We start from the raw sequence: 72,089 nt of genomic DNA, 5'->3' as shown, positions 1-72,089 counted from the left end.
CTAGACAACAGAATACATTACAGTGCTAGACTGCAAGACAACAGAATGCATTACAGTGCTAGACAACATAATACAATACAGTGCTAGACAACAAAATACATTACAGTGCTCAACTGCTAGACAACAGAATACATTACAGTGCTAGACTGCAAGACAACAGAATGCATTACAGTGCTAGACTGCTAGACAACAGAATGCATTGCAGTTCAAGACTGCTCGACAACAGTATACAGTCCAGTGCTAGACTGCTTGACAACATAATACATTACAGTGCTAGACTGCTAGACAACAGAATACATTACAGTGACAGACAACAGAATACATTACAGTGCTTCACTGCTAGACAACAGAATGCATCAATTACAGACAACATAATACATTACAGTGCTAGACTGCTAGACAACAGAATACATTCCAGGGCTAGACTGCTAGACAACAGATTACATTCCAGTGCTAGACAACATAATACATTCCAGTGCTAGACAACAGAATACATTGCAGTGCTAGACAATGTAATAAATTGCAGTGCTAGACAATGTAATAAATTGCAGTGCTACACTGCTAGACAACAGAATACATTCCAGGGCTAGACTGCTAGACAAAAGATTACATTACAGTGCTAGACAACATAATACATTACAGTGCTAGACAACAGAATACATTACAGTGCTTGACTGCTAGACAACAGAATACATTACAGTGCTAGACTGCAAGACAACAGAGGCATTACAGTGCTAGACAGCTAGACAACAGAATGCATTGCAGTGCTAGACTGCTATATCACAGAATTCATTGCAGTGCTAGACTGCTAGACAACAGAATGCATTGCAGTGCTAGACTGCTAGACAACAGAATGCATACCAGTGCTAGACTGCTAGACAACATAATACATTACACTGCTATAATGCTAGACAACAGAATGCATTCCAGTGCTGGACTGCTCGACAACAGAATACATTACAGTCATAGACAACAGAATGCATTGCAGTGCAAAACTGCTAGACAACAGAGTGCATTCCAGTGCTTTACTCCTAGACAACAGAATACATTACAGTGCTAGACTGCTTGACAACATAATACATTACAGTGCTAGACTGCTAGACAACAGAATACATTGCAGTGCTAGACTGCTAGACAACAGAATACATTGCAGTGCTAGACTGCTAGACAACATAATACATTACAGTGCTAGACTGCTAGACAACATAATACATTACAGTGCTAGACTGCTCGACAACAGAATACATTACAGTGCTAGACTGCTAGACAACAGAATACATTCCAGTGCTAGACTGCTCAACAACATGATACATTACAGTGCTATACTGCTCAACAACAGAATACATTACAGTGTTAGACTGCTAGACCACATAATAGAAAAACAGAATGCATTCCAGTGCTGGACAGCTCGACAACAGAATACATTACAGTCATAGACAACAGAATGCATTGCAGTGCAAAACTGCTAGACAACAGAGTGCATTCCAGTGCTTTACTCCTAGACAACAGAATACATTACAGTGCTAGACTGCTTGACAACATAATACATTACAGTGCTAGACTGCTAGACAACAGAATACATTGCAGTGCTAGACTGCTAGACAACAGAATACATTGCAGTGCTAGACTGCTAGACAACATAATACATTACAGTGCTAGACTGCTAGACAACATAATACATTACAGTGCTAGACTGCTCGACAACAGAATACATTACAGTGCTAGACTGCTAGACAACAGAATACATTCCAGTGCTAGACTGCTCAACAACATGATACATTACAGTGCTATACTGCTAGACAACAGAATACATTCCAGTGCTAGACTGCAAGACAACAGAATACATTAAAGTGCTAGACAACAGAATGCATTGCAGTGCAAGACTGCTCGACAACAGTATACAGTCCAGTGCTAGACTGCTTGACAACATAATACATTACAGTGCTAGACTGCTAGACAACAGAATACATTGCAGTGCTAGACTGCTAGACAACATAATACATTACAGTGCTAGACTGCTAGACAACATAATACATTACAGTGCTAGACTGCTCGACAACAGAATACATTACAGTGCTAGACTGCTAGACAACAGAATACATTAAAGTGCTAGACAACATAATACAATACAGTGCTAGACTGCTCGACAACAGAATACATTCCAGGGCTAGACTGCTAGACAACAGATTACATTCCAGTGCTAGACAACATAATACATTACAGTGCTAGACAACAGAATACATTACAGTGCTAGACAACAGAATACATTACGGTGCTAGACTGCTAGACAACATAATGCATTCCAGTGCTGGACTGCTAGACAACAGAATACATTACAGTGCTTGACTGCTAGACAAAATAATGCATTGCAGTGCTATACTGCTAGACAATAGAATGCATTACAGTGCTAGACTGCAAGACAACAGAATGCATTACAGTGCTAGACTGCTAGACAACAGAATGCATTGAAGTGCTAGACTGCTATACAACAGAATTCATCAAATCAAATCAAATCAAATCAAATTTTATTTGTCACATACACATGGTTAGCAGATGTTAATGCGAGTGTAGCGAAATGCTTGTGCTTCTAGTTCCGACAATGCAGTAATAACGAACAAGTAATCTAACTAACAATTCCCAAAAAAAACTACTGTCTTATACACAGTGTAAGGGGATAAAGAATATGTACATAAGGATATATGAATGAGTGATGGTACAGAGCAGCATAGGCAAGATACAGTAGATGATATCGAGTACAGTATATACATATGAGATGAGTATGTAAACCAAGTGGCATAGTTAAAGTGGCTAGTGATACATGTATTACATAAGGATGCAGTCGATGATATAGAGTACAGTATCTACGTATGCATATGAGATGAATAATGTAGGGTAAGTAACATTATATAAGGTAGCATTGTTTAAAGTGGCTAGTGATATATTTACATCATTTCCCATCAATTCCCATGATTAAAGTGGCTGGAGTAGAGTCAGTGTCATTGACAGTGTGTTGGCAGTAGCCACTCAATGTTAGTGGTGGCTGTTTAACAGTCTGATGGCCTTGAGATAGAAGCTGTTTTTCAGTCTCTCGGTCCCAGCTTTGATGCACCTGTACTGACCTCGCCTTCTGGATGACAGCGGGGTGAACAGGCAGTGGCTCGGGTGGTTGATGTCCTTGATGATCTTTATGGCCTTCCTGTAGCATCGGGTGGTGTAGGTGTCCTGGAGGGCAGGTAGTTTGCCCCCGGTGATGCGTTGTGCAGACCTCACTACCCTCTGGAGTGCCTTACGGTTGAGGGCGGTGCAGTTGCCATACCAGGCGGTGATACAGCCCGCCAGGATGCTCTCGATTGTGCATCTGTAGAAGTTTGTGAGTGCTTTTGGTGACAAGCCGAATTTCTTCAGCCTCCTGAGGTTGAAGAGGCGCTGCTGCGCCTTCCTCACGATGCTGTCTGTGTGAGTGGACCAATTCAGTTTGTCTGTGATGTGTATGCCGAGGAACTTAAAACTTGCTACCCTCTCCACTACTGTTCCATCGATGTGGATGGGGGGGGTGTGTTCCTCTGCTGTTTCCTGAAGTCCACAATCATCTCCTTAGTTTTGTTGACGTTGAGTGTGAGGTTATTTTCCTGACACCACACTCCGAGGGCCCTCACCTCCTCCCTGTAGGCCGTCTCGTCGTTGTTGGTAATCAAGCCTACCACTGTTGTGTCGTCCGCAAACTTGATGATTGAGTTGGAGGCGTGCGTGGCCACGCAGTCGTGGGTGAACAGGGAGTACAGGAGAGGGCTCAGAACGCACCCTTGTGGGGCCCCAGTGTTGAGGATCAGCGGGGAGGAGATGTTGTTGCCTACCCTCACCACCTGGGGGCGGCCCGTCAGGAAGTCCAGTACCCAGTTGCACAGGGCGGGGTCGAGACCCAGGGTCTCGAGCTTGATGACGAGCTTGGAGGGTACTATGGTGTTGAATGCCGAGCTGTAGTCGATGAACAGCATTCTCACATAGGTATTCCTCTTGTCCAGATGGGTTAGGGCAGTGTGCAGTGTGGTTGAGATTGCATCGTCTGTGGACCTATTTGGGCGGTAAGCAAATTGGAGTGACTAGTCTCTCCAGTGCTAGACTGCTTGACAACATAATACATTACAGTGCTAGACTGCTAGACAACAGATTACATTCCAGTGCTAGACAACATAATACAATACAGTGCTAGACAACAGAATACATTACACTGCTCGACTGCTAGACAACAGAATACATTACAGTGCTAGACTGCTAGACAACAGAATACATTAAAGTGCTAGACAACATAATACATTCCAGTGCTAGACTGCTCAACAACAGAATACATTCCAGGGCTAGACTGCTAGACAACAGATTACATTCCAGTGCTAGACAACATAATACATTACAGTGCTAGACAACAGAATACATTACAGTGCTAGACAACATAATACATTACAGTGCTCGACTGCTAGACAACAGAATACATTACAGTGCTAGACTGCAAGACAACAGAATGCATTACAGTGCTAGACAACATAATACAATACAGTGCTAGACAACAAAATACATTACAGTGCTCGACTGCTAGACAACAGAATACATTACAGTGCTAGACTGCAAGACAACAGAATGCATTACAGTGCTAGACTGCTCGACAACAGAATACATTAAAGTGCTAGACAACAGAATGCATTGCAGTTCAAGACTGCTCGACAACAGTATACAGTCCAGTGCTAGACTGCTTGACAACATAATACATTACAGTGCTAGACTGCTAGACAACAGAATACATTACAGTGACAGACAACAGAATACATTACAGTGCTTGACTGCTAGACAACAGAATGCATCAATTACAGACAACAGAATACATTCCAGGGCTAGACTGCTAGACAACAGATTACATTCCAGTGCTAGACAACATAATACATTCCAGTGCTAGACAACAGAATACATTGCAGTGCTAGACAATGTAATAAATTGCAGTGCTACACTGCACGACAACATAATACATTACAGTGCTATACTGCTAGACAACAGAATACATTCCAGGGCTAGACTGCTAGACAAAAGATTACATTCCAGTGCTAGACAACATAATACAATACAGTGCTAGACAACAGAATACATTACAGTGCTCGACTGCTAGACAACAGAATACATTACAGTGCTAGACTGCAAGACAACAGAATGCATTACAGTGCTAGACTGCTAGACAACAGAATACATTACAGTGCTAGACTGCTTGACAACATAATTCATTCCAGTGCTAGACTGCTAGACAACATAATATATTAAAGTGACAGACAACAGAATACATTACAGTGCTTGACTGCTAGACAACAGAATGCATCAATTACAGACAACATAATACATTACAGTGCTAGACTGCTCGACAACAGAATACATTCCAGTGCTAGACTGCTTGATAACATTTTACATTACAGTGCTAGACTGCTAGACAACAGAATACATTAAAGTGTTAGACTGCTAGACAACAGAATACATTCCAGTGCTAGACAACATAATACATTGCAGTGCTAGACAACGTAATACATTGCAGTGCTACACTGCACGACAACATAATACATTACAGTGCTATACTGCTAGACAACAGAATACATTCCAGGGCTAGACTGCTAGACAACAGATTACATTACAGTGCTAGACAACATAATACATTACAGTGCTAGACAACAGAATACATTACAGTGCTCGACTGCTAGACAACAGAATACATAACAGTGCTAGACTGCAAGACAACAGAATGCATTACAGTGCTAGACAGCTAGACAACAGAATGCATTGCAGTGCTAGACTGCTAGACAACAGAATGCATTGCAGTGCTAGACTGCTAGACAACAGAATGCATTCCAGTGCTGGACTGCTCGAGAACAGATTACATTACAGTGCTAGACAACATAATACATTACAGTGCTAGACAACAGAATACATTACAGTGCTCGACTGCTAGACAACAGAATACATAACAGTGCTAGACTGCAAGACAACAGAATGCATTACAGTGCTAGACAGCTAGACAACAGAATGCATTGCAGTGCTAGACTGCTAGACAACAGAATGCATTGCAGTGCTAGACTGCTAGACAACAGAATGCATTCCAGTGCTGGACTGCTCGAGAACAGAATACATGACAGTGTTAGACTGCTAGACCACATAATTGAAAAACAGAATGCATTCCAGTGCTGTACTGCTCGACAACAGAATACATTACAGTCATAGACAACAGAATGCATTGCAGTGCAAGACTGCTAGACAACAGAGTGCATTCCAGTGCTTTACTCCTAGACAACAGAATATATTACAGTGCTAGACTGCAAGACAACAGAATACATTACAGTGCTAGACTGCTAGACAACATAATACATTACAGTGCTAGACTGCTAGACAACAGAATACATTGCAGTGCTAGACTGCTAGACAACATAATACATTACAGTGCTAGACTGCTAGACAACATAATACATTACAGTGCTAGACTGCTAGACAACAGAATACATTGCAGTGCTAGACTGCTAGACAACATAATACATTACAGTGCTAGACTGCTAGACAACATAATACATTACAGTGCTAGACTGCTCGACAACAGAATACATTAAAGTGCTAGACAACATAATACATTCCAGTGCTAGACAACATAATACATTACAGTGCTAGACAACAGAATACATTACAGTGCTAGACAACAGAATACATTACAGTGCTAGACTGCTAGACAACATAATACATTACAGTTCTAGACTGCTAGACAACAGAATACATTAAAGTGCTAGACAACAGAATGCATTGCAGTGCAAGACTGCTCGACAACAGTATACAGTCCAGTGCTAGACTGCTTGACAACATAATACATTACAGTGCTAGACTGCTAGACAACAGAATACATTGCAGTGCTAGACTGCTAGACAACATAATACATTACAGTGCTAGACAACAAAATACACTACAGTGCTCGACTGCTAGACAACAGAATACATTACAGTGCTAGACTGCAAGACAAAAGAATGCATTACAGTGCTAGACAACATAATACAATACAGTGCTAGACAACAAAATACATTACAGTGCTCGACTGCTAGACAACAGAATACATTACAGTGCTAGACTGCAAGACAACAGAATGCATTACAGTGCTAGACTGCTAGACAACAGAATACATTACAGTGCTAGACTGCTGGACAACAGAATACATTACAGTGCTAGACTGCTCGACAACAGAATACATTAAAGTGCTAGACAACAGAATGCATTGCAGTGCTCGACAACATAATACATTACAGTGCTAGACTGCTAGACAACAGAATACATTCCAGGGCTAGACTGCTAGACAACAGATTACATTCCAGTGCTAGACAACATAATACATTCCAGTGCTAGACAACAGAATACATTGCAGTGCTAGACAATGTAATACATTGCAGTGCTACACTGCACGACAACATAATACATTACAGTGCTATACTGCTAGACAACAGAATACATTCCAGGGCTAGACTGCTAGACAAAAGATTACATTACAGTGCTAGACAACATAATACATTACAGTGCTAGACAACAGAATACATTACAGTGCTAGACTGCAAGACTACAGAGGCATTACAGTGCTAGACAGCTAGACAACAGAATGCATTGCAGTGCTAGACTGCTATATCAACAGAATTCATTGCAGTGCTAGACTGCTAGACAACAGAATGCATTGCAGTGCTAGACTGCTAGACAACAGAATGCATACCAGTGCTAGACTGCTAGACAACAGAATACATTGCAGTGCTAGACTGCTAGACAACATAATACATTACAGTGCTAGACAACAAAATACACTACAGTGCTCGACTGCTAGACAACAGAATACATTACAGTGCTAGACTGCAGACAAAAGAATGCATTACAGTGCTAGACAACATAATACAATACAGTGCTAGACAACAAAATACATTACAGTGCTCGACTGCTAGACAACAGAATACATTACAGTGCTAGACTGCAAGACAACAGAATGCATTACAGTGCTAGACTGCTAGACAACAGAATACATTACAGTGCTAGACTGCTGGACAACAGAATACATTACAGTGCTAGACTGCTCGACAACAGAATACATTAAAGTGCTAGACAACAGAATGCATTGCAGTTCAAGACTGCTCGACAACAGTAATACATCCAGTGCTAGACTGCTTGACAACATAATACATTACAGTGCTAGACTGCTAGACAACAGAATACATTACAGTGACAGACAACAGAATACATTACAGTGCTTGAGACTGCTAGACAACAGAATGCATTGCAGTGCTAGACTGCTAGACAACAGAATGCATTCCAGTGCTAGACTGCTAGACAACAGATTACATTCCAGTGCTGGACAACATAATACATTCCAGTGCTAGACAACAGAATACATTGCAGTGCTAGACAATGTAATAAATTGCAGTGCTACACTGCACGACAACATAATACATTACAGTGCTATACTGCTAGACAACAGAATACATTCCAGGGCTAGACTGCTAGACAAAAGATTACATTACAGTGCTAGACAACATAATACATTACAGTGCTAGACAACAGAATACATTACAGTGCTCGACTGCTAGACAACAGAATACATTACAGTGCTAGACTGCAAGACTACAGAGGCATTACAGTGCTAGACAGCTAGACAACAGAATGCATTGCAGTGCTAGACTGCTATATCACAGAATTCATTGCAGTGCTAGACTGCTAGACAACAGAATGCATTGCAGTGCTAGACTGCTAGACAACAGAATGCATACCAGTGCTAGACTGCTAGACAACAGAGTGCATTCCAGTGCTTTACTCCTAGACAACAGAATACATTACAGTGCTAGACTGCAAGACAACAGAATACATTAAAGTGCTAGACAACAGAATGCATTGCAGTGCAAGACTGCTCGACAACAGTATACATTCCAGTGCTAGACTGCTTGACAACATAATACATTACAGTGCTAGACTGCTAGACAACATAATACATTACAGTGCTAGACTGCTAGACAACATAATACATTACAGTGCTAGACTGCTCGACAACAGAATACATTACAGTGCTAGACTGCTAGACAACAGAATACATTAAAGTGCTAGACAACATAATACATTACAGTGCTAGACTGCTCGACAACATAATACATTCCAGTGCTAGACTGCTCAACAACATAATACATTACAGTGCTATACTGCTAGACAACAGAATACATTCCAGGGCTAGACTGCTAGACTACAGATTACATTCCAGTGCTAGACAACATAATACATTACAGTGCTAGACAACAGAATACATCACAGTGCTAGACAACAGAATACATTTCGGTGCTAGACTGCTAGACAACATAATACATTACAGTGCTAGACTGCTAGACAACAGAATGCATTGCATTAAACTGCTAGACAATAGAATGCATTACAGTGCTAGACTGCTAGACAACATAATGCATTACAGTGCTGGACTGCTAGACAACAGAATGCATTGAAGTGCTAGACTGCTATACAACAGAATGCATTACAGTCAAATCAAATCAAATCAAATCAAATTTTTATTTGTCACATACACATGGTTAGCAGATGTTAATGCGAGTGTAGCGAAATGCTTGTGCTTCTAGTTCCGACAATGCAGTAATAACGAACAAGTAATCTAACTAACAATTCCAAAAAAAACTACTGTCTTATACACAGTGTAAGGGGATAAAGAATATGTACATAAGGATATATGAATGAGTGATGGTACAGAGCAGCATAGGCAAGATACAGTAGATGATATCGAGTACAGTATAAACATATGAGATGAGTATGTAAACCAAGTGGCATAGTTAAAGTGGCTAGTGATACATGTATTACATAAGGATGCAGTCGATGATATAGAGTACAGTATCTACGTATGCATATGAGATGAATAATGTAGGGTAAGTAACATTATATAAGGTAGCATTGTTTAAAGTGGCTAGTGATATATTTACATCATTTCCCATCAATTCCCATGATTAAAGTGGCTGGAGTAGAGTCAGTGTCATTGACAGTGTGTTGGCAGTAGCCACTCAATGTTAGTGGTGGCTGTTTAACAGTCTGATGGCCTTGAGATAGAAGCTGTTTTTCAGTCTCTCGGTCCCAGCTTTGATGCACCTGTACTGACCTCGCCTTCTGGATGACAGCGGGGTGAACAGGCAGTGGCTCGGGTGGTTGATGTCCTTGATGATCTTTATGGCCTTCCTGTAGCATCGGGTGGTGTAGGTGTCCTGGAGGGCAGGTAGTTTGCCCCCGGTGATGCGTTGTGCAGACCTCACTACCCTCTGGAGAGCCTTACGGTTGAGGGCGGTGCAGTTGCCATACCAGGCGGTGATACAGCCCGCCAGGATGCTCTCGATTGTGCATCTGTAGAAGTTTGTGAGTGCTTTTGGTGACAAGCCGAATTTCTTCAGCCTCCTGAGGTTGAAGAGGCGCTGCTGCGCCTTCTTCACGATGCTGTCTGTGTGAGTGGACCAATTCAGTTTGTCTGTGATGTGTATGCCGAGGAACTTAAAACTTGCTACCCTCTCCACTACTGTTCCATCGATGTGGATGGGGGTGTTCCCTCTGCTGTTTCCTGAAGTCCACAATCATCTCCTTAGTTTTGTTGACGTTGAGTGTGAGGTTATTTTCCTGACACCACACTCCGAGGGCCCTCACCTCCTCCCTGTAGGCCGTCTCGTCGTTGTTGGTAATCAAGCCTACCACTGTTGTGTCGTCCGCAAACTTGATGATTGAGTTGGAGGCGTGCATGGCCACGCAGTCGTGGGTGAACAGGGAGTACAGGAGAGGGCTCAGAACGCACCCTTGTGGGGCCCCAGTGTTGAGGATCAGCGGGGAGGAGATGTTGTTGCCTACCCTCACCACCTGGGGGCGGCCCGTCAGGAAGTCCAGTACCCAGTTGCACAGGGCGGGGTCGAGACCCAGGGTCTCGAGCTTGATGACGAGCTTGGAGGGTACTATGGTGTTGAATGCCGAGCTGTAGTCGATGAACAGCATTCTCACATAGGTATTCCTCTTGTCCAGATGGGTTAGGGCAGTGTGCAGTGTGGTTGAGATTGCATCGTCTGTGGACCTATTTGGGCGGTAAGCAAATTGGAGTGGGTCAAGGGTGTCAGGTAGGGTGGAGGTGATATGGTCCTTGACTAGTCTCTCAAAGCACTTCATGATGACGGATGTGAGTGCTACGGGCGGTAGTCGTTTAGCTCAGTTACCTTAGCTTTCTTGGGAACAGGAACAATGGTGGCCCTCTTGAAGCATGTGGGAACAGCAGACTGGTATAGGGATTGATTGAATATGTCCGTAAACACACCGGCCAGCTGGTCTGCGCATGCTCTGAGGGCGCGGCTGGGGATGCCGTCTGGGCCTGCAGCCTTGCGAGGGTTAACACGTTTAAATGTCTTACTCACTTCGGCTGCAGTGAAGGAGAGACCGCATGTTTCCGTTGCAGGCCGTGTCAGTGGCACTGTATTGTCCTCAAAGCGGGCAAAAAAGTTATTTAGTCTGCCTGGGAGCAAGATATCCTGGTCCGTGACTGGGCTGGGTTTATTCCTGTAGTCCGTGATTGACTGTAGACCCTGCCACATGCCTCTTGTGTCTGAGCCGTTGAATTGAGATTCTACTTTGTCTCTGTACTGGCGCTTAGCTTGTTTGATAGCCTTGCGGAGGGAATAGCTGCACTGTTTGTATTCAGTCATGTTACCAGACACCTTGCCCTGATTAAAAGCAGTGGTAGACAACAGACAACAGAATGCATTGAAGTGCTAGACTGCTATACAACAGAATTCATTGCAGTGCTAGACTGCTAGACAACAGAATGCATTACAGTGCTAGACAACAGAATGCATTACAGTGCTAGACTGCTAGACAACAGTATACATTCCAGTGCTAGACTGCTTGACAACATCATACATTACAGTGCTAGACTGCTAGACAACAGAATACATTAAAGTGCTAGACAACAGAATACATTACGGTGCTAGACTGCTAGACAACATAATGCATTCCAGTGCTGGACTGCTAGACAACAGAATACATTACAGTGCTTGAATGCTAGACAAAATAATGCATTGCAGTGCTAGACAACAGAATACATTACAGTGCTAGACAACAGAATACATTACGGTGCTAGACTGCTCGACAACAGAATACATTACAGTGCTAGACTGCTAGACAACAGAATACATTAAAGTGCTAGACAACATAATACATTACAGTGCTAGACTGCTCGACAACATAATACATTCCAGTGCTAGACTGCTCAACAACATAATACATTACAGTGCTATACTGCTAGACAACAGAATGCATTGCAGTGCTAGACTGCTAGACAACAGAATACATTCCAGTACTAGACTGCTAGACAACAGAATACATTACAGTGACAGACAACAGAATACATTACAGTGCTTGACTGCTAGACAACAGAATGCATCAATTACAGACAACAGAATACATTCCAGGGCTAGACTGCTAGACAACAGATTACATTCCAGTGCTAGACAACATAATACATTCCAGTGCTACACTGCACGACAACATAATACATTACAGTGCTATACTGCTAGACAACAGAATACATTCCAGGGCTAGACTGCTAGACAAAAGATTACATTACAGTGCTAGACAACATCATACATTACAGTGCTAGACAACAGAATACATTACAGTGCTCGACTGCTAGACAACAGAATACATTACAGTGCTAGACTGCAAGACAACAGAGGCATTACAGTGCTAGACAGCTAGACAACAGAATGCATTGCAGTGCTAGACTGCTATATCACAGAATTCATTGCAGTGCTAGACTGCTAGACAACAGAATGCATACCAGTGCTAGACTGCTAGACAACAGAGTGCATTCCAGTGCTTTACTCCTAGACAACAGAATACATTACAGTGCTAGACTGCAAGACAACAGAATACATTAAAGTGCTAGACAACAGAATACATTCCAGTGCTAGACTGCTTGACAACATAATACATTACAGTGCTAGACTGCTAGACAACAGAATACATTGCAGTGCTAGACTGCTAGACAACATAATACATTACAGTGCTAGACTGCTAGACAACATAATACATTACAGTGCTAGACTGCTCGACAACAGAATACATTACAGTGCTAGACTGCTAGACAACAGAATACATTAAAGTGCTAGACAACATAATACATTACAGTGCTAGACTGCTCGACAACATAATACATTCCAGTGCTAGACTGCTCAACAACATAATACATTACAGTGCTAGACTGCTAGACAACAGAATACATTACAGTGCTAGACAACAGAATACATTACGGTGCTAGACTGCTCGACAACAGAATACATTACAGTGCTAGACTGCTAGACAACAGAATACATTAAAGTGCTAGACAACATAATACATTACAGTGCTAGACTGCTCGACAACATAATACATTCCAGTGCTAGACTGCTCAACAACATAATACATTACAGTGCTATACTGCTAGACAACAGAATGCATTGCAGTGCTAGACTGCTAGACAACAGAATACATTCCAGTACTAGACTGCTAGACAACAGAATACATTACAGTGACAGACAACAGAATACATTACAGTGCTTGACTGCTAGACAACAGAATGCATCAATTACAGACAACAGAATACATTCCAGGGCTAGACTGCTAGACAACAGATTACATTCCAGTGCTAGACAACATAATACATTCCAGTGCTACACTGCACGACAACATAATACATTACAGTGCTATACTGCTAGACAACAGAATACATTCCAGGGCTAGACTGCTAGACAAAAGATTACATTACAGTGCTAGACAACATAATACATTACAGTGCTAGACAACAGAATACATTACAGTGCTCGACTGCTAGACAACAGAATACATTACAGTGCTAGACTGCAAGACAACAGAGGCATTACAGTGCTAGACAGCTAGACAACAGAATGCATTGCAGTGCTAGACTGCTATATCACAGAATTCATTGCAGTGCTAGACTGCTAGACAACAGAATGCATACCAGTGCTAGACTGCTAGACAACAGAGTGCATTCCAGTGCTTTACTCCTAGACAACAGAATACATTACAGTGCTAGACTGCAAGACAACAGAATACATTAAAGTGCTAGACAACAGAATGCATTGCAGTGCAAGACTGCTCGACAACAGTATACATTCCAGTGCTAGACTGCTTGACAACATAATACATTACAGTGCTAGACTGCTAGACAACAGAATACATTGCAGTGCTAGACTGCTAGACAACATAATACATTACAGTGCTAGACTGCTAGACAACATAATACATTACAGTGCTAGACTGCTCGACAACAGAATACATTACAGTGCTAGACTGCTAGACAACAGAATACATTAAAGTGCTAGACAACATAATACATTACAGTGCTAGACTGCTCGACAACATAATACATTCCAGTGCTAGACTGCTCAACAACATAATACATTACAGTGCTAGACTGCTAGACAACAGAATACATTACAGTGCTAGACAACAGAATACATTACGGTGCTAGACTGCTCGACAACAGAATACATTACAGTGCTAGACTGCTAGACAACAGAATACATTAAAGTGCTAGACAACATAATACATTACAGTGCTAGACTGCTCGACAACATAATACATTCCAGTGCTAGACTGCTCAACAACATAATACATTACAGTGCTATACTGCTAGACAACAGAATGCATTGCAGTGCTAGACTGCTAGACAACAGAATACATTCCAGTACTAGACTGCTAGACAACAGAATACATTACAGTGACAGACAACAGAATACATTACAGTGCTTGACTGCTAGACAACAGAATGCATCAATTACAGACAACAGAATACATTCCAGGGCTAGACTGCTAGACAACAGATTACATTCCAGTGCTAGACAACATAATACATTCCAGTGCTACACTGCACGACAACATAATACATTACAGTGCTATACTGCTAGACAACAGAATACATTCCAGGGCTAGACTGCTAGACAAAAGATTACATTACAGTGCTAGACAACATAATACATTACAGTGCTAGACAACAGAATACATTACAGTGCTCGACTGCTAGACAACAGAATACATTACAGTGCTAGACTGCAAGACAACAGAGGCATTACAGTGCTAGACAGCTAGACAACAGAATGCATTGCAGTGCTAGACTGCTATATCACAGAATTCATTGCAGTGCTAGACTGCTAGACAACAGAATGCATACCAGTGCTAGACTGCTAGACAACAGAGTGCATTCCAGTGCTTTACTCCTAGACAACAGAATACATTACAGTGCTAGACTGCAAGACAACAGAATACATTAAAGTGCTAGACAACAGAATACATTCCAGTGCTAGACTGCTTGACAACATAATACATTACAGTGCTAGACTGCTAGACAACAGAATACATTGCAGTGCTAGACTGCTAGACAACATAATACATTACAGTGCTAGACTGCTAGACAACATAATACATTACAGTGCTAGACTGCTCGACAACAGAATACATTACAGTGCTAGACTGCTAGACAACAGAATACATTAAAGTCCTAGACAACATAATACATTACAGTGCTAGACTGCTCGACAACATAATACATTCCAGTGCTAGACTGCTCAACAACATAATACATTACAGTGCTAGACTGCTAGACAACAGAATACATTAAAGTGCTAGACAACATAATACAATACAGTGCTAGACTGCTCGACAACAGAATACATTCCAGGGCTAGACTGCTAGACAACAGATTACATTCCAGTGCTAGACAACATAATACATTACAGTGCTAGACAACAGAATACATTACAGTGCTAGACAACAGAATACATTACAGTGCTAGACAACAGAATACATTACGGTGCTAGACTGCTAGACAACATAATACATTACAGTGCTAGACTGCTAGACAACAGAATACATTAAAGTGCTAGACAACAGAATACATTACGGTGCTAGACTGCTAGACAACATAATGCATTCCAGTGCTGGACTGCTAGACAACAGAATACATTACAGTGCTTGACTGCTAGACAAAATAATGCATTGCAGTGCTATACTGCTAGACAATAGAATGCATTACAGTGCTAGACTGCAAGACAACAGAATGCATTGAAGTGCTAGACTGCTATACAACAGAATTCATTGCAGTGCTAGACTGCTAGACAACAGAATGCATTACAGTGCTAGACTGCTAGACAACAGTATACATTCCAGTGCTAGACTGCTTGACAACATCATACATTACAGTGCTAGACTGCTAGACAACAGAATACATTAAAGTGCTAGACAACAGAATACATTACGGTGCTAGACTGCTAGACAACATAATGCATTCCAGTGCTGGACTGCTAGACAACAGAATACATTACAGTGCTTGAATGCTAGACAAAATAATGCATTGCAGTGCTAGACAACAGAATACATTACAGTGCTAGACAACAGAATACATTACGGTGCTAGACTGCTAGACAACATAATACATTACAGTGCTAGACTGCTAGACAACAGAATACATTAAAGTGCTAGACAACAGAGTACATTACAGTGCTTTACTGCTAGACAACAGAATGCATTGCAGTGCTAGACTGCTAGACAACAGAATACATTCCAGTACTAGACTGCTAGACAACATTATACATTACAGTGCTTGACTGCTAGACAAAATAATGCATTACAGTGCTATACTGCTAGACAACAGAATACATTACAGTGCTTGACTGCTAGACAACAGAATACATTCCAGTACTAGACTGCTGGACAACATTATACATTACAGTGCTTGACTGCTAGACAACAGAATGCATTGCAGTGCTAGACTGCTAGGCAACAGAATACATTGCAGGAGGTCAATAAAAGGGATCTGCATCAGAATCGTACTCAGACTCAGAACAAAGTCCCTGGAATGTTAGTGTCAGAAAATATGGATATTTGATTTATCGTTGCTAAATTACCATCAAAGCTTATGTAATTGGACTACAAGCATCATTTCGCTAGCCTGAGTGCCAGTCTGTATTTGCTATCATGCAACTCTCTGTCACTCATTGTTATGCCAAACATGGCTTGACAATAACAGAAATGGAGTTGGCAAGAGCACAAACAGATCTGGGACCAGGTTATCATTTTACTAAGAGTTCAATTTTGACTGGACAATTTGGAGGAGCCTGGTTGGAATTGATCCTGGCTGACTGAATGACTGGCTGTTTTCTGATTCTGAAAACCCCCACAGCCAGTCTGTCTGCCTCCAGGTGCATCACATTATAGCCGCTTCCCTGGACGAGAGAAATTGTTTCCCAATTCCCACTGATAGTTGGATATCCTCATCCTTGGCAAGGTTCGTAGTGTATAGATGGATAGTGTAGCAGCTCTGCCAGTCCTTGCTGCTGCCAAGAGGAGGGCACTGACTGAGTGTGAAGAATCAGACCTCAGCAGACAGGATGTGCTCTCTACACCGTATTCTCTAAATAGTCTACTGTACTACATTTAGATAGTCTACTACATTGGTCAAAAAGTAGTGCACTATATAGGGAATAGGGTGCCATTTGGGATTAACGGAAGACTGGAGGAGGGTGTGTGTTTGGGGGATTGGGAGGTGGAGGGGGTTAGCAAAAAGGCCCAAGGCAATTTCCTGGCTCCGCCTGGCCTCCAGCCACCTGCAGTCTCCCGTGAATACAGCTGGTAGCAGCCCAGGGTCGCAGACACCATCATGACGCTAGTTCAAGACAGTGGCAGAGACACAGACATTGTAAGTTAACTTCTTATAGTTTCTGAGAATAATAGCACGGCCCAGTAGAACATAACCAATTTACAGTACATTGTATGGTGGTAGGTGTCACTGATAGATCCAGAAAAGGAATCGAACAAATTTAACACACTGTCATTAACAGGTAAATGAGGGAGTAGGAGAAAGATCAAACTTTGCGAGGGGAAACGGGGAACACTGTATGTCCGGAGAGAAGCAGAATAAAGGGCAGAACACAGCAGCTGACACAGTGTTTATTTATATGGCACTGTATATCTTGTATAAACAGGGAGAGGGTGTTTGATGCATGTATTTGATACTGCAGTCTATAGTCTTTGAAGTCATGCTGGCTGTGGGGCCTGGGGAGACCAGTGGTGGGGTTAAGAGGAGATCTGTGTGTGTGTGCAGCATGTGTGTGTTTGTGTGATCTCCATATCTTTCCAACTGTAAGTCAACCCTGACTTGGCTCACAACGAGTGGTGCAGCTGTCGAAGGCACTGCATCTCAGTGCTAGAGGCATCACTACAGACCCTGGTTCGATTCCAAGCTGTATCACAACCAACCGTGACTGGGAGTTGCGTAGGGCAGTGCACAATTGGCCCAGCGTTGTCCGTGTTAGGTTTTGGCCAAGGTAGGCCGTCATTGTAAATAAGAATTTGTTCTTAACTGATGTGCCTAGTTAAATAAAGGTTAAAATAAATAAATAGTCTCCCTTTTTCTCCATCCCATAATAACAGATAATACAAGAAATTAAGTTAGTCTGCTAGCTGGCATCAGAGAGCTATGGCCCGAGAGAGGGTGTGTGTCTGTGAACGATGGTAGGACCACCACCCCAGGTCGTGTAGAAGGATCTTTCATATAAATCTGACTTCCTTTCATGTCCTGCTCTGCTACAGCAAGCTGAAGGAAATATACATATTTAGTTTGCTCAGGGCAGACTTAGACAAAAAGTATGGGTATGTCCCAAATGGCACCCTATTCCCTACATAGTACACTGCACCCTATTCCCTATATAGTGCACTAATTTTAGTAGTGCACTATGTAGGGAATATGGTACTCTATGGGATGCAACCGATGACTCATATGATGATGGACAGCTACTCCTTTTATCCTTTCTGAGGTTAACCACTCTTCAGGGAGGGATGAGGGACTTTTGCTCTAGTGAAGAAGAAGAAGAAGACTTGAGGCCACTGTTAGTAAGAGATCAGACTTCTCAGAAATGGACAAACAAAACCAATTATCTTTGTGTTGTCGGTCCTTTGTTTTTTAGTGGGTTGAATTGAGGTATTCCATTGTTTTGCTGTGTGCACAGAGTTAGTATGTCTAGCACGCTCCTCAGTCAATGGTCAGTCTCCAACCTTTCAGCACGATTTTAGTAGCTTTCTGTACACATTAATAGAGATTTATTGTAGTATTTTCCAGAGGCAGGATCCAGAAACCCTAAAGAGAGATACTTTAAAATGACTTCTTCCTGAAGATGATGAACCAGAAGATGATGGAGAGGCAGGATCCAGAAACCCTAAAGAGAGATACTTTCAAATGACTTCTTCCTGAAGATGATGGAGAGGCAGGAATGATACGCAGCCTAATGTAAACCACCTGTGAACTCTGTTTCTGTCTGTGCCCTCCTATTACCCCACTCTGAACGCCTACACACACACATACGCAAAGCAAGCAAGAAGGCACACATGCACACACACAGGCATGCACACGCACACGTGCACACCATAAGTCCACTGATCATGCCATTCCAAAATGAACCTGCTCTGGAAGTTTACCCACACAAACGTGTCAGACTTCATGTTAATATATTAAAGATCCAAGTTCTACCCAAGCCTATGTCCTCGCCATGTGTGTATGAAGTGTTTATATTTCACACACACTCCAACACAGAGATGAAAGAGCAAGTGTGTGCTGTATTTATCCACACAACCTGCCACACCAATAAGTCTGAGCATGCATCCCAAAATGGCACCCTATTTACTATATAGTGCACTACTTTTACCCAGAGCCCTTTGGCCCTTGGTCAAAGCAGTGCATTATACAGTGAATAGAGTGTTATTTGGGACACAGACCACATGGTTCTCACAGCTATTAAGAGGACAATAACAGACCCAGGCTCAGGTTACCTCATAACCAACAGTGTTCTTGGGGGAACCAACCGTCCACCCCCTGCTTCTGCTTAGTGTTTCGTCTTTGTTAATAAAAGTCTGCATGCACGCACACAAAATCACACACGCACACCACGGTACCCCAATAGAGCGGATGGGGGCCCCCAAAATCAGAGGGATCAGGAACTAAATTGTCGAAACCTGGACTGGGACTTCTCACCGTAACAGTGCTGTAGCTAGTCACTGGACTGGAGGAGAGTAGAGGGGCGACAAGTCACAACACACTCATAAACCCACAGCTTTCAGTGTCTGCATCCCAAGTGGCACCCTGTGAGCCCTGGTCAAAAGTAGTGCACTATATATGTTGTGTCCCAAATGTGTCCCTATTCTGTATATATTAGTAGCTTTCTGTATATATATACAGAATAGGGACACATTTGGGACACAACACTAAAAGCTGTTGGTTTATGAATGTATTCTGACTAGTGCAACCATAGTGTTTATAGGACAGTTTAATGAACCTACGAAACAAATCCTCAACATGGATAGACTGGCTGACCCACCACCTCTATGGACCAATGAACTTGCTATAGTTAACCACAGGAAGCATGGAGAAATGTTTGTGGATTGTGTAAATATTTGTCAGTTTGTGTACAGCCAGGTGTGTGGGGATTAGGCCGTCACCAACCTTCTCTGGTTGTAGTTATGGTGGAGAACCAGAGTGTGCCATGTGTTATGTTTATGTAGACCCGAATCAAAACTACGTCCCAAATGGCACCCTATTTTGTGAATTACTTTTGACCCCATGAGTTTAGTCAAAAGTAATGCACTACATATGGAATAGGGTGCAGGCACTGAAAATGTTGCTAAATCCGGAATGTGCTGAAAACGGCTGTTTGCGAGACCTGTTTTATAGTAACATATTTTATATGTTTGGTATTACCCCAAAAGACAGAACTGATACGATGTTTGTATACAGCAGGATAGAATGTCAGACGACCCAACAACAAACAGATTTAAAAATACATTATAATTGGGTCTTTTCACGCAAGATTTGCTCTGATACTGTCAGTATGTGTTAGCCGGTTCATTTTCATAACATGTTTGTATTTAGATTTTTTTTATACGGAACACAATTTAATATATTCCATTGAGTACTGTCAGCACTGGTTATTTCCCAAATGGCATCCTATTACCTATATAGCACAGAACCTTTGACCAGAGCCCTATGGGTCCTGGTCAAGAGTAGTGCACGAAATAGGGAATAGAGTGCCATTTGGGACACAGTAATTGCTAGATACACTGCTCCAACAGTGCCTGCTCTGTTTAGCAAAAACAAACCCAGTTAACAGAGAAAGTCTGCATGTCTCTGTATAGTTCTGCCAAGCGCAGGTTTCCAATATGTGATGATGATCACAACAATCTTTGGTCTATTGTGTGCTCATACCCCTCTTAAATATAAATATGAGATGACTCAAAGCAACACTGTGGGTTTGTTATGAGGACAGTGATACTGTATGTACACAAGACAGACTCCAGTTGCCTCCCAAATGGCCCCCTTTTCACTATAAAGGGAATACGGTACCATTTGGAACATAACCTCTATCTCATTTTACCGCCCAGTCTGAAATCAGGGCTGGTCTGCTGCATGACATTTCCTTACTGTTATGACTCTCTCTGTCAAGCGGCCTGTCACAAACGTATTAAAGGTACAGTCAGCTATTGTACATCATTTTTTATTAATGATTTATGTATAGAGGTTGATTGAGAAGAATATATGCTAAACTACATGCCTCAAATGTCTTACCCATCCGAGCTCAAAATATAAGCTTGTTTTGCAATTGTAAACAAACACTGTGTAGCTTTAAAAGACGCTTAAAACAATTATTTTGAGCTCATGGATGGTCAGTCCTGGCATCCATAGCTCTGTCTATGAACTTGAGGGGGGGTTACATTTCTTACATCCCTCAGCTGTTTACCAAAAGACGTTGCAGTGCTGCCGGGTTTATTGTTCGTCTAATCGCGTACTGCAGTTTTCCTTTCCTCTCCCGATGAAGTTGGCTAGGCTATTTCTCTCTGGTACTTCCAGATACTCCGTAGGAACCAGGCTCTGTGGTCTGATGTCTAATCCCCGGTCAGATGTCACAGAAATAGCCATCACACCGTTATTACCCCAACCACAGCCCTGTGATGTGGACACCACCACACTAAAGAGTAGAAAAGCAGATCTCTACTCTATTACATTATAGCACATTGATCTTCCTTCCAGAGTGTGTGTGTGTATACATATGTGTGTGTGCATGTGTGTGTGTGATCCTCAGTGATGCAACACACAGCCCTCTGCTCTCAATACATCACTGCCTGATAAGGATGAGGCTACCACTATGGTGGCCCAGCAACCGTCGACCACTAAGGAGCCACCACTGTGTATGAAAATGGAACTGAATATTTATCTTATAGAAGTTGCTGTGTGACAGAGGCATCATTTAAAACATGAGTTGTTATGAAAGATGGAGAACCCATCAGCAGCAAAGTGATTAGGATGCAACTGCAACGGCACTGACTGTCGTATGTTTATACATTATAGTATGCGTCCCAAATGGCATTTCTTACCTATATAGTACACTACATTTGACCAGGGCCCATAGGGCATTATGTATGGAATAAGGTGCTATTTGGGATGCAGTATAGTTTTAGGGAGGCAGAGCCACAAGATTCACTATTGCAATATGGGGAGCATGTTAGTGCAGTAAATATATTCTATATTTCCCCTTAGATTATGGTAATGAAAATATGGTCATTGTAGCAGGTGTGTATGGAAGGTTGTCAGTGCATTTGAATAAATGCTGTTGAGAATATTTGTTTTGGAATTAGTCAGGTATCAAGGTATTTACAGTGTTACTTGGAAAACATGCTATTGAATGATTCGACAGGATAGCAGAGAGGAGAGAGAGAGAGAGAGAGGGTAGAGAGAGGGAGGGAAATGTAGAAAGAGAGAAAGGAGAGACAGAGATAAATGAGAAGGCGAGAAGAGAGGGGCAGACAGAGACAGAAGAGTGTGTGAGAGAGAGTGAAAGACACAGAGAGAAACAGAGAGATATTAGAAATGGAGAGAAAGGAGAGCCAGACAGAGAGACAGAGAGCTGATACTGTTTGGTTGCGTTATTGCCCTCCAGTGTTCAGCCACATTCAACCACATTGTAAACATCTGTCCTCCTCTATCTACTGATAGATGTCTCCAATCAGATCGCTGTCATCTTACAAACTAACAACAAACCCAACAGGAGATTTATCTGTTGCTGCTGTTGCTCTTTTACACAAGCTTAGTTACCTCCAGTTCTAACTGAGGCATGCAATAGTCCTCCCTAATGGTATCCTGTGAGGAGGAGGGTAGTCCATTAAGGCCTCCTAAATGGCACCCTATTCCCTACATAGCGCACTACTTTTGACCAGGGCCCACAGCGGCAGCGCCAAAGGACTCTGGTCAAAAGTAATGCCCTATGTAGGGAATAGGGTGCCAATTAGGATGCAGACCATATAGCCAAGTTGTGAGTCTGTTTTGAATAAAGGTCCCCTCAGTGCAAGGCTCTGACAGGTTGTTGGTAGAGACTAGAGAGGAGGAGCACATTAAAGAACTTGGCTGGATACTGGGCTTATTAGCCAGGTAATGTAATACAACACATGTGCAGTGATGTATGTGTGTTTAATGTCCAAACACATCACAGCTAGCTAGAAAAGACCCTTGACCCAGTTATCTAAAGAAGAAGAGTATATAAAGGAAGTTTAGATGTTACGTTGTAAACTGGTGCAAATGTGATAATGTGTTGATGATTTTGTAACGGCGATGTTTCGAGGAACTCAGTTAACGTGATGAGCTTTGTTTGTTAGCTTTCCAGAGCTACTGCCTAGCTCAGTTTGCTAACAGTCTTGAGGCATGCAGAGGATCTGGGTTCAAAGCCAGTCCGTTGGCTTGTCCATTAGAACAGGGAGGTAGATGACTGTGTAGAGTGATATAATGTTTTGTTGATGAGGATAAATGTAGGAGGATGTTATTTTGTAATTACCGAGTTTAATATGACAGATGATCTGGGACAGATTCCGTCTGAAATATTTATTATTTTCCAACTTGAGTATTAACACAAATGTATTGACATATATTTAAAAGAAAACCCTTCGAGTCATAAGGAAGACATGTATACAAGAGTCCTGCATGTCCTGTCTAGCAGAAGACACATTCAAATCAAATAATTTATTTTCTTTATGATCCAACATTTACTATACCGCTGTGCGTGTCTCTCTGTGTGCGCGTGTGTGTTTGCGGGCATGTGTGTGTTTGCGGGCATGTGTGTGTGTGAGAAAGAGAGTGCCTGTGTGTCGTTGCCAGCTCCGTCTCTCTTCCTAACACTGTTCATATAAATAAACTGAACGGTGTGTTTTTCAGGATAACTTCATCTTCTATTTTAATACCCCTAAGCATATACCATCTCAATCTAGTAAACACATTGAGACATATCCTCTTGATCTCTCTCATGCTAAAACATAGTTACCATCTGCAGACATACCAGGAAGACAGCTGTAATAATTATTTAAGACTTTTAGTTGTTCTTGAGATGTGGCCAAGCACAAATTGATCTTCAGTTTCTGTTTTCTGATGGCCAGATAGTGAGAATACATTTCATTTGAATGTATAGAGCCACATAAATGAATGGGAATATATGGATGTGTCTCCATTGTAGGAAATAACTGAAGACTATGTTCATAGTTGTCACGCCCTGGCCATAGAGAGGTGTGTGACTAGGGTGGGCATTCTATGTTCCTTTTTCTTTGTTTTTGGCCGGGTATGGTTCTCAATCAGGGACAGCTGTCTATCGTTGTCTCTGATTGAGAACCATACTTAGGTAGCTCTTGCCCACATGGGATTGGTGGGTAGTTTCTTTCTGTTTTGTACCTGATGGAGCTGTTTCATGTGTTCTTTGTATTACTTTCTATTTAGTGTTCAGTTCCATTTAATAAATGATGAACACGTGCTGCGCTCTGGTCCTCACCTTCTTCCACCAACGGCCGTTACAACAGTATTGGCAGCTAGAGGAGTTAAATTTGGGAGATACATGAAAACAGATGAAACTTTTGTGACTATTCAGACCAGTATGTTCACAGTCAAGACATGTCAAGCAGCCGTCACAGTAAGGGAAGTGAATGAACTCCAACCCACGGTTCCTCCTCCATACCCTTATGATCGACAGGTTGGGATTTTAAAACAACTGTTTCTACTGATTGATAGTATATAAGGACCCAAGGCGAGACACAGGAAGCAGATGGTTGAGCTCTGATATTTATTAATCCAACGGATAGGCAAAAGGTAGGTCGGGGACAGGCGAGAGTTCATAAACCGGGTCAGAGTCCAAAACAGTACCAGACAAAGGGCAGTCTCAAGGTCAGGCCAGGCAGGGGTTCAGTAACCAGATCAGTACAAGGAGATAGGCAGGCTTGAAGACATAACAGGGAGAGTGGTCAGGCAGGCGGGTTCGGAGTCAGGACAGGCAAGGGTCGAAACCAGGAGGACTAGCACCAAAAGAGACTGGGGAAAAAATAGGAGCAAGGAAAACCACTGGTTGACATGGCAAACAAGACAAACTGGCACAGAGAGACAGGAAACACAGGGATAAATACAACGGGGATAATAAGCGACACCCGGAGGGGGTGGAGACAATCACAAGGACAGGTGAAACAGATCAGGGTGTGACATAGTACCAGGAAGTGATCCAAGGCCATGGCTCCGGCTCTGGAGAAGATAAAACCATGGTTCTTCCAGAGAAAAGACTGGATTAGCAGTGGTGTAAAGTACTTAAGTAAAAATACTTTAAAGTACTACTTAAGTTGTTTTTTAGGGTATCTGTACTTTACTATTTATATTTTTGACAACTTTTACTTCACTACATTCCTAAACAAAATGATGTATTTTTCACTACATACATTTCCCCTGACATCCAAAAGTACTCGTTACATTTTGAATGGTTAGCAGGACAGGAACATTTTATAATTCACACACTCATCAAGAGAACATCCCTGGTAATCCCTACTGCCTCTGATCTGGAGGACTCACTGAACACTGCTTCATTTTAAATGTCTGAGTGTTGGTGTGCCCCTGGCTATCTGTAAATAAATTCAAATGTGAAAATATAAGGAATTTGAAATGATTTATACTTGTACTTTTACTTTGATACTTAAGTATAGCAATTACATTGACTTTTGATACTTAAGTATATTTAAAACCAAATAGGGTGTAGGGTGCCATTTTGGATGCATGTGACTGGAGCTGTAAACATGCTCCTCTCAACCAAGCAGTCGCTAGATGGAGAGAAGAACAGGGCTTGGTGACAAGACTCTAACATGAGAGCAAGGTTGCGTCCCAAATATCACCCTATTCCCTTGGCAGTGCACTACTATAGACCAATAGTCCAATATATAGAGCATATGGTGCCATTTGGGACATAACCCAGTAGTCTGGCTCTCTCTACTCTGTGTTCTTTATTTTATAACAGGGCTGTGTCTGTCTGTGCATTCTACATATTCTATTGAAGTTCTTCACACCCTTTATTGTCTGAGAGGGAAAACCCTTCTGTTCTCATAACAATGTCAAACTTGTCATGGAGGTCTACTGTAGCATAGATTTGTTATGGTCCAAATGCCCCTTTTCTTTTTCCGTGATGTTGTGTAATATTTCTTGATGACAAATATGTTGTTAATGGCAAATATGTTGCTAATCCATTACATAATTGTGTTTCTGAAACGTTAAATTTACTTCACTATGCCAAAAAGGTCCTTTACCGAAGACAGGTGGGTCAGAGTAGCCCAATCAGCTCATCAGGTTTGAGATATTTAGAACCCAAAGACATTCTGATGATATACACTTCTCTTTTACATAGCTTGGTGGCACCAGAGTTCAGAATTCTCCTCTCTTCTCCTCTGCTCTCTCCGTGGCATCTCTTTAGCACAGCGCTGTCAAACAACATAACCGTACACTTCTTCACTTGTTGAATAAATTAGCTCAATCTGAAGGAGGGCCGTCCATAGCAATAGAGAGGTGTCGGGTTTCACTCCGTGCAAGGAGAGGCAGCAGCGGCAGTAGCTTTGCAACTAGACGCTCCAGTAACTGTTAGTGTGGATGCTGTCCCGATTCCCGAGAAGTTGATAACGTTCTGACTACAAAATTGAAACCAAAGAAAGGAAACGTTCGCGGAAAAAGTTTTTTTGAATTGCATATCCCTCGTTACCTGTACCTGATAGGGGACAGAAGCAATCACAAGAGGAGGTTGCTGGAGGGAAAACGCATTCACCATCCAAAAGGATACATTCTAAAGGATACCGCTTTGTCTTTCTGAAATGGATATAATTTAGTGTTTTAAAAAAAAAAATAATTTAGATTTGTAATCTATCTTTTTTACTCCACAAGGGATTCGTTTGAAGAAGCGACCGTTAATAGTTGGGATATTTGCTAACAGACGTGCGCTCAAAGAGGCAGAGAAGAAGCAGATGAATGTAAGTCCTTGTTGCGGTGTTTTGCTACTGTCAAATGTCTGTCTCACCTCGCTAGCTGAAGACAACGTGGTAATAATTATACATTGTTGAGATACATTGTTGCGATACGTTCATACATTGTTATACATTGCACTAGTTGCATGGACGTTTTATGAGGCTAAAGCTTGAGAGAACATTTTAGCATGGTTGTCATGTCCAGAATAGAGACTATTTTCAAGCTTGGATGCTTTTAAAGCTGAATATTTTACTTTGTCTTGTTCTTTTTCTTCTTTTTAATACACTTTTTTTTAAACTCTTTTGGGTCCAAAGTGCAAAAATACGTTTTGTAGAATTGACTCCAGGAAATTAGTTTAAACATGGTATTTGACGCTGATATGTTATACAGTTATCACATTTACTCTCAATTTAATTTTTACACTTCAATTGATGTATATTTGAGAAGTCAGCAGGACCTATGGACAGGACAGCTGTCAGTGATATTTAGGTCTTGTCACATTATGTGTAGGCTGATGATTATCCCGACTGGTGAAACTGCTATCGACAGGCAGGCAGAACGGTGGAACCGCTGCCTGAATAGTGATTCTCATTCTAACCCAAACCATCTGGTCCTGACAGAGTGCTCTCCTCTCCGCTGCTCGCTGCTCTCGAACTCGGTGATTTTGCTTCCCTCTGTGGGGGAGGGGGGGCAAGCACTTATTTCAGACGGCATAACACTAGGCTACTGCTGCCAACTCTCCACGAGGGGGGAGCTTTTTCTTGAGAAAAAAAATGCATGTGTGGGCTATCTAACAATAGGCCCTACATTATATTGCATTGTATGCGAGAAAAGAGAACACGAGGGCAATGTCTCCCTACCGTAGACTGTAGGACCTATAGCTCTAGCTGAGATCCTAAACTGTAGGTTATCCTATTTCAACATTTTGAACTTTAAAAAAAACTTTCCTAGCAAAAACGAATTATTTAACAAAGAATCGACACATCGATAGAACTATATATTTCTAGCTGCCCTTGCTTTCCCAGTTAATATCATTTAAGACATTTTAAAGAAGGCAGAGTCACACAACCACACGCCACTAATATGATTATAACAAAAACACATCAAACCTTTAAAGCAATTGGTCATGGTTTTCCGAAATTATTGAGAAAGTAATATTATGTTTTAGATTAGAATTCAAATGTGTGGTAGGCTACCCGTCATGGTCCACACTGTTTTAGAGCACATTTTCATTGGCAACGTCACCATAACCAACAGCATCAATCTCAAACAATTAGTTGAATAATACTCTCTCCACCAGTCAAATAATTCACTAGGGTGTCACTCCACTGTATTTGGTGTCCTTCCCAAATGGCACCCTATTCCCTATATAGTGCACTTTATAGGGCTCTGGTCAAAAGTAGGCTAGTGCACTATATAGGGAACAGGGTGCCATTGGGTCTTTTTTTTCTTTCCCCTCTCTCTACAAAACATTCCTCTCAAATTGTTTTATCCATGGAATTCTATTGTTGGCTGGGGTGTAATGCTGTGCCATTGTGACATAATTCAGTGTTCGTCCTGTACTATATACTGACAGTCAGAAGGTTGTAGTAGGTCATATGCATTACAGTGTCAACAAGGCTCTGTTCATTAGGGTGTGAAGTGAATCACTGTGTTCCTGGCAATCCTTTCACAAATGTCTAATTCATTCATTTCAACTCAATTGGGTTCCATATCCCTTAACAGATTGTTTGCACTTGAAATGGCACCCTATTCCTTTTATAGTGCATTACGTTTGACCAGAGCCCACAGGTCTCATCTCATAGGCTCATAGCCCATATTCTCTGACCATAAGGCTCTGGTCTAAAGTAATGCACTCGATATGGGGAATAAGGTACCATTCCGGTCTCAGCCTCTATCTGTTAGTATGCTGGTTTCCATGGTGCTCCAGAGTCATCCTCCTTCTCTATTGTCCTGGAGCACTGTCTGTAAGACCAGTATGCTGACGTTCCTCCCTTTTTCTCTCTCTCTCCACCCATTCATCAGTTAAAACACTATGTTGGGGGTTTCCCTCCTGGGTGTCAGTGTTGTGTTAAAGCACCCTGCAACACGTTGTGTACCTATGTCACATCGTATCCATTTTGAAGGGAGAGCCAAGGAATGTTCCTGGTCCTCATCGATAATAAGAATAGTTAAGGTAACAATGACAGTCATTAGCCCCCGCTGGAGAGGAATGCCAAATATATCTCCTATCAGTGAAGCCCCATGTGAGATAGATAGCTCATTGTATCATTTGGTGTTTTCTTATAGAAACAGAGGGCATGCCAAAAGACTATGCTAGCTCACTGAGCTAAAGCCTACAGGATCTTTGGAGTAGAGGTCGACCGATTATGATTTTTCAACGCCGATACCGATTATTGGAGACCCAAAAAAGCCGATGCCGATTAATCGGACAATTTTTTAATTTTTTAATTTGTATTTATTTATTTGTAATAATGACAATTACAACAATACTGAATGAACACTTATTTTAACTTAATATAATACATCAATAAAATCAATTTAGCCTCAAATAAATAATGAAACATTTTCAATTTGGTTTAAATAATGCAAAAACAAAGTGTTGGAGAAGAAGGTAAAAGTGCAATATGTGCCATGTAAGAAAGCTAACGTTTAAGTTCCTTGCTCAGAACATGAGAACATATGAAAGCTGGTGGTTCCTTTTAACATGAGTCTTCAATATTCCCAGGTAAGAAGTTTTAGGTTGTAGTTATTATAGGAATTATAGGACTATTTCCCTCTATACCATTTGTATTTCATTAACCTTTGACTATTGGATGTTCTTATAGGCACTTTAGTATTGCCAGTGTAACAGTATAGCTTCTGTCCCTCTCCTCCCTCCTCCCTGGGCTCGAACCAGCAACACAATGACAACAGCCACCATCGAAGCAGCGTTACCCAAGCAGAGCAAGGGGAACAACTACTAGAAAGCTCAGAGCGAGTGATGTTTGAAACACTATTAGCGCGTGCTAATTAGCTAGCCATTTCACTTCGGTTACACCAGACTCATCTCCGGAGTTGATAGGCTTGAAGTCATAAACAGCGCAATGCTTGACGCACAACGAAGAGCTGCTGGCAAAATGGACGAAAGTGCTGTTTGAATGAATGTTTACGCGCCTGCTTCTGCCTACCAGATACTTAGATACTTGTATGCTTGTATGCTCAGTCAGATTATATGCAACGCAGGACACGCTAGATAATATCTAGTAATATCATCAACCATGTGTAGTTAACTAGTGATTATGATTGATTGTTTTTTATAAGATAAGTTTAATGCTAGCTAGCAACTTACTTTGGCTTACTGCATTCGCGTAACAGGCAGTCTCCTTGTGGAGTGCAATGAGAGAGAGGCAAGTCGTTATTGCGTTGGACTTGTTCAGTGTAAAATTGGATCCCCCGAGCTGACAAGGTTGTCGTTCTGCCCCTGAACGAGGCAGTTAACCCACCGTTCCTAGGCTGTCATTGAAAATAAGAATGTGTTCTTAACTGACTTGCCTAGTTAAATAAAGGTATAAAATATATATATATTTTTTTGAATCGGCAAATCGGCCCTAATTAATCGGCCATTCCGATTAATCAGTCGACCTCAAATTTGGAGGCATGAGTGCTAGGTGTATTTTCTAAGAGTACCTTGATGATGAGCCATTAATTTCCTGAATATGATTTTGCAAGCAGCCATTGGTTACATCTGTGATCCAATCACAGGAGACTAAAGCCAAGGAAAGAGTTGTGTTAATGCCAATCACAGTAGAGTGGCTGGACTGAGGAGAAAAACTGTATACAGTTTACAAAGAAAACACTGATGGAAATTATGCAGAATTGTTGGAGGAAACCGCAGACGAAATCCTCGGAGGGGCTTTTATGACAATCCAATGATTATGTCATCAGTCAAGTCCCAGAAGATCCATGATGAGGTAATTATTTGACTCTATTTGCAGTGTGCCTGGGGTGATGATGAGGATGAAGGGTTTATAACATACTGTATGGAGGGGAGTGAACACAACAGCATACCAGAGCTAAGACTTTCTGATTGATTTCGTGGTTGTTGTTTTTTTACAGCCGTAACAGAGAAGTATATATTAACATCGTATGAAGGCTAACTACAGTAATAACAGAGGTATGCAGCTACATTGTACATTGAAAGTGTCCAGCTCAGTCTTTGATGGTCATATCTACTTGGCAGTCTCTAGTCTTGGTCTGACATAGCAAAGCCAATCAATTATGGATGTTCTGGTTGTTTTTGTCAGGATTGTTGTAACAACACAGCCAGAAAACGTTCCTCTAAGACTGACCAGGCAGGCCCTAGACTGCATCCCAAATGGCACATAGGTCCCGGTCAAAAGTAATGTACTCGATAGGGAATTGGTGCCATTTGGGACGCAGACCATGTCTTGGCTCCTGGTACGTTTTGTCATAGTTTTACTGGCCCCTGGTGTAACAGAGCATCTGCTCAATAGACGAGTTGGCCAGTGTAGCCTTTGAGTCTCTGGACTGGCTTTCCCATCATGGTTGAGGGGTGTGTACAGTACAAACACAGGCACGCTAGTGGTTTCAGGAGACTCTACCTACCTACAGTACCTACAGCTAGGTGTTTATAGGCCCATCATCGTCAGTGTTTCAGACACTTAGATTGAAGTCTAGACAATGATTTCACAAGGCATGATCTGCTTAGCATGTGTCTGTTATGATAGTAGGACGCCAAACGTCTCTTAGTATGAACTATGAATGGTTGGTGGTAAGTTCATCTTTAGAACATCTACCTCTCCCAACGTCAGCAAAACAAAGGAGTTGATGTTGACTTCAGGAAGCAGAGGAGGTAACATGCTCTGATTCACATCAATGGGACTGCAGTAGAGAGAGTCACACGTTTTAAGTTCCTCTGTGTCCACATCACAGAGGACTTGTCATGGACCAACATCACCAACACCATCTTGTCAAGAGGGCGCAAAGCATCTCTGCTTCCTAAGGTGGCTGAAGAAATTTGGCATGTTCCCTGGGTCTAGCGACAGCGCCCTGACCGGTTGTATCACGGCCTGGTACGGGAATTGCTCCTTCCATGACCTCAAGGCCCTCCAGCAGGTGGTGAAGACGGCCCAGTACATCACTAGGACCATGCTCCCACCCATCCAGCAAATCTACTTGAAACGGTGCCTGAGGAAGACGCACAGCATCGTCAAGGAATCCACACACCCCAGCCACGAGCTGTTCACTCCCTTACTGTTGGGCAGACTGTATCGGATCATGAGGTCTGATACCAACAGGCTCAGAGACAGTTTCAATATGCAAGCCATCAGACTGCTGAACACTTGAATGGGACTGACCACCTGCTCTGATTCTCCACACCTTAGCACACATGCACTCACTCATGCACACACCCACACAGACAAACACACACAGACACATACACTCATGCACACACCCACACAGACAAACACACAAAGACACATACACTCATGCTACACACATTACAACTCCCGCTCCCAGACTATTATTATACTGCTTAGTTATTACACTGGCCTCCATCCCCCCTTCCCCCAAAACACTTGTAAATATTGGACTATAAATAGTGTATTATACATATACTAAAATGTTTATTCTATTCTACTGAGCCATTTACTTTACGTTTGTATTCTTATCTTTTATTATTTATTGTTGTTGCATTGTCAAGAAGGAACCTGCAAGTAAGCATTTCATTGGACGGTGTATACCATGTGTGTCCTGTACATATGACTAATACAACTTGAAACTGAAACTGAGAAGATGCTAGAAGATGTCACAACAGATGTCACAACAGATAACTTCGGGTCAGTTGCATTCGTCATCAGTTAGTATGACACAGTCTATTACTGTAGTATAAATTGCACAGTTTATATTTGATGACGAGATTGGTTCATCTTGTGATCGTGGGATAATAACAGACCTATATGTCGACACAACAGATAACTGTAGTAATTGCTAGCTGCAGTTGAAGTGATACATACACTACCATTCAAAAGTTTGGGGTCACTTAGAAATGTCCTTGTTTTTTTAAAAGAAAAGCACATTTTATGTCCATTAAAATAACATCAAATTGTTCAGAAATACAGTGTAGACTGTTAATGTTGTAAATGACTATTGTAGCTGGAAACGGCAGATTTTCAATGGAATATCTACTTTGCCAGCATCCCTGAGTCGCCTCTTCACTGTTGACGCTGAGACTGGTGTTTTGCGGGTTCTATTTAATGAAGCTGCCAGTTGAGGATTTGTGAGGCATCTGTTTCTCAAACTAGACACTCCAATGTACTTGTCCTCTTGCTCAGTTGTGCACCGGGGCCTCTCAATACTCTTTCTATTCTGGTTAGGGCCAGTTTGCGCTGTTCTGTGAAGGGACTAGTACACAGAGTTGTACGAGAACTTCAATTTCTCGGCAATTTCTCGCATGGAATAGCCTTCATTTCTCAGAACAAGAATAGACTGACAAGTTTCAGAAGAAAGTTATTTGTTTCTGGCAATTTTGAGCCTGTAATTGAACCCACAAATCCTTATGCTCTAGATACTCAACTAGTCTAAAGAAGGACAGTTTTATTGCTTCTTTAATCAGAACAACAGTTTTCAGCTGTGCTAACATAATTGCAAAAGGGTTTTCTAATGATCAATTAGCCTTTTAAAATGATAAACTTGGATTAGCTTACACAACGTGCCATTGGAACACAGGAGTGATGGTTGCTGATAATGGGCCTCTTTACGGCTATGTAGATATTCCATTAAAAAACAGCCGTTTCCAGATACAATAGTAATTTACAACATTAACAATGTCTACACTGTATTTATATCTCCTTCCAGACTCACATCAAACATCTCCAATCCAAAGATAAATCTAGAATTGGCTTCCTATTTCGCAACAAAGCATCCTTACTCATACTGCCAAACATACCCTTGTAAAACTGACCATCCTACCGATCCTCGACTTCGGGGGTGTCATTTACAAAATAGCCTCCAATACCCTACTCAACAAATTGGATGCAGTCTATCACAGTGCCATCCGTTTTGTCACCAAAGCCCCATATACTACCCACCACTGCGACCTGTACGCTCTCGTTGGCTGGCCCTCGCTTCATACTCGTCGCCAAACCCACTGGCTCCAGGTCATCTACAAGACCTTGCTAGGTAAAGTCCCCCCTTATCTCAGCTCGCTGGTCACTGTAGCAGCACCCACCTGTAGCACGTGCTCCAGCAGGTATATCTCTCTGGTCACCCCCAAAACCAATTCTTCCTTTGGCCGCCTCTCCTTCCAGTTCTCTGCTGCCAATGACTGGAACGAACTACAAAAATCTCTGAAACTGGAAACACTTATCTCCCTCACTAGCTTTAAGCACCAGCTGTCAGAGCAGCTCACAGATAACTGCACCTGTACATAGCCCATCTATAATTTAGCCCAAACAGCTACCACTTCCCCTACTCTATTTTTTTTGCTCCTTTGCACCCAATTATTTCTATCTCTACTTTGCACATTCTTCCACTGCCAGTCTACCATTCCAGTGTTTTAGTTACTATATTGTATTTACTTTGCCACCATGGCCTTTTTTTTGCCTTTACCTCCCTTATCTCACCTCATTTGCTCACATTGTATATAGACTTATTTTCCTACTGTATTATTGACTGTATGTTTGTTTTACTCCATGTGTAGTTGTTGTATGTGTCGAATTGCTTTGCTTTATCTTGGCCAGGTCGCAACTGTAAATGAGAACTTGTTCTCAACTTGCCTACCTGGCTAAATAAAGGTGAAATAAAATAAATAAATACAATTTCTGATCAAATTGATGTTATTTTAATGGACAAAAAAATTTGCTTTTCTTTCAAAAACAAGAACATTTCTAAGTGACCCTAAACTTTTGAACAGTAGTGTAGGTAGTCAATTTATGTGAAGTCTAAAGCAAGCTTGCTACTAACGGCACAGTAGGCCTTGTAGGGTTGACATGTGAGTCATTCATTTGAAAACAAAACCATAGAAGTTGACCTCTACTCTCTGCTGTATGTGGTCAGGAGCCTCCAGCTCCTCTTTCTGATAACTGTGCCCATGTGTTTCTAATCATGCAACCGCCCCAATACAGCCACGCCCACAGCAATATCAAATCTGACAGGATCATGTTCAAAGACCTGAAGAGGAGCGCATGTTCTTCTCTGTTCGCTCGCACAGCGTCTTACACAAACACCCTAACCAACAAATACCGTAGGCAGGTCCGTCTGATTCGGTCTCCGTTCATGTGGGAAAGAGATGATCTTGCTTTTCCTGGACGTGTGTGTGTGTGTGTGAATGGAGGCGCCGTGTGTTTTTCCAATGCTCTGTGTGTTTGTAATGGCCAGGGGAGGGAGTGCATGGACAGCCAGGGAACACACAGCGCACACATCAGAGCTCTGTGATGGGAATGGCTTTGCCTGGCCCTTTGCCATGGCCCCTTGACCTTCCCCTTGCCTGGCCCCTTGACCTGCCCCATGACCTTCCCCTTGCCATGGCCCCTTGACCTGCCCCTTCCCTAGCCCCTTGACCTTCCCCTCGCCATGGCCCCTTGACCTGCCCCTTCCCTGGTCCCTTGACCTTCCCCTTGCCATGGCCCCTTGACCTGCCCCTTGCCATGGCCCCTTCCCTGGCCCCTTGACCTGCCCCTCCCCTGGCCCCTTGACCTTCCCCTTCCCTGGCCCCTTGACCTTCCCCTTGCCATGGCCCCTTGACCTTCCCCTTGCCATGGCCCCTTGACCTGCCCCTTAACCTGCCTCTTTCCCTGGGACCTTGACCTGCTATTTTCCCTGGCCCCTTGACCTGCCCCTTGCCATGCATGGCCCCTTGACCTGCCCCTTGACCTGCCCCTTCCCTGGCCCCTTGACCTGCCCCTTGACCTGCCCCTTCCCTGGCCCCTTGACCTGCCCTTCCCTGGCCCCTTGACCTGCCCCTTCCATGGCACCTTGACCTGCCCCTACCATGGCCCCTTGACCTGGCCCCTTAACTTAACCTGCCCCTTCCCTGGCCCCTTGACCTGCACCTTTCCTGTTCCCTTGACCTGCCCCTGTGTAAGCACTTTGTAGGCTGCCCAAATTACACCCTATTTGTTTTATAGTAGTGCACTACTTTTGGTCAGAAATAGTGCACTATAAAGGGAATAGGGTGTCATTTGGGACACATCTCTGACTCTCTGATCTCCATTGCCACAGTATGCAGAAATGTGGCACCTTCGAATGTGGCTGCAGACAGCTCTGTTTCAGCTGGGCCTCAGTATACAGTATTCAGATTCTTTGTGTAGTTTTACTTCATGCATGTCATGTTAATATCCATTCAGTCCGGATTAACAATTCACTCTGTGGTTTCCTTTGTGGAGAGACTCTGGTGCCCCAATTTGCCCCATGCTCCCCTCCCAGCCAAACACTCGGCTCTTCAAGGCTCATACGTTTTATTGGAATTAGCTGGTGTCTTGACATGGAATTTGAAGATCATTTTCAGGATTTGCGATCATACAGTCCTGGCTGGTGACTAGCTTTGATTATTCTGTGTCGGCATCGCAAATGGCACCCTATTGCCTACTGTATATAGTGCACTACTTTGACCAGAGCCCAATCAGCCCTAGTCAAAGTGTAGGGAATAGGGTGCCATTTGGAACACTACCTGAGTGTGAAAGCTACACTGAGTTTAGACCTTCTGATAAAGCACGGTTCTGAAACAGACCTGTACTTAGTTGGAACAAAGTGTTTTGAAGAGATACGGGGATAATCGGGGGAATATCTTTGGACTTGTGATTTGTCTAGCTTTACTTTTGTTTAACGGAAATATCTCTTATCAAACATCTGTTATGAGGTTCGAGTTAAATAAGATTAAGATTTACAAGATTAAATTAAGTTCTTATACTGTATGAGTCTCATTGAGAATGTTATTCCCAAGCACTGCTTTACTTCTGCTAAATATTTCACTTTCTTCTTCTCTCCTATGAATAATTCACAAAATTATGAACAAATGTTGTATTTACAGAGATAAGCCTGTATCATATCTCAGTTATCTCTGTTATGTGATTGCAGCATTGAGAGGCTTGATCAGTAATAATTGCATGTTCTTACACTTGGAACAATTGGACGCCTCTCAAGTCGTTGTCTGTTCGCATATTCTTACACTGACACCCCAACACACACGCACACACACACACGCACACACACACACCCCTGCCTATATTTACAGTACTGTACATAGCTACGTCAATTACCTTGCACCCCTGCCTATATTTACAGTACTGTACATAGCTACGTCAATTACCTTGCACCCCTGCCTATATTTACAGTACTGTACATAGCTACGTCAATTACATTGCACCCCTACCTATATTTACAGTACTGTACATAGCTACGTCAATTACCTTGCACCCCTGCCTATATTTACAGTACTGTACATAGCTACGTCAATTACCTTGCACCCCTGCCTATATTTACAGTACTGTACATAGCTACGTCAATTACCTTGCACCCCTGCCTATATTTACAGTACTGTACATAGCTACGTCAATTACCTTGCACCCCTGCCTATATTTACAGTACTGTACATAGCTACGTCAATTACCTTGCACCCCTGCCTATATTTACAGTACTGTACATAGCTACGTCAATTACCTTGCACCCCTGCCTATATTTACAGTACTGTACATAGCTATGTCAATTACCTTGCACCCCTGCCTATATTTACAGTACTGTACATAGTTACGTCAATTACCTTGCACCCCTGCCTATATTTACAGTACTGTACATAGCTACGTCAATTACCTTGCACCCCTGCCTATATTTACAGTACTGTACATAGCTACGTCAATTACCTTGCACCCCTGCCTATATTTACAGTACTGTACATAGCTACGTCAATTACCTTGCACCCCTGCCTATATTTACAGTACTGTACATAGCTACGTCAATTACCTTGCACCCCTGCACATCGACTCTGTTTTTGTACCCTTTATTTTTATTCGGTATTCGCTGTGTATTTATTCCTCGTGTCACTATTCAAATGTTTTATTTAAATGTTGATCTTATCTTTAACTCTTCATTGTTTGAAAAGTAAGTAAGCGTTTCACTGTTAGTCTATACCTAATATTTGATTTGAAATAGCACCCTGTTCCCTAAATAGTGTACTACTTTTGACCAGGGCACATAAGGTTCCCCATAGGGCTCTTGTCAAAAGTAGTGCACTATTTAGGGAATAGGATGCCATGTGGGACACAATCGTGGTTTAGGAGATGAAACTGGCTGGTAGTAGATGGACCATCTGGGATTGTTTCATCTGTGGGCAGCGCTGCTGTTTACTCTGTTTGACAGTGGCCTTTATTTCAGATTGTTTAGCTCTGAACTCTGGCACCCTTCTGTGACGTGGAGCCTCAGGCTAATGGAGGACGGCAGCAGCATTTGTTTAGACAGATTATGTGTCTCAGATCTGCTTCCCAAATATCACCCTATTCCCTATTTAGTGCACTACTTTTGACCAGGGCTCGTCAAAAGTAGTGCTCTATCTAGAGAATAGGGTGCTATTTGGGACGCAGACAGAATGTGACCACTCTCCCACTGAAGGACTGCGGCACAGTAAAGACTCATTCTGCTTTCAGCGATGTGAAATCAATTGGTGCAAACAGGTTAATAACACTTAAAGGTTATTTAAAAAACCTGCTTTTATTTGAAAAATGAGGCATGTTTTCCATTCACAGTGCAGTCCAGAGCAGATATTGCAGCAGCTAACAAAGTGTCCATATTTTCTTTAGCCTTGAACTGGGCCATTTTCTATAATTAGGGGCCACATGTGCTCTGTGTGTGTGTGTGTGTGTGTGTGTGTGTGTGTGTGTGTGTGTGTGTGTGTGCATGCGCTCGGTAAGTGTGTTGCTTTGCTGTGAGATTAGACAGCAACAATTGAGGATCACCTGCAAAAACAGGTGGTCGTTATTTAACAGTACAGGTAATGTTCAAGACTGAATCAAGATACAAAATACATTGTTTATGAAAAATAGTAGACAAAAATACTTGGTTGAGAAACAATAAACCTAGTTGGCCAAAATAGTAATATTATCTTGAGGACAAAGGCTATGCCCATGAACTCACATACCTGAGTATAGTATGTCAGAGCTATAGTAACAGCAAGGTCTGAGCAGCTAACTTCCCACAATTCTACACATTTTGCCATGGGGCAAAGACAAACATTTGCAATTGTATAACTAATCATGCTATTCTACACATTTTTCCATGAGGCTGAGGGAAAATGTTTCTGTTTTAAAGGTAATTTCCTGCATTTCTACACATTATTGCCATGAGGCAGAGAGAATGCTATTCTAGGGGCAGTAGGTAGCCTAGTGGTTAGAGTGTTGGGCCTGTAATTGAAAGGTTGCTAGATCAAATCCCCAAGCTGACATGGTAAAAATCTGTTATTCTGCCCCTGAACAAAGCAGTTAACCCGCTGTTCCTAGGCCGTCACTATAAATAAGAATTTGTTCTTAACTGACTAACCTGGTTAAATAAAATAAAAACATTCTGAGAAGAATCCAAGTGTTACCTAAGAAGCAGTTTCCATAGATAGAGGACTCATCTTTATATCTGTGCCATTATAGCATCTGTGACAGCATTGGCAGCGCCATAGCTTTAAAATGGCGCTGACCATGCTAAAATTGCCTTTAGGTCACTAGAGGATTCTATCATTCTCTATGGCAGCTTCCTTGGTTGAGGAGACTGAGCATCCTAAAAGGACCTGACCTATCCTCTCATTTAAACCCATGCATCACCTAAACAGGTACATTCTCAATACAGTGATTTGCAATGGCAATAGTATGGCACTCGTTTGACATAATAATGGGCAACAATTGGCACGTCAAATAATGACATAATAGGCATAGACACTAGAATTTACAATAAACAATGAAAACACCCCGAAACTAATGAGCAGGGCTGGGTAGGTTACTTTCTAAATGTAATCTGTTACAGTTACTAGTTACTCTCCAAAATTGTAATCAGTAATGTAATTTTTGGATTACCCAAAATCTGTAACGTAATCTGATTACATTCTGTTACTTTTAGATTACTTTCCCCTTAAGTGTCATTAGAAGACAACAAAAATGTATGTTACCAATTGAATGACATCTATTGCAGGATAAATCAATGTTAAAGTTTACATAGCTGGCCATATATGGATGTAAAATGTTATTTTATGAGTTGGTTATATAGGCTTCTTCTAACCCATCGCTTTCTACTACATATAATAATACGATTAAATTTTATCTTTACATTAAAAAACAAAGTCTGTCAGAATTCCAGTCATTCCAATAAATGTTATTCCCCTTGATCTTCAAGAATAGAACCTGGAAATATGGAAGTATAGGTTAGCCAAATTGTTTTACCTGAGTATAACCCCGAAACTAAGGATTTATTAGCCAGCCCTACTCTGTTGTTTATGATTTCGTTGTCATGGATGACTGATTGGGCTCATTGATTCGAGTTGAAAATAATGGTCTCTGACTGGAACAAACTTAAATTTGCACCTTTTTCAATGCTAATTTGACGAAATGCTGTCAATGCTCTCATTGAGAAAACAGAAGAGTGTCAAAGATTTTTTTCACAAACATCCTCTCTGAATTTAAAAGTAATCGTCGAAGTAATCATCTATTTTTTCAAAAGTATCTGTAATCTGATTGCAATATTTTGGCTGGTAACGTAATGGATTACAGTTACCATTTTTTTTTGGTAATCCCTTACATGTAACAGATTACATGTAATCTGTTACTCCCCAACCTTGCTAACGAGAGTGGCACAACCTAAAGGTATAGGAAACCAGTTCAGCAGCCATGGTGAGTAGGCCTAGAGAAGTTAGTGATAAAAAAGAAATACAAACACTAAACATTTCTAAATAAATCAAATGAAAACCAGACTCTTTCTTTTGTGTTCTTATATAATACAAAGCATAATGTTTCAATGAATATGAGGTTAGGAAATGTTGGTAGGCTACCAACAAATCTGAACATTTGTGCGGGGAAACTGAAGGGAAACATCCCCACCTGGGAATAGCTCTCAGGCACATCATCACACGCGTTAATAAGTAATACCCAGTGATATACATTACTACATCAGAGGTAACGTTTTATAAAGTTTGGAGTAGCTAAGTGTTGTTGGTGTAAGATAAGAGGCTTTAGCTAGAGGTTGATGAATGTAGGCTTTTATTCCTGCATGGTGCTTGATGCGGCATCCAACTACTTCCTGCTAGGGATTCTGTGGGTGATTTGATTAGAGTAGGCCTAATTCCTCCAGAGTAAACATCTCCTGTGAACTCAGAGAGTGGTTCTGTTTAGCATATATGCCTACTAAGACCCAGAGACTGTAGTAAAGCAGGAACCAAAAAAGTAAAGCTCTGTTAGAGAGAAAAACAGTGTGCGTTCCAAATGACACACCTATTCCCTACATAGTACACTACTTTTGACCAGAGCCCTATGCACTATATTGGGAATAGGTCTGGTCAAAAGTATTGCAGAGTATAGGGAATATAGTGCTAATACGTAGCCAGGACCTGCTGCCACGCTTGGCTCAGTTGAGGGGATTTAAAGGGACCTGGGTTAAAACAAGCCTGACCATGTAAAACTGTAAACAAACTGAAACATAGCACATGAAGTATCAACATTAGTAGGGTTTTTGGGCAAAGTTCACACACACACACACTAATGCTATTAGACATGATATGAGTATTGAGTCAGTGTTTTGTTAAATTGGTTGGTTTGAAAGAACATACAGTGCCTTCGGAAAGTATTCAGATCCTTTAACTTTTTCCACATTTTTGTTACGTTACAGCCTTATTCTAAAATGGATTAAATCTGTTTTTTTTCTCTCATCAATCTACACACAATACCCAATAATGACAAAGCAATAACAGTTTTTTATGTTTTGTAAATGTATATAAAACATAATGAAATATCACATTCACATAAATATTCAGACCCTTTACTCAATACTTTGTTGAAGCACCTTTGGCAGCGATTACAGCCTTGACTCTTCTTGGGTATGATGCTACAAGCTTGGCACACCTGTATTTGGAGAGTTTCTCTCAATATCCTCTGCAGATCCACTCAAGCTCTGTCAGGTTGGATGGGAAGCATCACGGCACAGCTATTTTCAGGTTTCTCCAGAGATGTTTGATCAGGTTCAAGTCTGGGCTCTGGCTGGGCCACTTAAGGACATTCAGGGATTTGCCCCGAAGCCACTCTTGCGTTGTCTTGGCTGTGTGCTGTCGTGTCTTTACTATCATTAACTGAAGACTGATAGTTTTTATCAAAGATTCTCTGTAATTAGTTATTACGCGATTAGACTGATTAATCATGTAACCATAATTATTAGGAAGTCGGGGCACCAAGGAAAAATATTCAGATTACAAAATTATAATTTCCTAAAATAACTTTTCAGATATTTTATCTGATCAATTAGTCTTCGAATTAATGAATTCTTTACTTTACCTCATGTCTCATTTCAAACGTCGTAAATTGTTGGTTATCTGCACGAACCCAGTCTTTACTATGAGTCATCCATACATCAATTGTCTTAAATCATTTATTTATTACTAACCAAGTAATTCACAAAAATGCATAAACAAACAAACAGGTAAATGTGGTTACATGAAATGATAGGAGAATGTCCCCTTGTGGGCTAAACCGGCATTGCGGCTTGTTAGACAAAAGGGAAAGTGGGGGTCGACTAAGAAGTCACTACAGAGTGATAATTATAACAATTGAAATGCTAATCCTTTGCACATGAACGCTCACTCATTCGGGAACAATTGCAATCAATATATATATTGTGTTGTCTTGATCGCTGGTGAAAAGTTTGTTTCTTTTGTAGAATTGTCCGTCTCTCTCCCTCTCTCTTGGTTGTGGTTAGAGGGGATTGTTCAGAGTGACATTCGTTATAGAATGGATGTTTCGTCGGTTGTCGTTCTTCGTGTTCAATGATACCGAATTCCTAGCTGCAGAATGGTAATTAATATCAAAGACTTGTTCTTATTCTGTCGGTATCGATAGTCTAAGAGTTTAAATACGTTGTATGGTTAAAAGATTCAGCAATGGTCTACAACCGTTGTCCTCCTAATGGAGAAAAACATGGTCTGCAACCTTTAGCCATCTCGTAATTGAGGTAAGCTCGGTCTGCTGATCGAAAACCCGAGTGGGGTTTTTATTCGGAATGGCAGAAAAGGGCTGTCCCAGGATGTCTGACCCTAACTGGGCTCAGGGGCGGTCCTCTGATTTAGTTCAAATCCAATTCCCTTTTTGAGTTTTCCTTCATTAAACAGTCCAAAATCACATTGTAAAATTGTGTAAACAGTATCATACTCACTCATTCATCTTATACAACAATTAGATGTAAACCTCATATCTGGGGCTATTAAATAAACATGTTGCCACACCGTCTCCCATGAGCTTCTCCAAGTTGTGACAAACGGACCAGTTCGTAGCTGGATTCTTCACCGATCTTTTATACTTTCTCCGAAACATGAAATTTCTTCGTACCTCAAGTTCTGTTCGGTGGAAGGATTTCCTTTGTTCTCCATGAAAATCTACTCTCTCTATACTATGTGTCCATGAGGAGATTCTCAGGAATTTAAGACCTCTCTGACCACATCAACCTAGTTGAAGGAGGCAAGGGGGAGGCAGGGAGAGGGGGATGGGCTTGCTATACCCAAAGAGGCCAACGTCATGACAGTGCTTAGGGTCTTTGTCCTGTTGGAAGGTGAATCTTCGCCCCAGTCTGAGGTCCTGAGAACTCTGGAGCAGGTTTTCATCAAGGATCTCTCTGTACTTTGCTCTGTCCATCTTTCCCTCGATCCTGACTAGTCTCCCAGTCTCTGTCGCTGAAAACATCCACAGAGAAACTCTGGAGCTCTGTCAGAGTGACCATCGGGTTCTTGGTCACCTTCCTGACCAAGGTACTTCTCCCCCGATTGCACAGTTTGGCCGAGGGGATAGATCTAGGAAGACTCTTGGTGGTTCCAAACTTCTTCCATTTAAGAATGATGGAGGCCACTGTGTTCTTGGGGACCTTCAATGCTGCAGAAATGTTTTGGTACCCTTCCCCAGATCTGTACCTCGACACAATCCTGTCTCGGAGCTCTACGGACAATTCCTTCGACCTCATGGCTTGGTTTTTGCTCTGACATGCACTGTCAACTGTGGGTCCTATTATAAACAGGCGTGTACCTTTCCAAATCATGTACAATCAATTGAATTTACCACAGGTGGACTCCAATCAAGTTGTAGAAACATCTCAAGGATGATCAATGGAAAGAGGATGCACCTGAGCTCGATTTCAAATCCCATAGCAAAGATTGATGAGGATTTTTATTTATTTAATTCATTTTAGAATGTGTTTATTTATTTTTATTTAACCTTTATTGAACTAGGCAAGTCAGTTAAGAACAAATTCTTATTTACAATGACGGCCTACCCCGGGCCAAACCCTAACTCGGACGACGCTAGGCAAATTGTGTGCCGCCCTATGGGACTCCCAATCACTGCCGGTTGTGATACAGCCAGTAATCTAACCAGGGTCTGTAGTGACGCCTCTAGCATTGAGATTCAGTACCTTAGACCGCTGTGCCACTTGGGAGCACCAGAATAAGGCTGTAACAAAATGTGAAAAAAGTCAAGGGGTCTGAATATTTTCCCGAATGCACTATATATGTACGGTATTTTTCTTTGGTTAGGTCTCAAATGGCACCCTATTTCCTACATAGTGCAGTTTTTTTGACCAGGTAGTGTACACTATATAGGGAATAGGGTGCTATTTGGGACACAACCTTAGTGATAAAGATGAAAGGGGGCCACTTTTAACTCTGGCTCTCTGTGCGCTTTGCTTGCCAACCTCTGTATTAGACCATCAACATCTTTATTACTGTACTCTGAAGTCGTGTGGTGCCAGACAGACTTCTCTTTCCCCAAGGCTCAGGCCTGTATTTCTTTCCTCCCATAAGGCTCCTAGCTGGCTCCTATCTGGCCTGTATTCTGGATTCCCCTTTGGCGTGTTTCAAAGCCCCTGGCAGCAGCATAGCTACGCTGTCCCCCCTCTGCTCTCTCCCTCTGCTCTCCAGACTACAGGGAGGGAGAAACATCTTTGATCAGCTAGGTAGCTCTCTGTTTGTCTAGCTAGCAGCTAGTAGAACCCAAACCCCTTATCCCTGCCAGTCAGCCAGTGGGGGAAACCATAAGTGTTTTCCACATACCGTTATATATTTAATTGAGCATTTAGTAGAAGAATAAGGAACATTGTTAGAGCTATAAAGCCATAGTACTATGCTGAGTTAGTGTGTCGTTTGTGACTTTATGTTGGGCTTAATCTGGCATCATACAGTTAGAGCTATAGTAGAGCTGTCAGACCCAGGCTGGTGGCTGGGCCTGCTAGATCTATTAGGCTGCAGCAGAGTGGTCCTCCAGCTGCAACACACACACACACACACACACACACACACACACACACACACACACACAAGACCAGAGCCTGCATTAGTTCTGCTGTGGCATTCAAAGATGCCTGCCTCCTTAAAAGTCATAATTTGTGCCTTTGAAAAAACACCTAGAAGTCCTGCCTCAGCTTTGCTATAAAGTAAATCATTATTGCTTGAAAGTACTTCCTTGTTGGCAGCACAATGGGAATCTCTGTGGACTAGAATTGTACCTAATATATGGAGCAACTCCAGACTCTGCTATTAGTGGAGAATTAGTAGTGAAAGCTTTTAAAATCCTGGCCAACTAACATCGCTGTACCCCATTGTTGAGCTTCAGCTCTACGGTACAAACCATTGAGATTAGGTCTCTGGTCATAGTGCACCATGCAGGGAATAGGGTACCATTTGGGATGGAACATAAGCAACAGATACAGTGTTCGGATCCATGTTGTAAACTGCTTCACTGTCTTAGCAAGCACTCAACTAGATTAAATTACAAGCCATGCAGAGATAAAGGAATGTAAAGCAAAGGGTTCAGCATGTCAAATTCAATATTTTAGCCACAGAAAAAGGGGAAATAAACATTACGCTACAACTTCATAACTCTGCTGTCTACACACAAAAACTGTCACTAAAGAATGCTCTGACTGTAGGTTTTCACCACAGAACTAGAATGAGTTCTGTTTTTATTTCATTCCAATTCCATGATTTTCTATCTTTAGTGTGTACTGTGTTTTTGTATGATGGCTTACAATCACGACTGGCAGAAAGTAGCCTTGGAATCCCATCTAGAGGAGGAACGCTTCCAGCACCCATGATTAGAGCCAAGCCAAGAGAGGGGAAAGAGGGAGGAGATGAGAGGAGAGGAGAGGGCAGACCGCAAGGAGCCCTACTGCTCTCCTCTTTCGCTCTCCACTCCTCTTGTTCTCCTCTACTGCTCTGCACTGTTCCCTCGCTCACTCTGTCGCACTGTCACCACGGACCAGACACACACACACACACACACACACACACACACACACACACACACACACACACACGACACATGACACACAGATAGGCTACTCACACGCGCGTGTGTGCAAAGACACGTATGCACACATATGCATCCCACATGCATGCACAAATCCACTTTCCAACATACATTCTCACATGCTCCTAGTCACTCACAGACACATACATATAGTACTGTACAGTCTGAAGCAAGGATATTTCCCTCAATGTTACAGTACTGCCACTAGGGGGAGTCTGGTCGGCCTCTACTAATATTCTTCTACAGTAAAAAAAACTTGATTCCTCAACATATAATACAACTCCTGTTTTCATGTTCAGAGTTTTCCCAGAGAACATTGAAGTGTATTTTATTTTTGAAGGACAAAATAAATTAGTTATGAATTTGATTTAGTTTAACAGGACCACTGACAACTAGAAATTATCCTCTTGTTATGAGAAACAGAAAATAATTACTTGTTTTCCCGGAGACACATTTAGTGGTTTTGGACTATTCTGCAGACGGTGACAGTCAGCTCAGTCAGACAGCCCACATTGAATCATAGTGTCTCACAACAAATTACAAGTCATCAACAGTTGGGATATTTCCTGACAAAACTGTGTTATCTACAATGTGAAACAGTGTCGTCGTCCCAAATGGCACCCTATTCCCTATATGGGCCCATAGGGCTCTGGTCAAAAGTAGGACACTATGCAGGGAATAGGGTGCCATTTGGGACATAGCCGGTGTAATTGCTCCATTACACAGTATCTCTTCTTCAGTGTTGTAGAAATCATCTTTTTTTGTGGCAATCCATATCATCCTCATTCTCACGGTTACACTTTGTGGTTGTTCAAATGTAGTGCTCTCTTGGCTATTATGTCTTAAATAATCAGACAACTACAGAGAGAGTCAGGACATACTGTTAAGGATGTCCCCCTGAACAGTTCACAGTACTATCAAAAGTTATTTCTGGCCCTTAGACCTCTGTTATGTATACATTAGAATATATCTGACAACTTTCCACAATTTCTAACTTCCACTTTTCCACCTTTTATGTCAAGAAATGCTCAGCTCAGAAAACAGAGTTTTGGCTCCTTTTTACCTTCCATGCACTTTATGTAACAATATTTCTTTAAAGTACTCTTTGTTTTTATTCCATACAGAGCCACCATTGAGTCTTGTAAAGAGGTTAGACCCATCACAGAGACTAAGGCAATAGCAGAAAATGTGCTCTCAATATCCGCCAAATGTATGGATTTAGAATCACTTGTGCGTAGTGAAATATAGGTTACAGGAGCCAAGAAGACACTTTCACTTCTAACATAATTACCTGATTTGCCAAAGGTGTAATTTATGAAAGGCGGCTGACGGACATTTCAGAAGTTTCATGAACCATTTTAAGGGCATATATCACAGGGAAATGGCAGGAGTTTTATGCTTTCAAAACACCACCTGTCTCCACTCAGCTTCCATTCTCCATTAAGACAGGGGAGTTTACACCTCTCAAAACAAGTGGATAAAGTAGAGTGTTTTCTCTCTGTCGCTATAACACAGCTTTACTTTTTCGGGCCCTGGTTTACTCTCCACACATTGAGCTGGGGAGGACATTCCTCAAGTTAACATCCCCATAGAAATATGGACTCAGGGACCACTCAATACTGTAAAGAGCCTTTCAAACACAGTCCCTCTATAAGAGCTCACACTCAGTCTGTCTATGAGTACTCGTCAACATTCTTGTAAATCCAGCAGTCTCGCCTTCCCCAGAATTGGTTTCATACAGGCAAACATATACCCTGGTTCAAGATGTGCATGTGCTTTAGCAAACTGTTTAAATACAGATGATTCTCACACGCACGCACACAAACACACACCAACACACAAACACAGAGTAGCTCTAGAGGGTAGTGTTACAGACCAGAGAGCCTGGCTGCATTTGGACCTGTCTCTCTGATTAGAACTGAATGTTGAGACCATAAACCGTCTCCCTCTGTCGTTCTAACGTACGCCTGCAGGAGATCTGGGTTCAAATACTATTAAAAATCATTTCAAATACTTTATCTTCACTTGATTAAGCTTGCCTGACTTATTGGACCAATAGAATTGTACCATAACTGCAAACCATGCCCACCTGCTATTCAAGGCAGGCTAGATCAAACACTCAAAGTATTTGAAAGATTTTAATCCCTGTGGTCTGGTCTGTGGTCTGGTCTGTGGTCTGGTCTGCGGACTGGTCTGTGGACTGGTCTGGTCTGTGGTCTGGCCTGGTCTGGTCTGTGGGCTGGTCTGTGGGCTGGACAGTTCTCTAGTAAAGGAAAGGTTTTCTCTTATGCCAAAGTAACAAGGTGTTGACTTATTAGGTGAGTGGAGGGAGGGGTTGAAAATAACATGATGCAAGAGATCTATTATACGCACTGTGGTTGGGACCACAGCCTGTAGAGCATATGGAGCATACGGACCTTAAGGCATTTTCCAGAATTTTTACACAGCTCACCAAATATACAGAAAAAGCCTGTCCCCTCCCTTTGTTAAGCCAATAAAAAGCACTCAGCTTTTGTTGCTGGATCAGGTTATAAGAGGAGCCAGGAATGTTTCCTGATTACATGACTTGACCGGGACAAACAGCCGAGAGGTTTTCTTGGGCTGACTCCCAAATGGCACCTTATTTCCTACATAGTACACTACTGACTCTGGTCAAAAGAAGTGGACTATGTAGTGAATATGGTGCCAAATGGGATGTACACATTGTCAGGAAGTAACGATGCAGTTCTAACATTTCCCATCTCTCTGTGTCCCTCTCAGGTTTAGGAAGAAGCCATCAGAATGAAGACCGAGGCCAAGGGTTTGGGGCGGTCTATGTCGAGGTCGCTGCAGGATGAGGGCCGGTGGAGCCGAGGGGTCCTGCTGCTGGCCTACATCGTCCTGGAGCTGATCACCGTCCACTCCTCCACCGTCCTGGGGAACCTGGAGCTCCAGCTGGACGAGGAACAGCCAGCCGGGACCATCGTAGGGGACATCAGCGCTGGGTTACCGCCTGGCGTCACCGCAAGTCTTTACTTCATATCAGACCATGAGGGCACCGGGGTGGGGAGTGACCTGGACATAGATGAGAGCACGGGCATCATCAAGACAGCCAAGGTGTTGGACCATGAGCTGAGGGACCGGTACAACTTCATTGCCGTGACTATGACGGGCTTGACCATTGAAGTGACAATCACGGTGAATGACATCAATGACCACGCTCCCACGTTCCCCCGGAGGAGAGCGGCGTTCAAGATCCCGGAGATGACGGCAGTGGGAACCAGGTTCCCCCTAGAGCCGGCGGTGGATGGGGACAAGGGCCAACTGACTACCCAGGGATACCTCATCAAAGACGGGAACCCCGGCCAGGCTTTCCTCCTGGAGACCCGGAGAGGATCAAACCAGGTTCTCTATCTGGATCTGGTGGTCAACACTCTTCTGGACAGTGAGACCAGACCGTCTTATACTTTATCCCTGGAGGCGTTCGATGGAGGCTCCCCTAAGAGGACTGGTCAGATGGTGCTAGATGTGATGGTTCAGGATATCAATGACAACGTTCCAGTCTTCAACCAGAGTCGCTACCACGCCATTATCTCAGAGAATCTACAGCCGGGTAGCAACATTCTCCAAGTCTTTGCCTCTGACGCTGACCAGGGAGACAACGGCCTTGTTCTCTATGAGATCAACCGCAGGCAGAGCGACCCAGAGCACTACTTCATAATCGACTCGCGGATGGGTGTCATCACGCTCAACAAGCCGCTGGACTTTGAGATGCGGAGGGTCCACGAGCTTGTGGTCCAGGCGAGGGATAACGCCACGCAGCCCGAGGTTACCAATGCCTTCGTCACAATCCACGTCCGGGACTACAATGACAACCAGCCCACCATGACCATCATCTTCCTCAGCGAAGACGGCTCCCCACAGATCTCCGAGGGCGCCCAGCCTGGCCAGTACGTTGCACGCATCTCCGTCACCGACCCGGACTACGGAGAATACGCCAATGTCAACGTCTCCTTGGAAGGAGGGGACGGGAAGTTTGCCCTGACCACCAAGGACAACATAATCTACCTGATGTGTGTGGACCAGATCCTGGACCGAGAGGAGAGGGACACATACGAACTCAGGGTGATGGCTACAGACGCAGGCACCCCTCCTCTCAGGGCTGAGTCCTCCTTTACGATACAAGTCACTGACGTTAATGACAACCCTCCTCTGTTTGATCAGCAGGAGTACAGGCAGGCAATACCTGAGGTGGTGTTCCCAGGGAGCTTCGTGTTGCAGGTCACGGCGAGGGACAATGACCAGGGGCCCAATGGAGACATCACATACAGCCTCCTCCAGGATGGCCAGGCCGGCCAGGATGAGAACCAGGCCCAGTGGTTCACCATCGACCCAGTAACAGGGATAATCACCACGCTCTCCCAGCTGGATTACGAGTCGCAGCCCAGGCCAAGTGTGACTGTGGTGGCTACAGACGGAGGGAGGCCTTCCCTGTCCTCCACAGCTCTGGTCCATGTGGTACTACAAGATATTAATGACAACGAACCTGTGTTCGGTAGCAACTTCTACAACGTATCCATCAAGGAGAACACGGCTGCTGGGTCCTGCATCCTACAGGTAGGACATTGTCTATTCTGTTTTTCTAGTCAACCTGTCGACAGATGAATCTCGCGTGCGAAAGTTAACTAAAAGTCTTGAAAGCCTTATCACCTGCATCTTGATCATGTGAAGTCCGATATCTATAACTTGTACATATTCAAGCTGCTAGTTTTTTCGTATACGAGCTGGGAAATATCAAATGCCAAATGAAGACTATATTGGAAAGAGAACAACCCTTGAGGGTTGAGAGGGGTCTGAAGTTCTGAACTCATTTTTAAGGGAAATGGAGAGACCATTACCTAGAGGAGAAATATTACCCAGATAGAAAATCGTTTGGTGGATTTTGCTGAAGTATTGTCAGGCATTAAGTGTTATTTTAATGTTCAATCTGTTTAGATTGGATTGTAGAGGATAAGAGAGTTTAGAGTGGAGAAAATGAAGTGAGGGAGTTTAGGTTGGAGAAAGGCTAAGGTTGTGTCCCAAATGGCACCCTATTCCCTATTTATAGTGCACTACATATAGTACCCTACATGGGTAATAGGGTGCGATTTTGAAACATACTAAGTGAGGCGTTTACCTGGTGTCTGCAGCGCTGGAGGATCTCTTCTCTTCTGGCTGTCCTCTTCTTCACCTCTCCAAGGTTTCCAAGGTAACTGAGACAGTGTAAAGCCCCTCTGACAGCTGAAGACAAAAGAGGCTTCCACTTTATTTACCTAATTCAGCTGCAGGAGGACAGGGTAGGGCTTCTTCTGACAAAAAGACATGTCACATGTTAAACCTCAACAAAAGACACCCCCAAAAAATGGGTATGGTAGACAAGAAAAGAAGCAAGCCATTGACAAACCACAGGTCCACCACATTCGCTACAGGGCCTCCAGAGCAGATCCCACTGCGGGGTCAAAACCGTAATTACGCCTCATTAAGAGGTATCGTTTTCTCAGGTTGTTGTTGCGTCTGTTATGAGAAAGAGACCATTCATTTTTTTGTTTTCTGCTTTTTATCAGTCTGTTTCTTCCAGACTTCAAAGCTTCTACTGCTGCTGCAGCAATCAGACACTCTAACATACAGGAGGTCTGGGGGAGAGAGGGAACTGTTCATTTCATTCCTGTTTTACAAGCGTCTGTGTGCCTGAGATGGGGATGGGGCTGAGACGGCCAGGGTTTGGATGAGTTGGGTTTGGGTTTAAAAGGGAGGGACTGGGGCTGAGACGGCCAGGGTTTGGATGAGTTGGGGTTGGGTTTAAGAGAGAGGGCTTGGGCCTGAGACAGCCAGGGTTTGGATGAGTTGGGGTTGGGTTTAAGAGGGAGGGGTTGGGGCTGAGACAGCCAGGATTTGGATAAGTTGGGGTTGGGGCTGAGACGGCCAGGGTTTGGATGAGTTGGGGTTGGGTTTAAAAGGGAGGGACTGGGGCTGAGACGGCCAGGCTTTGGATGAGTTGGGTTTAAGAGAGAGGGACTGGGGCTGAGACGGCCAGGGTTTGGATGAGTTGGGTTTAAGAGAGAGGGACTGGGGCTGAGACGGCCAGGGTTTGGATGAGTTGGGGTTGGGTTTAAGAGAGAGGGCTTGGGGCTGAGACAGCCAGGGTTTGGATGAGTTGGGGTTGGGTTTAAGAGAGAGGGGCTGGAGCTGAGATGGCCAGGGTTTGGATGAGTTGGGGTTGGGTTTAAGAGAGACGGGTTGGGGCTGAGACAGCCAGGATTTGGATAAGTTGGGGTTGGGGCTGAGACGGCCAGGGTTTGGATGAGTTGGGGTTGGGTTTAAGAGAGAGGGGTTGGGGCTGAGACAGCCAGGGTTTGGATGAGTTGGGGTTGGGTTTTAGAGAGAGGGGTTGGGGCTGAGACGGCCAGGGTTTGGATGAGTTGGGGTTGGGTTTAAGAGAGAGGGGTTGAGGCTGAGACGGCCAGGGTTTGGATGAGTTGGGGTTGGGTTTAAGAGAGAGGGGCTGGGGCTGAGACGGCCAGGGTTTGGATGAGTTGGGGTTGGGTTTAAGAGAGAGGGGTTGGGGCTGAGACAGCCAGGGTTTGGATGAGTTGGGGTTGGGTTTAAGAGAGAGGGGTTGGGGCTGAGACAGCCAGGATTTGGATGAGTTGGGTTTAAGAGAGAGGGGTTGGGGCTGAGACAGCCAGGATTTGGATAAGTTGGGGTTGGGGCTGAGACGGCCAGGGTTTGGATGAGTTGGGGTTGGGTTTAAGAGAGAGGGGTTGGGGCTGAGACGGCCAGGGTTTGGATGAGTTGGGGTTGGGTTTAAGAGAGAGGGGTTGAGGCTGAGATGGCCATGGTTTGGATGAGTTGGGGTTGGTTTTAAGAGAGAGGGCTGGGGCTGAGACGGCCAGGGTTTGGATGAGTTGGGGTTGGGTTTAAGAGAGAGGGGTTGGGGCTGAGACAGCCAGGGTTTGGATGAGTTGGGGTTGGGTTTAAGAGAGAGGGGTTGGGGCTGAGACAGCCAGGATTTGGATGAGTTGGGGTTGGGGCTGAGACGGCCAGGGTTTGGATGAGTTGGGGTTGGGTGTAAGAGAGAGGGGTTGGGGCTGAGACGGCCAGGGTTTGGATGAGTTGGGGCTGGGTTTAAGAGAGAGGGGTTGGGGCTGAGATGGCCAGGGTTTGGATGAGTTTGGGTTGGGTTTAAGAGAGAGGGGTTGGGGCTGAGACGGCCAGGGTTTGGATGAGTTTGGGTTGGGTTTCAGAGAGAGGGGTTGGGGCTGAGACTGCCAGGGTTTGGATGAGTTAGGGTTGGGTTTAAGAGAGAGGGGTTGGGGCTGAGACGGCCAGGGTTTGGATGAGTTGGGGTTGGGTTTAAGAGAGAGGGCTTGGGGCTGAGACGGCCAGGGTTTGGAAGCTCTCCGCTGGGCTGAGTGATGTGCAAACGGGATCTATGCCCAGTGACATCCCCAGGGAGAGGGAAGGGTGAGGGGGAGAGGGAGTAAGATTTGTAAGGGAGAGGGGAGATGGAGGCATGGAAGTGTAGGAGAGAGGGAACTAGAGGGAGAGAGGGAAATAGAGGGAGGCCCAGTGCTTGACTTGAGCAGGCGCTCACAAGGTCTGAGTACTGGCACCTTACATTTTCTACTGCTTGAGCTCCTGTTCCTCTCATATAATTTTACCTCAAAAGTATTGTGGAGGTCCTGCACCTCAAGATAAACAGTACCGGCACCCAGCATGAGTATCGGCACCTGTTTCAGTCCAAGTCCAGCACTGGGGCACTAGAAGAATAACAGCTGAGACAAGGGCAGTGGTTGTATGGGAGGTCTGTGTCTCAATTATACATCTATTGGCAGCAAGGATGAGGACAGAGAAATAATATACTGGTATTGGTCAGAATATTTATGATGTCATGCACTTCTACGTTATTCTATCATCTTTTCCTGCTCCATCAGCAGCCTCCAGGCTCCCAGCATGCAACATTTCTTCAAAGCCAGCCACTCTCTGGCCTGTGTGTGTGTTTGTCTGTGTGTGTGTGGCACCTCCCTGGCCTGTCTTAGTTCTGCTTGGCGGCTGTAGACGTGTAGTTGGCGTGCCATGTGAGGCCAGACGTCTTGGCTCTGGGTGTGTGTGTGTGTGTGTGTGTGTGTGTGTGTGTGTGTGTGTCTGTGCATGTGTGTTCAGGGTGCCAGCAGCTCCACATCCCAGCGTCTCAGCGAGACATCTGACGACCAACCGACTGCCTTTTCTCTATGTGCAAGAAATTCCCACTGCACATTTTTCCACACACTCAATACTGTCCAACAGCCATTACAATAGGGGTATTGTGATCATCAGTCCAGCATTTTGAAGTGGGTAAGGTTTAGGGTTTCTGTTCCCTCTATGTTTCTCTAACAGCAGTTCATGATCAGTCTTAACACACACTCTCTCTCTCTGTCTCTCTGTCTCTCTGTCTCTCTCTCTCTCTCTCTGAGAGGTTGTCACTTACTCTCTGTGTCAAATGCTGCAGTAGAGGAATACTTATATAGTTATAATTAGGTGTTGTGCAAAAATATCATGAATGAAAATAATAGTTTTCTACCTCAATTAAAGTGACAAGTCTTAAACCTATTAGCAGTCATCAATCTGGTAATGTAATAGGTCAGATATATAGGGGGAAAACAGGTCGTCTCACGGAGGGGAAAACAGGTCGTCTCACGGAGGGGAAATAGGGAATGACATGAGGAATAACATGTTAAAGACCAAGAACTGCATTATGGGCTGGACTCCACTTTATGACATTCCATTTATTTCCCCCTACAAGCATCATGCCCTTATTGGTACCTGCTTTAAACTGTGTCTGTGTCGCAAATGGCACCCTATTCCATATTTAGTGCACATATTTAGTGCAATAGGACTCTCCACAAAAGTAGTGCATTGCACAGGGGATAGGGTTTATTTGGGATGCAAATTGTGTTGTCTTTATAAGGTAGTTGGTGATTGGAGAGAGTGAAAAATGCAGTGATTGGCTATACAGTACCTACAGTACGTCTGTGTTATGTAGGGCCCACAACACACTGATTGTATAAATGCATTGGATTTATATAGCTCAAAGTGCTTTACATTATAGGATAGAAACACAGTTCATATGTGTGTTTATACCCTATGAGTGGGTTAGTCTCCGATACATTACCAGTCAGCCTTGTATTCCATAATGGAACATTACCAGTCAGCCTTGTATTCCATAATGGAACATTACCAGTCAGCCTTGTATTCCATAATGGAACATTACCAGTCAGCCTTGTATTCCATAATGGAACATTACCAGTCAGCCTTGTATTCCATAATGGAACATTACCAGTCAGCCTTGTATTCCATAATGGAATATTACCAGTCAGCCTTGTATTCCATAATGGAACATTACCAGTCAGGCCAGGACACACACACACACACACACACACACACACACACACACACACACACACACACACACACACACACACACACACACACACACACTGTAGTGGCTGAATGAAAGGGCTGCTGAATGGGAGCCACAGTGGTACTGTACTCTCTCTGACAGGACATGAGCCTGGGCAGTGGGGGGCAGCTCTACTCTACACTGGAGACTGAATAGAAGTAGAAAAGAGCTCTTTCAGTTTTGCTGCAGAATTGCTACATTTGGTCAAGATTCCCTTTCTTAATGAATTGAATGGAGGGAGGTAAGAGTGGATGGGTGCTTGTTAGCCATTTGAGTCTTGAGTACATCATTAATCTGGACCAAGGCTGTGTCCCCAATGGCACCCTAGTCCCTATATATTCCCTATCGGTCCTGGTCAAAAGTAATACACTATATATAGGGAATAGGGTGCCATTTCTGTTTAACTCAAATTCATTGAGCTCTGAACAGAGTCCTCTGTTATGTAGTTTGTGTTTGACAGAGAGCTGCTTTATCTGATGCTCTTTCATGTTTATTTATGACTGATTCTGTTGGTAAATAACCAGTACTTCACAAGAAGCACATCACCTTTCTATTGGATCTCCCTCTCTCTAGCACTCTCTACTCCTCTCTCTCTCTCTCTCTCTCTCTCCTTCTCTCTCTCTCTCTCTCCTTCTCTTCTCTCTCTCTCCTCCTCTCTCTCTCTCATTCTCTCTCTCTAGCACTCTCCACTCCTCTCTCTCTCTCTCTCTCTCTCTCCTTCTCTCTATCTCTCTCTCCTTCTCTTCTCTCTCTCTCCTCCTCTCTCTCTCTCATTCTCTCTCTCTCTCTCTCTAGCACTCTCCACTCCTCTCTCTCTCTCTCTCTCTCTCTCTCCTTCTCCTCTCTCTTTCTCTTTCTCCTTCTCTTCTCTCTCTCTCCTCCTCTCTCTCTCTCATTCTCTCTCTCTCTCTCTCTAGCACTCTCCACTCCTCTCTCTCTCTCTCTCTCTCTCTCCTTCTCCTCTCTCTCTCTCCTTCTCTTCTCTCTCTCTCCTCCTCTCTCTCTCTCTCTCTCTCTCTCTCTCTCTAGCACTCTCCACTCCTCTCTCTCTCTCTCTCTCTCTCTCTCTCTCTCCTTCTCCTCTCTCTCTCTCCTTCTCTTCTCTCTCCTCCTCTCTCTCTCTCATTCTCTCTCTCTAGCACTCTCCACTCCTCTCAATTCAATTCAATTCAAGGGCTTTATCCTTCTCTTCTCTCTCTAGCACTCTCCACTCCTTTCTCTCTCTCTCCTTCTCTTCTCTCTCTCTCCTTCTCTCTCCTTTCTCTCTCTCTAGCACTCTCCACTCCTCTCTCTCTCTCCTTCTCTTCTCTCTCTCTCCTTCTCTTCTCTCTCTCTCCTTCTCTCTTCTTTCTCTCTCTCTAGCACTCTCCACTCCTCTCTCTCTCTCCTTCTCTTCTCTCTCTCTCTCTCTTTCTCTCTCTCTCTCTAGCACTCTCCACTCCTCTCTCTCTCTCTCCTTCTCTCTCTCTCTAGCACTCTCCTCTCTCTCTCCTTCTCTTCTCTCTCTCTCACTCTCAAGCGATCTCTCCTCTCTCTCTCTAGCTCTCTCTCTCTCTCTCTCTCCTCTCTCTCCGCTTTTTCTCTCCTCCTCTCTCTCTTCTCTCCTTTCCTTAAGGGGCTTTATTGGCATGGGAAACATATGTTTACGTCACCAAAGCAAGTGAAATAGATAATAAACAAAAGTGAAATAAACTATCCCTCTCTCTGCCTCTCTCTCATTCTCTCTCTCTCTGTCTCTATGTCGGGGTAAGAATCGGCCCTCTGTCTGTGTGTTTTTGGGGGGTTGGTATGGCTCCAGCGGTAAAGCGAGAGGGGGTCCCCTGGCAGCGCGAGGGGAAATGAGGCCCAACGAGCGCCAGCCTCTGGCACAGTTGGCGGAGGTGACACAGGCAGGGGGAGGCTTCCTCGTCTGTCTCTCCTCCTGTTGCACTCTGTCCCTTCCCCCATCTATCCCTCCCTCCCTTCCTCCACCCCCCATTCTCTCCATCGCCTGCCTCCCTCCCTCCTTGTCTTTTTCACCTCCTGGCCTCCATCTCTCCCTTCACCCCAACCTTAATCTGATCTCCCTTCAGACCTCATTAGCTGGGTGTGAGGTCAGGCTATACCCATCACCACCTCGGCAGTTTAACCCACCACCCCCATAGTCAAGGAGAGAATGGTCTGTCATTGCAAGGGCCCCCTTCAGCAACGCCATGGCAACCAGAGAAGACCACTGATTGCTGCGAGATAATATATCAACTTTTTGGGAGTTTTGTCTGTTGGATTGGCGCTGAGCTGAGAGTCAAATTTGTGAGTTTATCAGTTTCCTCTGCAGCCAGAAAGGGTTCCTGTCTGAACCGTGCTTTGGCATCCGTCCGTCGGAGTGAACTCACAGGCCTCCCCTCTCATTCGACCTGGCCTTGAAAAGACATCACTGATACTGACTGGCCTGCCATGTCTCATCCCTTGACTCTGAGTGGTGTGGTTTGATAGACAAAGCTCACAGTGTTGTTGAATAGGAAACATAATAGCTAGCCTTACATCTATCTGCTTCGTTGCACAGAGGATTTTCCAATGAATATTTTTGGTTCAGGATGATTAGAAACGTCACTCATTCCACTGATTTGGAAGACAGGAAAGGAGGAGAAGAGAGGAGAAGAGAGGAGGAAAGAGGAGATGAAGATAGGAAAGGAGAGGAGGGGAGAAGAGTAGAGAGGAGATGATAGTCTCAGTGAACTCCATGCCTGGCAACATAAAAACACACCATCTGTGGGACATTCTAAGGGACAACTATACCGTTGAGATTCGTTCATCAGAGCTCCACTTCACTGAGCCATTGATATTTCAAAGTGTGTTCCTCAGCATTAGTGTTTCGCCCAAAGCCACAGATGTAATGTAGTGTCACAGTGGGTTCTGGACTGTAACCTGATGGTTGGATCAGGACCATAGAGCCAGGACCAGAACTGATGGTTGAACCAGACTGTAGTGTTAAGTGCCAGCCAGGCAATAAATGGTTCATTAGGTTCAACCCTCCTACCATATGGTCCCTGAAGGCTCAGATCAATCACTTCATCTCCGTTTTTCACATCTGATTTGATTCGGTAGAAGCTTCTTGTTTTCTCAGCATTCTGCAGATGCTTCTATTCAAAGAAATGTCTCTGTTTCTAAGTACTCGAACTTGGTGCTGCAATACTTTTTGAACTCCTCCTCAAACCCACAGATTCTGTTTTCAATGTCTCGGTCACAGTTCTTTAGCTGGGACAAAAGACCTGCCTCTCCCAGCTGGATTTAGTCTCCAGCTAACATTTACATTTCCCTCTGTGACAAGAGTCACTGACTCAAAGCAACAAGAGGGTAGAACACAAGTCCCTTCACTGTAACAGGAATAGGGTGCCATTTGGGACGTAAACACTGGGTTGTATGAAAGCAGGCGTTTTGACTTCCAGCCTGCCTGGCTCACTCTCCCTGCTGCACAGACAAAAACACAAGTCTGGCTGCACCTGGAGTTTAGCAAACCAAAGCAACCTTGTCCAATGCAATGAATTGGAGGCTTTGAATAAGACACCTAGACAATCCATAATTTCCCCCAGTCCTCCTGTCACTCTCTCTTCTCTTCTTTCTCTTCTCTCTGTACTGAAATGGGTTCAACCCCAGTAGGCTTTATGTACTGCATATTCTAATGTCCCCAGGATACAACCTGTGGGCTAACTGTATTGTCTACTGTGAGATTTAAGCTATATAAGCTACTGATTTAAAACAATAGTCGTGAGTGGTCACCTAGATGATTATTTCAGCACCGGTTTGATTGGGACAGCGCCACTGTGCTGCTTTGGGACTTGTCTTGATAAATCAATCAATGTCAGATTTGACTTTTGACTGAATCTCCTTTGGGATATTTGGGTCCAGGCGGGGAAATGTTAGCTAAGTTGAGGTGAGTGCTAATGATCATCTTTATTCTAGATTGCTCATATATTAGCTGATCAGAAAATGTTTCTTAACAGGTGGATCTTGCTCATCACTCGCGTAGCAGCCTGTCCTACTCCCGACCAAAAGCCTGTGACTTGTATGATAATCAATCAAATAGATTTTGTTTCACTGATTCTCTGTGTATATTTGGTTAATTGATCTGATACTAGATGAACTTCCTGTTTTCTTGTGGATCCCTTCAGCCTATTCGTATCGCAATTTGAAAAATGTAAATCATTAGAAAAATATGTTTCTTCGTGGCTACACATTTCTCTGGCCCAGCCAATATTGGAATCCTGGCTCCACTAGTGTCTGCTGCGGTCTAGTAGACTAAAAGGGTTAGTCAGCACGGCAAGCTTGAAACCCGCCAGGTCCGAATTAATTCACAGAATTTGAGTTTTTTTGAATTTAGTCTTCCCAGCTGCAATATCTGTAGAAGGATGTGAATCAAGGCTGTGAAAGAGAAAAGAAGAGAAGAGAAGAGACAAAGAAACCAGAGAGGTATCCCCAGAGGGACAGCCGGGACAAAATCTCAGAGTCAACGGTTGGATCCAGCTGTGGAACCTTCCTCCTCCGTCTGCTCTGTTTCTCCTCTCCTCTGTGTGGGGTGAAGGAATGGAGAGAGGGAGGAAGGATGGGAGGAAGGATGGGAGGAAGGGAAGGATCCCCTTTATTCCCCCCTCTCCCTCCCTTTTTCTCCCTCCCTCTCTGCTCTCTTCCCTTTCCACTTAACTTTCCTTCTTATCTCTTCCGCATTTCCTTTTCCCACACCCTATAGTATCCCCTCCATTCCTCCTCCCTGCGATCGTATTGCAGGGTTCCACTTCAGAAGTGTATCTCCAGAGTGGTGAGCTGTGGAGGGCAGCAGGTGAGAGGGACATCTGCTGGCCCGGGATACTGAGCCCTGGCTGGGGGAGAGGTCAGCACACCTCCCCCTGGGCCTCAGCCAGCCTTGGAGGTGAATTAACCAATTAAGAGTCCCGGGGTTGGGGATGGGGTTTAAATGACCACAGAGTGAGGTCAGACTGCAGGTGAGTATCAGGAAACTTTCCCACGGTGTTGTGCTCTGGCTTTACAGACAGAGACTCTTGTGTTTGACCTTGATGAAAAGACAGGGTTGATTCACTGTGTTCACTATCATCCCCCCCCCCCTGCTCCTCTTACTCATCCTTTTCCTCCTCCTCTGAGGTGCTGGGACAGGGAGAGACTGGCATGGCTAAGGACTGCATGCCAAGCCTTCTGTTCTATCAGCTAGTTGTAGTCCTCTAGCACATGTGCCAGGCAGTTGGCAGTGGCACTGTGGAACACACTGGGGGTGAGGAAGCCTTTGTGTGTTAAACCCTCCCTCCCTCCATCCATCCAGACTGAGAGACAGAGACTCTATAGATCAAAAGAACAAAGAAACCATACCCAGGAAAAGTCTAATAATAGCCAACTGTACTGAGGTATGTTGATAAAGTGTTAGTCTTGGGATGCGTATAGGAGGATATGTTAATGCAGGCATATTGGGTTCTGTGTTCATGGCAGAATTAGCCTGTCCTACAGTATGTGTGTGGCTGGCCTAAAACATCTCAACTGCCGAGCAGCAAATTGACTCCATATCCAGAAGTTGACTGTTTAAAAGAATCCATCCTGACATGTGCCAGCAACCTCAGCCCCCATCAGCCCCTGCTCTACAGCACTGCCAGTTGAAATGAGACAGAAGAATGTGTGTGTTTGTGTTTATGTGTGTGTGTGTGTGTGCGTGTGTGTGTGCGTGTGTGTGTGTGTGTGTGGGTGTGTGTGTGGGTGTGTGTGTTTGTGGGTGGGTGTGTTTGTGTTTATGTGTGTGGTGCGTGTTTGTGTTTGTGTGTGGTGGGTGTGTGTGTGTGCTGCAAGCAGCAAGCCTGTGGAAACAGGGACAGAGCATTCAGCCAGAGAAGGGTGTGGACAGTTCATCTTCTCTCAGCTCACAATTAGAGGAGTGAAGGGTTTAGAAGTCATTTAGACTAGAAAGGTGGCTGAGAGTGGAGTAGTTAGTCAGTGGTCTGGTCCGTGGTAAGGAGTGGTGGTAGGTGGGGACTATCATCGGAGAGATGCACACGCACGCACACACACACACGCACACACACGCACACGCGCGCGCACACGCACGCACGCACGCATGCACACACACGCACACGCACACGCACACACAAAACACAGAAACACAGTTTGAAGCGCCTGTAAACATTCCTTAGTGCAGCCTCTCTCTGTGTGGTCATGCTGTGTGGGACCAGAATGTAACACTGTTTAACTGTAATAACACAATGAGAGAACCCACCTTCTGCTCAACACATTGTCCAAATGGCATCCTATTCCTTTTATAGTGCACTACTTTTGACCAGAGCCCTACGGGGAATCATTTACAATGCAGACATTGGTACCCAGTGATTATCATACCTGAACTGCTCTTTCCCCAATCGTCATTAGTCGACTGTTGTCTCTCACAATGGCATTGGGGAACTAACTATTCTGGTTCAGTACTATTGGACTAGTGAGTAGCCTATTGGATTATTTTATAGATGATTTAGCTACTGGTGAGGCAGATACACATACAGAGAGAGCTAGAAAGAGAGAGAGAGATGGAGAGAGCTAGAAAGATGGAGAGAGCTAGAGAGAGAGCTAGAGAGAGAGAGAGATGGAGAGAGCTAGAGAGAGAGAGCTAGAGAGAGAGAGAGAGCTAGAGAGAGAGAGAGAGCTAGAGAGAGAGAGAGCTAGAGAGAGAGAGAGCTAGAGAGAGAGCTAGAGAGAGAGAGAGAGCTAGAGAGAGAGGGAGCTAGAGAGAGAGAGAGCTAGAGAGAGAGAGAGAGCTAGAGAGAGAGAGCTAGAGAGAGAGAGAGCTAGAGCGAGAGAGAGAGCTAGAGAGAGAGAGAGAGCTAGAGAGAGAGAGAGAGCTAGAGAGAGAGCTAGAGAGAGAGAGAGAGAGAGCTAGAGCGAGAGCTAGAGAGCTAGAGAGAGAGAGAGCTAGAGAGAGAGAGAGAGCTAGAGAGAGAGAGAGAGCTAGAGAGAGAGAGCTAGAGAGAGAGAGAGCTAGAGAGAGAGAGAGCTAGAGAGAGAGAGCTAGAGAGAGAGAGAGAGCTAGAGAGAGAGCTAGAGAGAGAGAGAGCGAGAGAGAGAGAGCGAGAGAGAGAGAGAGAGAGAGAGAGAGAGAGAGAGAGAGAGAGAGAGAGAGAGAGCTAGAGAGAGAGAGAGAGAGAGAGAGAGAGAGCTAGAGAGAGAGAGAGCTAGAGAGAGAGAGCTAGAGAGAGAGAGAGAGAGAGAGAGAGCTAGAGAGAGAGAGAGATGGAGAGAGCTAGAAAGATGGAGAGAGCTAGAGAGAGAGAGCTAGAGAGAGAGAGAGAGCTAGAGAGAGAGAGAGAGCTAGAGAGAGAGAGAGAGGAGAGAGAGAGAGAGAGGAGAGAGAGAGATGGAGAGAGCTAGAGAGAGAGAGAGAGAGAGAGAGAGAGCTAGAGAGAGAGAGAGAGCTAGAGAGAGAGAGCTAGAGAGAGAGAGAGAGAGCTAGAGAGAGAGAGAGAGCTAGAGAGAGAGAGCTAGAGAGAGAGAGAGCTAGAGAGAGAGAGAGCTAGAGAGAGAGAGAGAGAGAGCTAGAGAGAGAGAGAGAGAGAGAGAGAGAGCTAGAGAGAGAGAGAGAGCTAGAGAGAGAGAGCTAGAGAGAGAGAGAGCTAGAGAGAGAGAGAGAGCTAGAGAGAGAGAGAGAGCTAGAGAGAGAGAGCTAGAGAGAGAGAGAGCTAGAGAGAGAGAGCTAGAGAGAGAGAGAGATGGAGAGAGCTAGAAAGATGGAGAGAGCTAGAGAGAGAGAGAGCTAGAGAGAGAGAGAGCTAGAGAGAGAGAGAGAGCTAGAGAGAGAGAGAGAGATGGAGAGAGAGAGAGAGATGGAGAGAGAGAGATGGAGAGAGCTAGAGAGAGAGAGAGAGAGAGAGAGCTAGAGAGAGAGAGAGCTAGAGAGAGAGAGAGAGCTAGAGAGAGAGAGAGCTAGAGAGAGAGAGAGAGCTAGAGAGAGAGAGAGATGGAGATGAGAGAGAGAGATGGAGAGAGAGAGAGAGATGGAGAGAGCTAGAGAGAGAGCTAGAGAGAGAGAGAGCTAGAGAGAGAGAGCGAGCTAGAGAGAGAGAGAGAGATGGAGAGAGAGAGAGAGATGGAGAGAGAGAGAGAGATGGAGAGAGAGAGAGAGATGATGGAGAGAGCTAGAGAGAGAGCTAGAGAGAGAGAGAGAGAGCTAGAGAGAGAGAGAGAGCTAGAGAGAGAGAGAGAGATGGAGAGAGAGAGAGAGATGGAGAGAGCTAGAGAGAGAGCTAGAGAGAGAGAGAGAGCTAGAGAGAGAGAGAGAGATGGAGAGAGCTAGAAAGATGGAGAGAGCTAGAGAGAGAGAGAGAGATGGAGAGAGCTAGAAAGATGGAGAGAGCTAGAGAGAGAGCTAGAGAGAGAGAGCTAGAGAGAGAGAGAGAGCTAGAGAGAGAGAGAGAGAGAAACACCGAAACACCACACAGAAATGGATGCTTTGGGAGATACATTGAGTTTTAAATTGTGGCTGCCCTACTTTCTGTCTGTTAGCTTCAGACAGAGAGGCACCTAGCCCTCACTATCTTCTTATAACCTCCCCATCATGTACCCACTACTAGACTACACCATCCGTCATAATGTTGGGAAACAACTAACTTTATCTGTCTGTTAAGCATTGTTTCCACCACAGATTATAGCCTCAGAGTTGTAGAGTAACTCTCTCTGTGGTTGGAGACCCATTCCTTGTGAGTCTTCAGTTGAGATTTAAAGATGTCATTTTCAGAGTACAGCCTAATGGGTGCTGATGCTTCATCACATGCTTCAACCATAGAATTAGAATGAACATGTTCCTGTGCTGTCACGCTGATACTGCTGACAGTGTAGGTGACACTCCTGTTCCTTTTAAACTGTTGAAAGGATAAATGTGTGTTGACATTGTTGTGAGGAGTATGGAATACAGTCGAGCTGTAGCTGTAGGCAGAGGCTGTGTCCCAAATAGCACCCTACACCCTATATAGTGCTCTATAGGCCCTGGTCAATAGTAGTGCACTATAAAGGGGATAGGGTGCCAATCGGGACGCAGTTTAGAGAGAGTGAGTGGGAGCAGAGAGCATAGCGGAGTTGTTGGAGCTGCATTATAACTGCTGTAATTAGGGTCGGTGCAGCAGGGCCTGGATTCTGTCTTCCTGTGTGATGTGGTATCAGAGAGGGGAACAAAGAGTGAGTGGGTGTGGAATAGAGAGCGAGAGAGGGATGAAGGGAGGAGAGGAAATGCAGTAATTGCTGCCCTAGATGTAGTTTCAGATTGCCTCTCTAGTGGAGTGCACCTGTGGGATATGAGGCGTCAGCCAATAGGGAGGGATGGAGGGAGCAGGGTGCAAATTTACAGCTCCTGGCGCCCCAAACGTGCATCAAGGAAAGTGTTCCTGTACTGTGCTGCTGCTTCACTGCTCTGTTTCTCTCCTCTTCTCCACCAGGGAAGGACCACTTCAGGTCTTATCTTGGAATGTGAGAGGAAACCAGTGACCTCATGTTCCCTTGTTTTTCCTGAGAGCAATCTGTCCAGGGGCTCTCTTTAATGGCTGGTGTGTGCGTGTATATGTGTGTTTGCGTGAGTGTCACAGGATTTGCTACAGGTTGTTGCGGTGTGCACTATTGAATATGTTTAGAAAGGTGTGAGGTACTCTCATATTTGAGGGAACCAAAACCTACAACCAAATGCTATCGCAATTTCTATAAATAGAAGTTCCAAAATTATTTTACAATTTTTTTTAACCAAAAAGTAGTAGCATTAGTCACGTAAACACAGAAATAAACAATTGGTTGGTGGCACCTTAATTGGGGAGGACGGGTTCGTGGTAATGACTGGAGCGGAATCAGTGGAATGGTATCAAATACATCAAACACATGGTTACCAGGTCTGGAGACCTCTCCTCCCAGGTAATATTACACTTTCTATGATATTACTGCAGGCCATTCCATTTGTGCCGTTCCAGCTATTATGATGAACCGTCCTCCCCTCATTAGCCTCCACTGGTGTGTGTGTGCTGCTAGCCTTCCTCCGTGTGTGTGTGTGTGTGTGTGTGTGTGTGTGTGTGTGTGTGTGTGTGTGTGTGTGTGTGTGTGTGTGTGTGTGCTGCTAGCCTTCCTCCGTGTGTGGGTGTTTGTGTGTATTTGTCGGTCTGTCTGCATGTCGGTTTCAACAAAGCTCCATTCACCGCAGATCTGACAGGCCCGACACGAGGCCGGAGCAGAGATGACGGGGAAACAAGAGATCTCAGAGAGTTGTGAAGGCGCGCCTGCTGTAATATCATAGACTGTAATATTACCTGGGAGGAGAGGAGAGATCTCCAGACATCTGCTTCTGGCCTGCCTACACTCCAAACTGGCTTGGCCAACTCTGTCTGTCCGTGTCCCAAATGGCACCCCATTCCCCTGGGCTCTGGCCAAACATAGTGTGCTATAAAGGGAATAGGGTGCCATTTGGGACGCAGACTGTCTGTCTTTCAGGGTGATTGAGCAGTGGAGGGCTGGAGGAGAGTGCAGATGAAAAGTGGTCTAATGTATTCTAATCATCGTCCCTCAGATTAAATTACAACACTCTTTAAATCCTAGTAAAACACACACAGACACACACAGACACACACAGACATAGATCTGTCATTCTGCTGTAACATCTGTTCTTTAAACCAGTGTTATATTGGATGGATCTGTGCTTCTTTACAGCCCAGCCACCTTTACAGTCCAATCATCTAGACATACCTTCCACAGAACGTTGTCTCTCTCTCTCTGTGTGTGTGTGTGTGTGTGTGTGTGTGTGTGTGTGTGTGTGTGTGTGTGTGTGTGTGTGTGTGTGTGTGTGTGTGGGAAAGGGGTGTGAGGCATAACGAAAAAGATTGGTTCTCCCGTGGCTTGGCTGTGGCTAATGACGTGTTATCTCATGCAACAGAACTCTTTGTGCGTGCGTGGTTGCGTGTGTGTAGATATGAATGAGCTTAGCATTGTGTGTAGACCTGCCCAGCCAGGTCCCTTTGTGTCTGATGTTCAGACATAGACTGATTGCCAATTTCCACTATCAACTCAACTACCGGCTCTTAGAGTCTGATTGGGCCTGATTGCAGTGGATACTGTGTGTGCGTGTGTGTGTGTGTGTGTGTGTGTGTGTGTGGTGTGGGTACCATGAGTAATAGACAACGTGATTTCCCCTTTGTTTGTTTGAAGTCAGGGCACAGCAGAGAACCATTGGCTCTTTCAGTAAGATATGCCCTTGACAGACATGCCAGCATTGTTCGAAACAGGACACGTTTTCTCTCTCACAGGCTGTGGTCTAGGTAAGGACTGCACTGAATAAACGGTTGGCTTTAGAGACGTCTGAGTGAAAACTGCCCTGATTGGACAGACGTGCCAGCAATGTTGAACCAGGACACATGTGCCGTTACATCATCCTCCCGGTCCAGCTCAGATGTCCAATAACACTTAAAGATGAATGATCTTTGGCCATATCAGTATAGAATCTAGTGGGTTAACAGTGATTGCAGGTGAGGTGTGTAGCAAAAACAATGTGTGATGAGACAGCTGAAGAGTATAAGAGATACTGTATATAAGATGGAACACTGCCAGTGACTTGTTATTCACAGCAGCAGATAATTGTCTCGGGCTGGAAAGCTGAGTTTTATTGTGATGTTGCAGGAGCCAGCTGTACCAGCTAGGATGAATCAACGTGGGTTAAATCATTGTCAGCTCCAATCTCTCTCTCTCTCTGTCTCTCTGTGTAACTCCAGTCTCAGTCTACCCCCTGCTTCTGTCAGCTTCCCTATCATCACAGCCAGTATTATCTTTATTGTATAGACCTTTCTTTCTTTGTTTGACTTCAACTGTGTCTTATACTCCTAATTGGTCTAGTAATGTGTCTATGTATTTGTTATTCTCTGAAACTATTAAGATGTGAATAGTCTTTGAATTATATGGTTTAGGAGCGTCTCGCTTTGTATTAGCTACATTTACAACTGGAGAGGCATCTCTCTTTCTTTCTTTCTTTCTTTCTTTCTTTCTCTTTCTCTCGCTCTCGCTCTCTCCTGAGGGAACACCTACTTCCTCCCCACATTTCACATTCTGGCTTCAGTTGGTCACCTTGCTTCAACATCATGTGGCCTAAAGAACTGCAAATATAACCAACTGTCCTTCCCTCCTCTTCTCTCAGTAGGAACATTATCAATCTAATGAACTCTGCTGCTGTAGTGTTTACTTTGCTTTTCACTGTGCCCACACACTATAGTCTGTGTCCGGTCTGAAATAATGTCTATGTGTGTTAGTTCACAATACTGTTGTATATAAGAGATAAGGTGTGTGTTAGTTTAAGCAATGTGCAGTGAGCAGTATAGTGAGATAGTGTCTGGATGGTACTGTGGTCTGATAGGACTCAGTCTGAGCTACAGGTGGATGTAAGAAGGGATACAGGGCGGTACAGGTGGATGTAAAAAGGGATACAAGGGGATGTAAGAAGGGATACAGGGGGTACAGGGGGATGTAAAAAGGGATACAAGGGGATGTAAGAAGGGATACAGGGGGTACAGGGGGATGTAAGAAGGGATACAGGGGGTACAAGGGGATGTAACAAGGGATACAGGGGGTACAGGGGGATGTAGGAAGGGATACAGGGGGGTACAAGGGGATGTAAGAAAGGATACATGGGGGTAAAGGGGGATGTAAGTGTGGGATAGCTGCCTGTATTTCTAAAAGGAAGTGTTTTCTGTGCTGATAGCTCTCTCCTCCCTGATTGAGAATGGAGGGTAAATGGAATCTAATCGTGCTGGCAGGCACTTCATTAGGGCAGCCCTGATCAGTTATCAGGACCTCTGAGAGAAGGGTTACAGGGTTAGTTAGGGTTGTGTCCCAAACGACACCATATTCCCTATATGGTGCACTACCTTTTACCAGAATTAGTGCACTATATAGGGAATAGTTTTCCGTTTGGGGGACAAACCGGGTTAGCAGGGTGAGCTGAGACAGGGGAAGTCCCTACTGCCCAGAGCTACTGCCAGACAGGAAGCAGAGACACAGCCCAGGGGGAGGATTGGATAGAATGAAAGAGGGAATGAGAGAGAGGGGGAAAGAGGGAGGAGAATGATGGTGGACTACCCTCTATGTGTTCCACTGACAGTGTTTGTGTGTCTGTTTCACCCCCACAGACCTCTAAGCTCACTATTCAACAGTGATAGAGTATACAAGATTCAGCTGATTGCTTAGTTTATAAATACTCACACATACCTCTGAATAAATGTGCCTTCTCTTGCACCTACAGAGAGAACCATTGACACACAGAGCCCTGAGGGACATAGCCCGCTGAGCTAACACTTCACACACACTCTGCTGCTGCCATGCCGAGCCTCCTTACCATTCAAATCCACAGGGTTCTTGTTTATCCCTAGTTTTTTCCTTCCTCGTTTCCCCAGTCACCATGGAAACCACCACTTCAACTTCATCCAGCTTTTCTCTTTCACACCATGAGGTACAACCACCCCCCCCTCCACTCCCCTCTCTCCCTCCATCTGTCTCTGTCTCCTGCTCTCCATCTTCCTGTCATTTGTTCTCTATTTGTCTCAATCACTTTCCAGTCACTTTCCAGTCAAATCACTTGATCCACTCATCTCCAGTGTGCCAGCCACTCATCTCTCCTTCCTGTACTCTCTCTTTCTCCTTCCCCAGTTTCCATGCAGAATCTTCCCAAATCATTTTTCTCTTTTGTTCTGTTCCAACGCTGGTCTCTCACCATGGCCAGTAGTGTGTGTGTGATGATGAATGACTCTCAGTCATTTGAGATGGCAAACATAGATGAATGGTCACATTGAAAGCCTTCCTATCCCTGACAGATGTACAGTAATTGTTAGGCTTTAAATCACACTGCAACCACTAGCTACAGGTCTACAATCTATAGTCCTGCAATAGTCTTGCCTACCAGCATCCCAGAGTCACCTCTTCACTGTTGTGGTTGAGACTGGTGTTTTGCAGGTGCTATTTAATGAAGCTGCCAGTTGAGGACTTGTGAGGCGTCTGTTTCTCAAACTAGACACTAATGTACTTGTCCTCTTGCTCAGTTGTACACCGGGGCCTCCCACCCCTCTTTCTATTCTGGTTAGAGCCAGTTTGAGCTGTTCTGTGAAGGGAGTAGTAAACAGCGTTGTACGAGATCTTCAGTTTATTGGCAATTTCTCTCATGGAATAGCCTTCATTTCTCAGAACAAGAATAGACTGACGAGTTTCAGAAGAAACTCCTTGTTTCTGGCCATTTTGAGCCTGTAATTGAACCCACAAACGCTGATGCTCCAGATACTCAACAACAGTTTTCAGCTGTGCTAACATAATTGCTAACATAATTGCAAAAAAATTATTTTCTAAAGATCAATTAGCTTTTTAAAATGATTAACTTGGATTAGCTAACACAACGTGCCCTTGAAACACAGGAGTGATGGTTGCTGATAATGGGCCTCTGTACGCCTACGTAGATATTCCATAAAAAATCAGCTGTTTCCAGCTACAATAGTCATTTACAACATTAACAATGTCTACACTGTATTTCTGATCAATTTGATGTTATTTTAATGGACCAAAAAAATGTGCTTTTAAAAAAAAATAAGGACATTTCTAAGTGACCCCAAACTTTTGAACGGTAGTGTGTATGTATGTATATATATATATATATATATATATATATATAGAGAGAGAGAGAGATTTCATGCCAGTCAGTGTGTTGTGTTACCTCCCTGTGTATAGAGAAGGTGGTACAGAGCTGCATGGTTTGGCTCTGATGTCTCTGCTCTGGATGCTTTAGGAGAGGGATGTATGAGGATGGAGCCAATGCACACAAACATATCTCTGGTTTCTGGTGTGGGGGTTAGCTAGAGACACAGCTTCAATCCAGGTTCAAAGGACGTCACGCTGCTTGCTTAGCAAGTACCACTTCCTCCCGATTCGGCCCATAACTGGCGTGAACTCGGGACCTCTGCCGTGCTAGCACATGTGACCGTCCTCCTGAAGCATCTTACCAGTCGACGCCACGCGAAAAGCGCAAGTGGGGAAACTTCATGTTGAGGAGTAGGTTTCACACATCCTCATGTGCACCGTTTCTGACTGAATGGAAATGCAAATGTCTTGCGGGGTAAAATCCCATCCACTGTTTGTGTGTGAGTGATATGGTCTTTCAGTTATAGCAGTTATTGGTCTTGGACCTGTCCAGATTTCCTGAAGCGTTGCACAAGCAGCATTGTCCTTTAGAACCCTGTAATCTATAATCCCACCAGGCTACCAGGGCTTCATCAGGATTATCAAGGTTGCATCCTATATGGTGCACTACTTTGGACCAGGGCCCATCAGACTGTGGTTAAAAGTAGTGCACGATAAAAGGGTTGGATGTTATTCTGGACACAGACCCTGTTCTGGTGGTGATTCTACATGGGTTACCCTCCTGGTTTTAATGTTATACCTCGCCTGGGAGGGAGGTAGTAATTCTGTCCTCTAGGTGCCCTGGAAGGTTATGCTTTCACAATCACTTTAGAGTGAACGCTTCAAAAGGGGCTGCACGCTCTCCGAGTTCTGCTACATAAGTTAGGAGTGTTGAGAGTCCCCTTCAGCTAATATATACAGCATAACCCCACACAGAATTATAGCAATGTGTCCCAAATGGCAACCTATTCCCTATTTAGTGCACTACTTT

General features: G+C 43.8%; 1 protein-coding gene across 1 annotated transcript; it reads left to right on the top strand.

Annotated features, from left to right (window-relative positions):
- The first annotated feature begins 27,026 nt into the window (after positions 1–27,026).
- LOC112234745 (protocadherin-16) lies at positions 27,027–51,622 on the top strand. Its single transcript, XM_042296120.1, has 2 exons — positions 27,027–27,438; positions 49,717–51,622. Exon 2 carries the CDS (start codon positions 49,738–49,740, stop codon positions 51,598–51,600), a length of 1,863 nt encoding a protein of 620 aa, XP_042152054.1. The 5' UTR covers positions 27,027–27,438; positions 49,717–49,737; the 3' UTR covers positions 51,601–51,622.
- Positions 51,623–72,089: the final 20,467 nt, after the last annotated feature.

Source organism: Oncorhynchus tshawytscha, linkage group LG13 (genome assembly GCF_018296145.1).
Source record: "Oncorhynchus tshawytscha isolate Ot180627B linkage group LG13, Otsh_v2.0, whole genome shotgun sequence".
NCBI lineage: Eukaryota > Metazoa > Chordata > Actinopteri > Salmoniformes > Salmonidae > Oncorhynchus > Oncorhynchus tshawytscha.
The sequence above is the reverse complement of the archived record's forward strand: the minus strand, read 5'-3'. Positions and strand labels throughout refer to the sequence as shown.

Excerpts from the sequence above, each read along its gene's own strand:
- LOC112234745 (XM_042296120.1), top strand. The coding sequence starts at position 49,738 with ATGAAGACCGAGGCCAAGGGTTTGGGGCGGTCTATGTCGAGGTCGCTG.